The sequence below is a fragment of the Dermochelys coriacea genome, chromosome 13, assembly GCF_009764565.3.
Source record: "Dermochelys coriacea isolate rDerCor1 chromosome 13, rDerCor1.pri.v4, whole genome shotgun sequence".
In the NCBI taxonomy this organism is placed as follows: Eukaryota; Metazoa; Chordata; order Testudines; family Dermochelyidae; genus Dermochelys; species Dermochelys coriacea.
In genome coordinates, this window is record NC_050080.1 from 14,650,747 (window position 1) to 14,722,835 (window position 72,089).

The 72,089-nt window shown below is 38.0% G+C and overlaps 2 protein-coding genes and 1 long non-coding RNA gene across 13 annotated transcripts in view; 2 read left to right on the forward strand and 1 right to left on the reverse strand.

The window, feature by feature from the left end:
* The first annotated feature begins 1,127 nt into the window (after window positions 1-1,127).
* On the forward strand, window positions 1,128-37,624 carry ZNF217 (zinc finger protein 217). Of its 10 annotated transcripts, none has more exons than XM_038370138.2 (7): window positions 1,188-1,330; window positions 1,786-1,862; window positions 18,654-20,423; window positions 25,780-25,905; window positions 26,820-28,415; window positions 33,852-33,980; window positions 35,474-37,624. In XM_038370138.2, the coding sequence occupies exons 3-6, from the start codon at window positions 19,031-19,033 to the stop codon at window positions 33,959-33,961; spliced, it is 3,225 nt and encodes a 1,074-aa protein (XP_038226066.1). In that variant the 5' UTR covers window positions 1,188-1,330; window positions 1,786-1,862; window positions 18,654-19,030; the 3' UTR covers window positions 33,962-33,980; window positions 35,474-37,624. The 10 variants fall into 10 exon arrangements, with proteins under 10 accessions (XP_038226064.1, XP_038226066.1, XP_043352133.1 ...); XM_043496195.1 differs by having other exon boundaries at window positions 1,192-1,330; window positions 1,786-2,101; XM_038370136.2 differs by lacking the exon at window positions 1,786-1,862 and having other exon boundaries at window positions 1,128-1,330.
* Window positions 37,625-56,973: 19,349 nt separating this feature from the next.
* Window positions 56,974-72,089, forward strand: part of LOC119842291 — a 30,226-nt gene continuing 15,110 nt past the window's right edge. The window contains exons 1-3 of the long non-coding RNA XR_006275487.1: window positions 56,974-57,057; window positions 64,988-65,124; window positions 67,018-67,149. This is a non-coding gene — a long non-coding RNA (uncharacterized LOC119842291). The remainder of the gene's footprint in view (window positions 57,058-64,987; window positions 65,125-67,017; window positions 67,150-72,089) is intronic.
* The window catches only part of TSHZ2 (teashirt zinc finger homeobox 2), a 267,767-nt gene continuing 255,714 nt past the window's right edge, over window positions 60,037-72,089 (reverse strand). For both annotated transcript variants that reach the window (XM_038370231.2, XM_043496205.1), the window contains exon 3: window positions 60,037-63,917. The gene's annotated coding sequence lies outside the window, so the exon portion shown is untranslated. The remainder of the gene's footprint in view (window positions 63,918-72,089) is intronic.

The following is a 72,089-nucleotide window of genomic DNA, read 5'->3' on the forward strand; positions in this document are numbered from 1 at the left end:
TAACAAATTTATTAGAGCATAAGCTTTCGTGAGCTACAGCTCACTTCATTGGATGCATTTCCGATGAAGTGAGCTGTAGCTCACGAAAGCTTATCCTCTAATAAATTTGTTAGTCTCTAAGGTGCCACAAGTACTCCTTTTCTTATTCTGCAGTAGCTAGTGGTCAACTGGAGTGTACTAGCAAGACAGAAAAAAAATATCTCTAGCTGTTTTCCCTGAATGATCACAACAGAAAACTAATGAAAAATACTCATATGTATGTTATTTACATTTGCTAACTTCCATTAAAATATACCATAGTAATAGTCCAAAACAATGTGCCTTATAATATTGTTATTGTGGACTATTAGTCTAGAATATTGTGAGTGCATATTACATATAAAGCCTTACAGTATTCTAGAATAATAGTTCCTTTATATGTTTTGTAATTCAGGAAGTTAGCTATCTATCTTCCTGAATTACAAAACACATAAAAGAATGAAAACTAATTTGCCCTTGATTTCTTAGCTGTTTAAGAGAAATATAAAAGCAAGTAATCCCATTCTTACACAGCTCCTTCAAAATGGAGTTACTTGGTAGCACAAAGGAAACAACTCAAATGGTGTTAATGGTCCCCATTCATAACAACATTAAAAACAATTGGTCTGATTTTTCAGAGGTGCTGAGCAGCACCCGTCAAAGTCAACAAGACTTGTAGCTGCTCAGCATCTCTGGGAATCAGGCCAAAAAGGAGCAATTAGATATTCCTTAGCACTTTAATGGTCTCAGGTCTGGTTCTACTGCCTCCTATTATTCAGTGTATTTACAATTTAAAAAAACATTCCACTCTGCATCTGCTCCCGCCTGCTCTCCTCCTTATATTTCCTCCCTGTTCTGTGCCCCTGCATCCCTACTGTTCCCCATTTTACCCCCTCCAGCTCCCCACCAATCTACCTCCTGCACCCCCTTCATCTCCCCTACTCCATCTGTTCTGCCCCCTCCAGCTCACTCCTCGTTCTCCCCCCTACTCCACCACTTAGTGCCTTGGTTTTGACCCCTCCCACTTGTCCCGCACGTTTCCCTAGCTCCGCCCCTCTTCAAGCGCTGCAAGGGGGCGGGTTCGGGGCCGCCGAGTGGGCGGGGCTGTGGGGAGGGGGCGGGGCTCTAGGGGAGGGAGGAGGGGGGGGAGCGCGGCACAACAGCTGCGGGCGGAGGGGAGTAATTTATTACAAACAGTGGCCTGAGCGCGCTAGCGCAGCGGACTCCGGGCTCCTTTCAACAGCACCACCGCGGGGCGGCTAGACCCGCCCTCCCCCTCAGGATGCCGGCTGGGGAGGCGGCTCGCTCCCAGGTGAGGGCGCGAGTTCAGCTGAGGGCACCCCCAGAGGGGTCAGAGCTGCTCGGTTGCCTTGAGGAGATGCAGCCCTCACCCCCCGCCCCCATGGGGGGGGAGGGGCTCAGCCCATCTTGAAGGGGGGGGGGGAGACTAACCGCCTCTTGAGTCGGGGACAGAGCCCCCACCGTGAGCAGAGGCAGGTGGGGAGGGGGGTGTTTTGCATCTTGAATCGGCAAGGTGGCCCATCACCGTGGTATCTTGGCGCCTTCTTTCCCATGGAGGTGGGGTAGGGGTATTGGCCCCTCCCCAGGTGGGGGGGGCAGGTATGTCTGTGGGGGGACATAACCCTCCCCCCCACCCCACAGACATGACGCCTGAGCAGAGGCGTAAAGAGGGTCAGGTGTGTGGAAGTAAAGCACAACAGTCCCCAATCCTCCCTGCTTGCCTCTCTCCTTTCTTTCTCATTCAAGCCCCAACTCGTGTGAGTGAGAGAGAGAAAGAGAGTTTCATCCTCCACCAGGCAATGGAAGAGAAGGAACACCAGCAGGTAAAGAAACTGCTTCTTCCCCCCACCCCCCCTCACCCCATACACTCTCCAGGGTCTGATCTTCATCCCAGAACCCCTTGGGAGGGAGGAAGAGGAGAAAAAAGAAAAGGCAGATGAAGAATGAGCATATCTTCTTTCGTCTCTTCTCTCCTACCTATAAAGTTGTCGCTCTCTCTGATTTCCTTCTTTGCTGCCTGGGATCACCTCTTCCCCGCCCCCCATTCTCCCTCTCCCTCTGTGTAAGTAGGTGCTTCAAACTTCCATTATATACCTAGGTATTTGTTTTAAATATTCAAAATGTCGACCTTTTTAATCGGTGGGGGGGAGAGAACATTTCTTTGTGAGTCAGGGATGTTCCTGGAAGAAGGGTTTGGTTTGTAGTGTGTGTGGCTTATCGGGGGGCGGAGGAGAAGAGATTTGGTAATGAAAAGTTTATTGATCAGTCTTGTCAGTTTCTTTTTGTTTCATCTTACTGCCTGATATGTGAAGTCTAAGAGCCTCCAGATCATTTATCTGGTATTGTGTTTTTTTTTTTCCTTTCTTTAAACTAGGGGAATAGGAGGGTTTAAAAATAAATAAATAAACCCCAACTGGTTTCTACAACAACAAAAGACGTTTCCAAACGAGGACAATACAATTCCTTAAGTGTTTGGAGATTTGATTTCACTCCCGATTCTTAATATTTGTTGGGAGGTATTGGATTTTTTAAAAAAAAAAGTTATATTTTTTTTAAAAAATTTAAAAAAAAATATTTTAAAAAAAGTTTTATTCCTGGGCATGTGTGATTTTTGTTTTTGCCATTTAGAAATTCTAAAGCCAAAGCAAGCTCTTCTGTATGCGCGCTAGTGAGCCATCCCATAAAATATGGTGTGTGACTTCTTGTGTTTGAACTGAAGTGTTATAGTTTTGAAGTGGTGGCCAACAAAATCTCTGTTGGGTTATTGATCTACTGAGGAAAGGCGTTTGAATTTGAAAAGGGTTTAGTTTAGGGTTTAGTGTGTGTGTGAAGTTTATTATTATTTTTAATGTATCGGTAGTTTTTTATTTCTAAAATGACCTTGAAGGTTTTAAAGCTACATCAGTTTCTACTCGGTGTGTTTGAGGGGAGGCAGCACTAGAAGGATCTATTGCAAAGCGAAAATAGAAATAGGAACTAAAGTAGATGCAGTGAAATGTTTTCTCATAGAAGTATGTGAAAAGGGAAGTTTCTGTAAGTCTGTATGAGAAAGAACGGGGAAATAACGCAGTTTCAAATGCAATGAGAGAGGATATCATTCTTCACATTTTATTAGGCCTTTAATGCAGGACTGATATGATCTGGGAGATGCAGAAATTAAAACGCCTAACTACAAGTTGAATAGCAAGCGTTGACTTGCTGACCAATGCTTACATTGTTGGGGGCTGGTTTTGTGTCTGCAAAGGTAGTAGAGCACAGGGCTATGACAATAGCTTGCAAATGCTTTCACGCCATGTTTTATTACTCTTATGAGCTCTTTTATTAACTGTACTTTGATTCCTAAACCTAATACTCTAATTTGTGATCTAGTTAAACATTTTCTCTGATAATGTGAAGGCGCAATTCCAAATAAGTAAGATAAACTGCATTCTTCAGCAAAGGGGGAAGGGTGAATTCCCCCCCCCCCCCACTAGTTTTGTGAACTGATGAGTCAATATTTAATATCTGCTGTAGCAATGCTAGTGTGTGATGGATCATTAATGACTTAGTTAATCTAATATTAACGGTTCTTCTAAATTATAGAGAATACTAAATCTCTGATTTAATGCTTGAAATTCATTAAATCTTTTGGTCTTTTCTTTAAATCACAACACAACCTGAAATTTCAGTAAGTTTTAATACTTATAAGGAGGAATAGTAAATAACTTCAGAAACGTGGCTATTACAGTAATTGATTGATTTGACTTACAGCCAGGAAACTTCTGCACATGCTGGAGTTGCTGATTTTTTTAATATATATTTATAATTTTTTGGGGGTAGAGAAGTTGGGCGGTTTTTTTTAGAATCATTAAAGTGTACATAACCATTTTAAAAACAGTAGATCTGATTTTAGTTAAGGTTGATTCAGTTATGTCTTCATCATTTTAGAGTTGGTTGAATGACTTGACGTGAGATTAAGCACAACAAAAGAAAAGGCAGGGGAACAACAGCTGCCTTCCAGTACTGGAGCACTAGTGCTCTTAGCAGGAAGGCATTTTACCTTTTAGTATTGTGTGGTGTCAAGTAAGTTTAAATGTTAATGTTTATATTCATGATCTATCATATGAACATTCTAACAATGCATCTCATACTTAAGTTCTGTATGTTCATGTTGATTTTTGTCTTTTTTTTTAAAAAACGAAATATTTTAAGATCTGATATTAACTACTGGATCTATCTCATTAACTTTTCAGACAAAAAGTAGCAAACGTTCACCACTAGTTTGTACTTGCTTAGTTACTGTGTGGTAAGAACTTTAAGGTGTGTCATTAATGGCAGCTGACGATTCTTGCAGAGAAGTCTTGTTTGTTTTAGGTAGATGTTTTATACAGAATTTCCAGTGAGACAAATATTACTACATTGACTGGACTCATTCTTTCTGAAAACTTACTGTAAGGCCTAGAAGAATAATTTTACCATGCTGTAATCAGTTTATTTTTAAATAAGTCATTAAGGATCACTGCACATTTTTGAGGTTTTTTCACTTCCTTCATTAAACATATTCTCTGGTAATACATATATTTGCTTTTTTTTTTTTTTTTTAAATTATATTCTTGACCTACATTCTTATTTGTCAAAATGAAAAGATACTTTTGTTCTAAATAAGTGGGTGTGAAATTGTTTTCTGGGTTTGTTTACATTAAGTGGCCTATATTTTTTTCTTGTAAACAAGGTTACTATAACAGGCTTTATAGAATAGCTTCTAGGTTTTAGAACTTTGGGTCAGGAATACTTGTTTTAGATTCTAAATGGATAGCTCTGGGGTTTTTGCTTTGTTTTGGTAAGGAAGAAGGAGGGCGGGGGGGGTGAGGGTGGGTAGAAAGAGGAAGCTAATAAACTTCAGCACCTTTATCAGACCATCTGACAAAAGGTTACTTCATTTTGGCTTCCAGACTCCTTTAAACCCCATAATTACCTTCTGAACACTTCTTACTAATCTTCAAGATATTTCACTAGAGTATCTCCTTATTCATAATCTTGTGAATTTAGAGTTGCATTGATAGACGATTGATTGCTTGGTTTTTACATGAACAAAATGAAGTCCTAAGTTATCACTGTTTTGCAGAGAAAGTAGTTTAAAAGAGAACTGGATTTCACTTGACTTTCAAAATGGTGATTACTGTAAACTTTGAATTACAAGAATCTGAAGCTTTGTAATTAAGAAGCTCTGGGGGAATGTTAAGTAAGATTTAACCTTTTTATGTCTAGTCTTTCCTGTCCTGATTTTTGTTGCAGGGAGTAATGTCTTAGCACAAGACTCCTATATAAGATATAGAACACTCAAAAACAAAACAAAAACATTAACACTATTGCTAATGTGTGGGAAGAACTGCTTTTTCTCCTTACCCCTCAGAGGTAAAGTTCCTTTCTTTAGGGGAATCTGGAAGAGGAGTTTGACCTTTGAACTCGCATGCACTCTTCCACACTGCTTTCAGGATGATGAAATAACTAAGGATATTTGCCAGTGTCTTACACTTACCTTGTTTCATCTTTTTTAATGCCTAACTGTTCAGTTGTTTTTTAAATATAGTAAATGTAGCACATTTCTGCCACAGTGAGGCTGCCATTAGCCTGTGTTTATTTTTGAGACTCCTGATTAGAACGTCAGGTGTCTAATAAGATACTTGTTTCTGCTTCACATAATTACATTTGTTACTCCAAATTGTCTCAAACATGCCATTTACTTGTAATGAACTCCTGAGCATTTCTAAGGACTCTCTCACGCTTTTTGTCACTGAAAGTTATCTTTAAAAAGTTCAAGAGTTTTTTTTCTATTTCACTAGCAGGATTAGGGCCCCATTGTGCTTGTTACTGTACAAACACTTAGAAGGACCTGGTTCATGACCCAAGAGCTTTACAACCTGAGATACAATGTGGGGAAGAGGATATGCATAGTTTAAGTCTAAAATATGTTTTTGTTTTTAATATATTAAATAAAAATTGCGCTTCAACTATACCCAACTGCTTCTCAGCCTGTATTTAGTTGTGTAATTTCTTGTAGGTGTCATAGAAGGAAGTGGCTCTTGAAGGTTTGGAATCAAGTTTACTTTACAAAACAAACTGCTTTAATTTCATTTTTGAAGTGAAAGAAAATATTTAATTTTTCACTCCGTTGCTGATCAAAACCCAATCACATGCCAAGTTTGGTACCCATTAAATGGATGGCTGGAATCTGTCTTGGAAAAACTTTCATTGTGGTCATATGACTTGATTAACGACTAAGTTACTAATCTATTATGCATTCATATCATCTTGTTTTATTCCTTGTTGGTATATTTGTTGAGCCTAGAAAGTGATGTGAAGTACCGTTTTGATTTGAAATTAAGCTGGTGGTAAGGTGTTTGCAGCATATGTGTTGGGTGAGGAATCCTATAAGAATGAATACAGGTGAGAAACAGGTTAAAAAGATAATTTAATTAAGTAGAATGAGTTAAAATCATTACAGAAGATTGGATCAGTTATCAAATGGCCTTTAAGTGGGTATTTCAAGAAAAAGCATAAGAGAAAATGTCACAATTGGATACAATATGTAGAATATTTGGGGAAAGCCTATTTTGATAAATCATGCTTAGTGACTTGGGTGGATTTCTAAATATGGGATGTAAATGAATAAATGACCGGATAACTATTTTCCTAATAGGTACTGTAGATTTTGTGCAACTAAAAGTATCAAAGTCTAATTTTGTTTATGCACAATGGGCACTCTAACATTTTATTACACAGAAAAATGTTTAAGTGCAATTCATCGCTTATCACATTGTATAAACTGCATATGGAAAACTGAAGACTCATCATTGTCCTTGTATCCCAACTTTACTTTATATATAGTCATGTTTGCCTAAAACAGGTGTTGGGGAAATTCCTAATTGATGCCAAGCTTTTTTTGAGAGGTGTGGTGGTTTGGGGGGACGGGATGTACTAAAATCCACAATCTCATTTTGAATATGGTGTCGGGGGGAATAGTATAAGCTAGAGCTGAGGAAACATGGTTTTAACTGGTTGTTGCGATATTCATTCCTCCCCCCTCCCCGCAAGTAAAATCGAACTTCAAATCTTAAATTGCTGTCTAATGCTTGTAAAAGTCGACATTTTTGGGGCCTTTCTTTTAAAATCGTGCTCTTGGAAAATAGTAGACAGTGCAGTTTAGCTTTGTAAGCTTGACTTCATAATATAAAGCTGAGAACTCTTACTATTCTTTTATTGCATATATCCATCAGTTTGACACTAGAAAATTGATGCCTCTGATATGCAGGGCAGTTCAGAATGATCACATCTATATCTCTGTAGAACAAGGACAATCCATGAATTTCTGCTATAAGATCTCCTTCCTGGGTAGAAAAAGAAGGCCACTAGATGTGTGTGACTTATAGCTACGTTTCTAGCATGTTTCTGTTTTCTTAACATGATCAGTCTCTCACCCTGTAGCTGATTTGTGAGGGAGAAAGTGTCTGCCTTAGAGACCATGCACTTTTTTTATGGTGTAGCCAGAACACAATTTTGGATAAGCCTTGAAAACCATAGGTCCAAATTCAGATGGTGTATGAAAAATGACCCCCCCCCCCCCCCCTTAAAGCTTCTTGTTTGAGTGCATATTCTGCCTCTTCTCAGATTTCTGTTGAGGAAGGGGTCTGAGTTGCAGTCAGATGGCAGTATTGGGAGGAGATTAGTATCTGCCGACAGTGGTTCCTCCACAGGCGAAAAGTAGTTTCCCAAGGCAAAGAGTAACTCTGGATACTCCTATGACCTCTTTAGCTGTACAGTCTAATGGTATGCAAGTTGCCCCATACTAGGAGCTCTGGAGAAGCTCTTGGATACCCTTGGCAGGAAAGCAGTTGTCTCTCAATAGAGTAGTAAGGCTTTGAGCCCAGCTCAGAGAACTGCAGCTTACCAACTCTACCCACTGAGTGAGACTAAGCAGGGCTAACACCTTATGGCTAAGAAGCAGAGAAGTCCAATCGTGTTACATCCTTGTAAAGGATATTTCTCCAACTGAATGAGGAAAACTAAATATAATACACTCCATGAAAGATCAGATTTAAATTTTCTTGCTTCATCAAGGCTGCCATGTGTGGAGAGAACAATATAGCTATTTTGAAAGGTAAAGGCTTGGTCCTGGTTTAAATGCGTGAAATTTTTTGACTTAATAGAATTGCATCATCTCATGGTAGCAGTGAAATGTTTCATAGGACTTATAAACAGTGATCAGTATAGTGCTTTCTGATGATTCTTAGTACATGTATTCGCATCTTCATGATGCCTAAAGTATACTTTGTTTCATGGACTATAAGAAATCCTTCTCTCCTTCTGCCCAAATCTGAGAGAAGGAAAAGTTGGCAGTCAGAACAACACTTGTGAACTTTAAAAACAAATCCTTAACTTGTATAATTTTAGCCAAAATACCAAGAATTGGACATTGACATTCAGTATTGCTCAGTGGATACTAGGATGCAGAAGGGAAGTTTGTGCAAAATTGTGCAAGTCTGTAACTTCTGATCTTCCGGGTTAAGAGTCATTTCATCCATTGAGATGCAGAAGTTGTTTTCTCTCAAAACATTAAAAAGAGATTCCACACAGAGGTCTCTGTTGGGAATACCTTCAGAGATCAAATACTTGTTTCTATAGTATAGACCCCAAAATGAATGGGGGAACTCATTCTCTGCTAGTTATTTCCAATTGGAGGACATGGCTACCTATAGGAAAATGTCTTTGACTTGCATTTATGTAATCTGGTATACCCATGAACTTTATGTAAAATTATAGTGTAAAAAAAAAAAGTGGATAAGTTCACTAACTGTATTCATCAGTATTAAGAGATGTTTGAATATTCTTCTTTATCCTCCCTCACCTTCAGGTGCATAGTTTCCACCATGTCTTTGCTGGTTGGTTCAGGCTTCTGAGTGTCATATTGATGGCTTCTTTCTCTATTCTTCAGTATGTTTCATTTTCCTCTTTTCAGGTGGTGTCCATATTTCTTGCCTTGGAAACCATGGTAGTGGAATCCTTAAAGCATGTCCTAAATATGTCCATTGTTGTCTTACCATATTTGATGCTTTAGATTGTTTGTTCTACTTAGTTTCTGGTGTTGCAAAAAATTCTTTTCAATAGATTCCAAAGATCTTGCATGAGCATTTACTTTTGAATCAATTGATCTCATCAATTTCTGATGTAGATTTCCATGACTCTGCTCTATAAAGGAGAGACAGACATGATGCTGGTGTTTAAAAATTCATATTGGCTCTTGTATAATGCATACTGTGGTGAAAACTTGTGTGTGGGTTGGCTTCTGCTCCCTCATATCCGTATCACTTTGGCAACCCAATGGTGTCAGACTGGACAATCTAATCATAGTTTATTTTCTAACAGTTCTTGCAAAAAAGAAAAACTTGAACCACTCTTAAGGGGGTTGGTGTTGTTAACGAGCTTTTAAATTTTGTTTCTAGAGAAACTTGCACATGGAGGATTAATTGTAAGACCAATAAATAAAATTCAACTGTCCATGAAGCTTAATTTTATAGTTTTAGGGCTGTGTTTATTAGGGCTTACACAGCTTTTAGCAACATGGCTGTGTCGCCATAGCTGTGCCACTAAAAGTTGCATAGTGTAGCCGCTGTTTGTTAGCTCTCCTGCCAACAAAAAAAACTTTTACCCCTAAAGAGCAGTGTTTGCATTGTCAACAGGAGCGCACTGTTTGAGCATTTAAAATGGGGTCATACGTTGTAACTTTTAAATTGAAAAAAAGACAGTCTTTTATTGTGATGTCTTCTGCAGCTGAACCACCTCCTATCCTCAAATACCCTCTTTTCTCTACAAGTGCTCATATTGTTCTTTATCATACAAACTGATCTGTAAAGATTTTTTTTATTTAAAAGGACTTTTGTGGAATTAAACACATGGCTTATTTGAAAATCACTTCTTTATGTAGGTGAGAAGAATGTGTCAGTAATTAATGAATTAATTCATTACACAAATATAGGGTTGGAGTGTGTGAGCAATACTGTTTACCATGAAAAGAGAGCCTACATCTTCTCCCATTATAAGCCCAAATTTATGTAAATACTAACATTTGAGAAAGTAAGACTCAAAAGTTACTTTCAATTTCTTATTAAATACTATTTTAATAAATACTCATATTAAATAAAAAAGTTTATATCTTTCTTTCTGCAAAGTTAGTTTTTTAAATATACTGACCTCCTGAGTCTAACTTTCAAGCCGTTTGCTTAAGTCATGCTGCTGGTGTCAAGTTGACTGTTGCATGGGTAATGACGTTTGTCCTTGATACAGTAAGTGTATGCTATTCTAGAGATTTATGCTGCTGCTGTTAATGCTTACAAGATGAAGAAAGGATAACATTATATCCAAAATGCATGAAGGTTTTTTTTTTTAATGTTTTGTGGTATGGGCGATGTTTGATTTCTGTTTATCTGGAGTTTTACTGCAGAAAGCAGGTTGTGGATTTGCCATCAGGATCCAAAGAGTGAAAAGACAAACTTGGAATTAAGTGCCAGATAGACATTTGGTTAATATTCTTCTTGACAGTGTGATCTACTTTCTAAATGTAGAATGCCAAAATCTTCTTCTGGCTAACTCCTTGGACTGTAAATGAAATACCTATGAGCATTCAATATGATATGCATACAGTCCCTTGAACAATGGACTCTTGATAACTGATTAGGACCTCCTGGCACTATACAATACAGATAATATACCCTTTTTTTTTTCACTTGCCCGTTTTGAATTCTTTAAATATTAGTTTTGGCTACTATTTGGGGATACTTTATAAACTTAATGATCTTTAATAATTAGTAGTAATGTGGCACAACTGGCTTTATAACAATCATGTACAAGTACAGTAAACAATATGTTCTCAGAGGTACTCCAGAAATGTAGGTCAAACTGAGCCTTGGCCTAATCGGGTACAGTTCCATTGATTTCAGTGGAGTTGCATTTACTCATGCCTGGGCTGTATTTGGTCCATTTGTACCTGAATATCTATGTAGCATAAAGTGAAGTTTAAGTAGGGTTACCATATTTGAACATTCAAAAAAGAGGACACTCCACGGGGGGCGGGGGTTTGCTCATGCCCCTGCCCCCTCCCTGCCCCATAGGATCTCTTCCCCAAAGGCCAATCGGCACTTCCCAATCTGCTGTCTTGTGGCATGCAGGAGGCTCTGGGGGGGAAGAGCGAGGGCATGGTAGGCTCAGAGGAGGGGGTTGGAGTGGAGGCAGGGCCTGCGGCAGACGCAGGGGTTGAGGAGTGATCACCTCCCAGCACATTGGAAAGTTGGCACCTGTAGCTCCAGCCCCGGAACCAGTGCCTATACAAGGAGCCACATATTAACTTCTGAAGAGCCACAGGTTGGCCACCCCTGCTCTAAGAACAACCGCTTGGTGACCGCTGCTCTAGAAGGTGGATTAATTCTGTCAACAGTGGAGAAGCTTTCCTTCACTTAAGTGCAACAGCAGGCACCAATGCACCCTTTTAAGCATAGACCAGTTGTGAGTGTCACAGCTAAATACAAGATGAAACCGATTGCTTAGCATAAATAGTTAATACATTTCAAGTGACCATTTAAGGTGAAGTGGCCCGTTAACACCCTGATGAGAGTATTAGGCTGTTTAGGCTCTCAAAGTTATATCCAATAAACAACTAATTCTAATAAAATAGAGCATCGGAGATGGAATAAAGTGATATCAGTAGTTTATCTGTGGATTCATATTAGTAGCCAGTAACATAAATGGTACTGTTTTGGTAGTGCCAAAAACATTCAGTTGCTTCAAATTACTAACAGGATTTTTGTTCAGTGCTGGCATTATAGAGGACTTTCAAAGCCCTCTAAGTCCATATTAAGGTAGCAAAACAAGCTCAGCATATCAAAGAAATATAAGACATAATAGCTGAATCCAGCTCTTGGATTTAAGGGTCTGTTAATTTTAACTATTTTTGAGGCACTCTCCTGTATCTCAGCTGGGAAAACTAGAAGTGCTGGTATGGTCTTGGTTTTTAAACAGCTGTTGCGGTGTTTGTGGGATAAATAAAACTTTAATAGGGCTATTGATTGTTGTTTCTGCTTTAACTTATTATGTATTGTTCAACAATACATAACTTTACTGGTAGCATAGTATAACAAAACTATTTTAGTACTAGGCACATAGTCATGCCTCCTTTTCTTCAGCTAATCTTTGTGTGTGTTAAACTATAACAGAAAACTCAAAGGATGGTCGTATTTGACATGTATCTTGGGGTGGGGGGGGGAAGCATGTTGACTTATAGATAGAGAATTTTGAAGCAGAAAGGAGTAACAAGTGAAGTGAAATGAAATTTGTCCCATAGGTCATCTCTAAAAGAGCCTTTTTGAATACAGTATAAAATAGTTTGTGTAACTTAATAAAAGGAAATCAAGCCTCTTCACTAGTCTTTCATAAATGCTTTGAATGTCTTCTTAATTAATGCATTTTTATGTAGCAGCCTTTGTTGTTGAATCTAGGTTAGGTAACGACAACTAAAGTGAAAACGCAGTGGTCTCAGCCATTCATAACCATAATCCTAGAATATTCATCACCATAGAATCTGGGAATCACTATAAACCTGTAGACCTGATTTGTTTGTCTAAGGGTCACATAAGCAAATGTGTTGTGTTTGTGCACTAAAGTTTGCTAAACTCGGGCTCTGGTGGACTTTTGAAGGAATCAAGTTCAATAGGGAGCATCCCTCAGGTGAGAGTAACTTGCTGCTGCTTTTGAACAGTAAAACTGTTTTCACTGACCGTTCGAAGAATCTTGCTTAGCACATCTTATCTTCTGGGATGGATGGGTGATGGAGGCGGTATCAGTCTATAAGGGAATTTGAGCTTTGACCAGATATTGAGAAACTTATTAGGGTTTGTTTAGAAGCTGATGGGAAGGGATGTCAAGAAGCCCAGATTCCCTTTGCTACTCTGCTGTGAAGGTAGGAAAATACATATTTATCAGCTTTGAACTCAGGTTTCAAACTTGTAACTTTTCTCCCCCACCTATTAAAAGTAAAAACTTCCATTCCCCACTCCAGAGACTTCTACTGCTCAGAGGCTGCTGGGTCATTATCACTTCTCCCCCAGCCTCTTTGCTGCAGTGAGGAACAGAAATAGTGAAGAGAACTTAGCTACTGTAGCCTTTTCTTAGGGCAGGTCTACACTACTGCTTATGTTGCTCAAACTTACGTCGCTCAGGGATGTGAAAAAGCCACCTAATGAGTGACGCAAGTTACAGCAACCTAAGCACTGAGTAACTTATGCTAACAGGAGCATTCTCTCCTGTAGGCATGGAGCATCTTCCCCTGTTGTGCAGCAGCTGTGTCAATGTAGCGCTTCTTGTGCAGACTAGTCCTTAGTCTGCATTTTGGCATTCTAGTCAAGAGCAACTCCTGTGCATATCTAAACTGCAGCTCATAGCTTTCCCCCAGTTTTAAACTGATGTGATTCTTGACCGTGTAAATGCTGCCCAAAGGATTCTGAAGAGCTGAAGTGCAGGGAAACAGCATTTTTAGTCCTTGACTCTAAGACCGTATTTTCACTGGGGGAAAAACTTATTTAAAAAAAACAAAACAAAAAAAACCCCACACATTAGCTCAAAGTGGTTAAAATCCTACCCTGGCCAAGGCAGTTTGTAGTTTTCACCTGTTAGCAGGTTACAGCAGACAACAGTTTACCATGCCCAGCGAACACGGGTGAAAACTACAAACTTCCTTGGCCAGGGGTAGGATTTGAACCACTTGTGAGCTAACTTGTAGTAAACTCTTTTTCTTGGTGCTTCTGCTGGTGGAGTCAGCCATTTGGGGTTTCCTCCTGAGGAATGGCAGGTTGTGCTATTGGCCCTCTTGTGATCAATGTTCTGTTTGTATCAATGTAGCCTTATTCTGGAAGTAAGTACTTGTAACAGATTCCATGTTTGTCCCTCACTGACTTCCCAATTTACTTAGTTCAGTTTAGAAGTAAAAATGTTCTCATAACTGCCAGTTCTATTAAACTCAGTCTACGATCTGAAAGTCATCTATCATCACAAGTATTAATACTGTTGCAAGCCAGATTCTACCTTGGGTTAATGTTGTTTCCAGTGGAATTGCCCAGTTGTAGCTGCATGATTGGCCTTGCATTTGGAGTTCATGTAATTTTGTTTGAACCAAAATGGAACCCAATTCAGTCTGTCTCTACAGTGCTCACAAGAGTAAAAAGTAGTAATTTGTATAACTAAATTAGATGGACCATGAGTTGTGTGCCAATTCTAGATAGAGTAAAACAATGCTTTAATTCTGATTTTAAAGTACATTTTTATTTAATAATTGAGTAATTTTAAATATTTTGAATCCTTTGGGAAAGGATTTCCTTCATTGCAGTAGGAAATTGGTGCTGCTATTTATCTGAATTAATCCCTTGTCTAGTATTGATTGATTAATACTAGGTTTCCAAAAATAAAGGCATGCCCTACTCTTAAGATCTTTCTGACTGATGAAGAAAGTCTGAAATGTATCAGCCGGAAAACTCAGTCTTGTTTTAAAGCTCACCTTTCAACTTTTTTTTAATCGTTTACGGTTCACTTATCTTTTCCAGGTAGATTGAATTAGATTCAAACTACCAGAGTCAACATTCTTGGTTTAAAAAAAAAAAAGTGATCTGTGACTAGATTTCATGATCTAAAAATTACAGGTGAGAGACTCTTTACTAAAAGTAGCTGTTGTCATATTGAACCACATCTCTTTTTGATAGTAGTAATTGCGCTGGTGGTAGATAAATGTTTCAGACACTGAAATAGTAAGGTATGCTATATTTCCTCAGAATGATGTGTTGAGGGTTAGTAATGGCCAGATTTTCAGAAGTGCTCACATGGAAGCGCCCATTAAGAAAAATGGAAGCCACTAGGTGCTAAGAACTTCTAAAAATCTGGCCTAAATGTGTAAAGTACTTCGAAAATCACATCTTAAATCTTCAAAGGAGCCAGGTGCCATGGCAGTGAGTCTGAGCCTGTAGACTTGGGCTTGTGCTACAGCACTAAAAAAAAAGGTGGTATAGATATTCCAGCTTTTGCTTGGAGCTTGGACTCTGAAGAGTGAATTATTAAACTTGTGTTCGTGAAACTTCAAAAATTCAGTCCACTATTTCCCAACACATCCAGAGAATTCATTGTCTCTAAATGGTTCCAATCTGCAAGGAGTTTTTGGTTATCTTGTTGGATGGAAGTTAGGACTAAACTTGGCCCTTGAATTTGGTATGGAGGCCTTCACTTTCTACAAGAAAGTATTTTTCACAGTTGGTGAAAGCAGGTTTTGGTCTGCTACCAGTTTCATGTTGGTATTTCTCAGTTATGTAGTATACTGCAAGAAGGATCAAAGGAAAGATGGAAGGAACATCCTCTTCTGAATATTTGCTAAAATGATATGTAGATGAAACTACATAGAAAAGATGCTTTCCCTGTAACTGAGTGCTTCTAGAATTTCATTGCTACACAACAAATTGAGACTGTCTAGATGAAGTAGGTTCTTAACCCGTCTCTGGCACTGACAGCTTGATTTAGAACATGCGGCAGTTGCTGTTTAGAATGATTCTCTCATACACTTCAGAGGAACTTAATGTGCACACGGTATTAATGAACAGCAATTGTTTCTAAAATGGGCCAGTTTCTATATCTTGCCTGAATATTCACTAAAGAATTGGGGTTACACAGATTTAAAAAAAAAAAAAATCCACACCTGATAATAGCCCTCTTATCCAAGTGGCTTGCTGATATTGTGCTACTAGCTGCTCAGATTTTCAAAGCTGCCTATTCATCTATCTTACAAATAACATACTTTCATTTAGGCAACTTCCATTATGCAACAAAGATCACAACTGAGTTCTGCCACAGAATACCATCCTGTCCTGTATCTAATAACGGTCCAGGGATGTTGCTGTGTGTCACTCCAAAGCCTAAAATGTCCGAGTCCGTGTGAAGTGATGGAAGCAGCTATAAGCATGGCTGAGAGCTTTTTTTGTGTGTTCAGAATATCACCAGGTTGAATCATCACTGAATTTCATGGTCTGTTACCACCCAGTTTTCAAGTTCTTGACCATTTTATCTTATGAATTACACTTGTGTGGCATACAGTTGCAGTAAGGCTTGTACCAAGTAACTGTACCATGCAAAGAGTCTTAGACCACTGTGATATCGGTTAACCCCACCAAAGGCCTTTATTCTACAGCTAATTTGCATGCAACAGTCCCATTCGTTGTATGAAGGAGACAGCACAAATGGTGTATTACTTTGCCCAACTGCCACAGCCATGCACTCAGTTGCCACCTGTGCAGATCCCCTACGTAGAGATCAACAAAACCACCTGCACAACACCACAAGCAGCAAATAAAATTGCCCCTCACAACAGCACATACCCCTCATTCGCCACCCCCACAGATCTACACAACACACACGATGCACACAGTTACCCCAAACGCACAGTTACCCCAAACACATACAGCCCCTCACTGCAGCAGACACTACTCACTTGAGATCCACACGAATCCACACTTCTCCCATCACAACATATGCATTCACTCACGCTTCATCATACTTATCATAAAACGATAAACTTGAATGGCAAAACTGTGGATCCATCACTAATATATAAATACAGCTTAAATTACTGAAGACACTGAACAAAGCAACAAGTGGAAATATGAAATAAAAAGTTACTGGTGAATTAATTTTTGTAATATATTTCAATATTTTATCTCCATGGAGAAATTTTGTGCATAGCACCAAAATTTTCTAAAAACAAAGCCAGCCCTATGTTACTATTGTTTTAACTAGAGTCAAAATCAATAAATGAAATTTTTATGGCTGAATTTCACTCACAGAAAAAGAATTAAATTTAAGCTTACCGTGTCATAGGTTCAACCTGCTTAGTTATTACAAGAATTCCAAAACTGTATTTAGACAGGAAGAGTTGCCTCGTGGCAGTGATGGACTGAGAATTGGGACCTCTGAATTCTATTTGAGGCTCTGGAGCCATCTTGGGCAAATAACTTAATCTTTCTATCTCAATTTCACAAGCTATAAAAAGCATAAAATATTTAATTTACAGGAGTATGTTAAGGCTCATTGTTTATGGAAAGTGTTTTTTGAGTTTTTCAGATGATTGATGGCACAGTAAAGAATGTTACAAACAGCATGTGCTAAAACACTGAAGGGATCAAGTACATTCATGGAAAAAATGATTAAATCCAGTGTAAATTTAGGTTGCCCATTAGTTAAGCCCAACCTAAATTTGACCACTTCTCCTCATCCAGATAAACTCCTGGAATTGTAAACTCAAAAAAACTATTTTCAGGATACAGTTATGAGAACTGACATTGTGGGGCATAATAATGTGCCACACACAAACTCTGCTTTGAAGCATAGTAATTCAAGTTGTAACTTCTGAATCTCTTGTGGGGAAATTCTTGATAAATAGTGGTAACTAGTGAAACTTCATGGTTTAAGGCAAACAAATAAAATAATTCCAGAAATCCACACATCTGAAGAAAGCAGTGCATTCGAACTAAGTAGGTGGTGTGTATTAGTTCCTTAAAAAAAAAAGACAGAGTGCATTGGACTCTGCTATATCGTTTTTATTTTGACTGTTCAAAGAAGGTGGTTTACTGCAGTGAATAGATTTAATTTGGTATGTAATTATGTTTAAAATTTACAGTAAGTATAAGTGGTTACATCAAAAATTTTAAATATTTAAATGGTAAATGAGATTAAAAACATACAAATTAATTATTTTAAGCAATTCTAAATTGGAAGCATTTGTGTTTACATTTAGAAGTTGGGGTGTTTTGTATGTGTATAATCTAAAATAGATATGTAAAATGGGATTCAAAATGAAGTGTCTGCAGTTTATGCACTTAAACACCAATACCTAGTTCATTTTTGTATACAATCTAATTCTTTAAGATTTTTGCAACAGAGTGACAGACTCTTTTAAATAATGGCATTAGTGAAGCTATTGTTAGTACAGGAATTTATACTATCTGCCAGTAATGTGAAAATAACTTCAAGCTGATTTAAGCTTGGAAAAGTTTAGAGTTCTCCTCCTTCCTTTTCATAGGCCATAAGGATAAAATCCAAAGTGTCTGTCTCTGTCAAAGGCAGTTTTCACAGCACTAATGTGAAACTACTTCAGCTTGTTGCATCACTTAAAAATGCTTTAATATATGCACTGAAATATGGATTCAGCAGACTTGTAATCTGAAATATGGGATATTGTGAGGTTTTTAATGTAGCTGGGTAAAATGCTTTTTATATAACAATTTAGTATAGAAATTAGCAGAAAAAAATGAGTTGGTGGTCAAGATTATGCTATGTATTCCCAGTAGGTCAGGGGAGAGATGTAATTAGGTATTTCTCTAACCTTTCTTTATGGCATATTGGAAACGTAGCTTGTATTTTGAATGAGTGCTAAAGACTTCAATATAAAACTTACCAATGTATTTGAGATATGATTGTCTCCTTTAAAAAGGTCTGTCTTGTTTCATTTTTTAAATATTTTTTTTAAACTTTAAAAGCTAGTTGTGGTTCTGTTTCTATAGGTGCCGGAGTTCTCTGTTCTACTCAGCCTCTTGACTCTGTCCTGCACAATAGAAGTATTTGAAATATTACGAAGGGAGAAATAAGTCCAACTGATGACTTCTGCAGACTCTCTTTAATGTTAAGTGAACTTAAACAGCAGAAAAAGTAGCTTAAGGAAACAAACCAATGGGTGTACTTTAATGGTGTATGGATACAGATTGATTTTTATCTCCTTTGACATCTGTGGCAAGACTTCCATGCAGTAGTCTTCTATCCTAGCATATCTGCATGCATATGTGAGGAGAACCTTACAAGGGTCCTTATTGTGACCGGAGAACATCCCAGGAAGAACTGAGACATCACGTTAATACATGATAGGGAACGAAACCCAGGAAATATGCCAACTCAACCCCTTTTAGTATATATGGATGGACCGGATGGGATAGCCAGTACTGTTGGTGTGCAGATGGAGAACAACGATGCCTCGATGCCGATAAAGGGGACCAACACAATTTCTTACAAAAACATGCAAGAAAAGTTCTTGATGCAAGCGGAAGGGTGTATGCCTTTGGATTGCATGTTTTGTGATCAGACTTTTAAACACCCTGAAGAACTTGGTAAGCACGTCTTAACTCAACATAGACCAACGCTTTGTGAACCAGCCGTTCTGCGTGTTGAAGCAGAGTATATTAGTCCTCTTGATAAATGTCAAGTTAAAACAAACTTGCCATCACCAGACAACAATGAGAAGGACAATGAAGAATTTAGCTGTGACGTTTGTGGGCAAACATTTGGTGAAGCTTTTGATGTTGAGACTCACATGAAAAAGCATAAGGACTCTTTCACATATTGGTGTAATGTATGTGGAAGAAGATTTAAAGAGCCTTGGTTCCTCAAAAATCACATGAGAACACATACTGGTAAACCTGGTTCAAGAAATAAGCTTCAACAAGGTTCTGAAAGCCCAGTAACAATAAATGAGGTGGTACAGGAGCATGTAAATGAAAATGTAACATCACCTTACAAAATCTGCATGGTTTGTGGTTTCCTATTTCTCAATAAAGAGAACTTAATTGAGCACAGTAAAGTGCACACCAAAGAGTCAGCATCCAATGGTGAGGGAGCCAATAAAGGAGGACTGGCCCAGAGAGAGGAATTTCTGCAATTTTTGAACTTAAGACCAAATGTGACTCCAGAAAAGAATAGATCAGAAAAACCTGTGAAATGGATAGCTGAACTGGATCCATTCAATACATATCAAGCATGGCAGCTTGCTACCAAAGGTAAAGTTGCTGTTGGCCATGGACAGATTAAAGAACCAGGGCAAGAAGGAAGTACAGACAATGATGATTCATCATCTGATAAAGAAGAACTTGGTGAAATTTGGAATACAAATAAAGGTAGCCAGGTTAGTCAGACTGAAAGTACTGGTAAGTCAAAAGTAAATAAAAGTAGCAGTTGTCCAGGAAATGGTACCCTGTCCCAGGACAAACAGAAACATCCCAATGGTGAAGTGCCTTCTATGGAGATGGATCCTAAATTGTCACAAAACAAAGAGAAACCAACACACTGCTCAGAGTGTGGCAAAGCCTTTAGAACATACCACCAGCTAGTTCTTCATTCAAGAGTACATAAGAGAGAGAGGAGGACTGATGCAGAGACTTCAGCCACTTCTAGAACATACTGTGCAGACTTAATTGTAACCCTACATGAAAATGGAGTAGTAGATCGAACAGAGGGAGGCTCTGAAGATGGATCTGAAGATGGACTACCAGACACACTTCATTTGGGTAAGAAGTATATATAAACATTTTGGATTAAAATAGCATAATATCTTGTTTTGGTTTTTTTGTACAAAGCAAGGAAATGTTAAATTATCTGCCTAATTTGTCCATCATAAACTATGACCAGATGATATAAAATGCTAGCGGGGTGGTATCTCCATTTTGAGATCTCCTTAACATACATAAAATATTTAATGTCTTTCTGTTTATGCTTTGGGTTTAGGAAATTATGATAAATTAATTTATCAAACTGGATAGCAAGTGCAGGCAATGGTTAGAGGAGAAATTTACTAAAATAACTGGTTTAAAAAAATAGACTTTTAAATAGTTGGTTGTCACTAGAAAAACAATTAGTTGTCACTGCAGGCTTAAAATGAAATGAAGTGTAATGTACAAGCTTAAGTTAGTGCAAAAAAGAAAAAAGTCCTATCTAGGAAGAACAGAAGTACTTGTGGCACCTTAGACTAACAAATTTATTAGCATAAGCTTTCATGGGCTACAGCTCGCTTCGTCGGATGCATAGAATGGAACATATAGTAAGAGGTGCGCGCGCGCGCGTGCACACACACAGAAGGTGAAAATTGCCATACAAACTCTAAGAAAGAGGCTAATTAGCCTCTTTCTTACAGTTTGTATGGCAACTTCCACCTTCTCTGTATGTATGTACATCTTCCTACTATATGTTCCATTCTATGCATCTGATGAAGTGGGCTGTAGCCCATGAAAGCTTATGCTCTAATAAATTTGTCAGTCTCTAAGGTGCCACAAGTACTTCTGTTCTTTTTGCGGATACAGACTAACATGGCTGCTACTCTGAAACCTATCTAGGAAGAGAATTCTTCTTGAGAAACAGCTTAGCAATTATAGTCCAAATATAGTGACTTTCTTTTGAAAAAGAATCATAGAAATGGAGGGCTAGAAGGGACCTCAGGAGGTCATCTAGACAATCCCTGAAAGCTGTTTCTGTCCAGTTTTTAAGAACATGCAATAATGGGGATTCCACAACCTCCCTTTGTAACTTATTTCAGTGTTTATCTATCACTATAGTTGGAATGTCTTTTTCAATATCAAACCTAAATCAGCCTGTTTTACAGATTAAACCAATTATTTGTTCTGCCTTCAGTGGACATAGAGAACAGTCAAATGCTATCCTGTTTATAACAGCCATTAACATATTTGAAAACAATTATCAGGACCCCACCCCCCAGTCTTATTGTCTCAAGACTAAACCTACCCACTTTTTTAACTGTTAATCATATGTCAGGTTTTCTAAACTTCTCATTTTTGTTGCTCTCATCTGGATTCTCTCTCCAATTTTTTCATAACTTAACGTGTGATTCCCAGAACTGGACACAATATTCCAGCTGAGGCCTCACCTCTATTGAGTTGAGAAGGACAATTACCTTCGGTGCCTTACTTATAACACTCCTGTTTTTACACCCCAGAATATTAGCCTTTTTTGCAACTACATCACATAGTTGGCTCAGTCAATATGTGATGCTCTGTAAACCCCCCCTCCCCCCCAACTCTTTTCAGCAGTACTGCTGCTGCTACTAGCCGGTTAAACCTATTAAACCCTGTGCTTGTCTTTGCTGAATTTCATCTTGTTGATTTCAGACCACTTCTCCAATTTGTCAAAGCTGTTCTGAAATCTAATCTAGTCCCCCAAAGTGCTTGCAACCTCTCTCATCTGGTGTCATTCTTAAATTTATTAAGCATATGCTCCACTCCTTTATCCATGTCATTTAATGAAAATATTGAATAGTGCTGGGCCCAGGACAGACCTCTGTAGGACCCTACTCAATACAAGTCCCCTGTCTGACAGCGAACCATTGACAACTACTCTTTGAGTATGGCCTCTCACCCCCCACCCCCTTATAATAACTTCAACTAGATCACATATTCTCTTGTTTGAGAATATCACATTGGACTGCAAAAAGCCTTACTAAACTAAAGATATATCACATCTACAACTTCCCTAATCTACTGGGCCAGTAACCCTATCAAAGAAGGAAACTAGATTGGTTTGGCATGATTTGTTGTTGACAAATCCATATTGGCCATTCTTTATAACTCTGTTATCCCTTAGGTGCTTACAAATTGATTGTTTAATCATTTGTTCCAGTATCTTTTCAAGTATTGAAGATAGCTTGAGAGGTCTACAATTCCCAAGTTCTTTGTTACCCATTTTAAAGATAGGTACTATGTTTATCCTTCAGTCTTATGGGACGTCACCTGTGCTCCATGAGTTCTGAAAGATAATCGCTTATGGTTCCAGTATTCCTTCAAGTAGTTCCTGATGTACTCTAGGGTGCATTCAGTCAGGCCCAGCCAACTTGAGTACATCTAACTAAGTGTTCTTTAACCTGCTTTCTTATTTTAGCTTGTGTTCCTTCCCCCTTGTTGTTAATATTAATTGTGTTAAGTGTCTGATCACAATTTACCCTTTTAGCGAAGTCTGAAGCAAAATAGGAACACCTGAGCCATGAGTTCACACTCCTTCCCTGCTAAGTATAGGACCTACACTTTCCTTCATCCTTCTCTTGTCACACCTGTGTATGGGTGTATGTCATTTCTTACTAGTTGTTGTGTCCCTTGCTAGGTGTAACTTACGTTGTGCCTTAATCTTTTTGATTTTGTCCCTACATGCTTGTACTATTCTTTTGTACATACCCTTAATGTGTCCATGTTTCCACTTTTTGTAGGTTTCCTTTTGGGTTTTTTCCCCCCCTCAAGGTAGTTTAAAAAAAAAAAAAGTTCCTAATGAGTCTTATTGGCCTCTTTCCTCCATGTGGGAATAGTTTGCTTTTGTGTGTCTATCTCTTTGAGAGCTGGCAGTTTTTCCTGAACTTCTTTTCCCTTTAGATTTTCTTCCCATGGGACCTTAACTATCAGTTCTCTGGGCTTGTTAGTTTTGTTTTTAAGTCCATTGTCCTTATTTTGGTGCTCTCACTCCTTTCTTTCCTTAGAATCAATAATTTCATGATCACTTTCACTCAAATTGCCTTCCACCTTCAGCTTTACAACCAATTCTTCCTTGTTAGTCAGAATGAACTCTTCTGAATTACTACTTCTACCTTTTGAAACAAAGTTGTCCAAGAATGTACTGGGCGTTTTGTATTTTGACACATTACTTTTCCAACAGATGTCTGGGCAATTAGTCCTCCCTTATTATCAGATCTAGTGTTTTTTGGATATTTCTGTTTTGTTCTAGAAATGTCTCATAGAACTCCTCCTCCTGATTTGGTGGTCTATACTAGACTCTGACCATGACACAGCCCCTCTTTTTGTTTTTGTTTTTTCTCTTATCTTCCTCAGACTTTCAAATGGCCTACCTCTAATCTCCTTCTGGACCTCCAAACAAATGTGTATTTCTGATGTCTAATGTAACGCCTCCCTTTTTTTTTTTTTCCTCCACCCATCCTTCCTGAACAACCTATATTCCAGCCATGAGATTTCTCGCCCAGTCTGTGATGCAGTTAAGTAATAATTTAGCTTACAGATTAATATTTCCAGTTTTTCTTCCCCATATGGCCGTGCCATATTGTAAAACGAAAGTTATTCTTCATTTTCTGCTTTTATTGTGGAGGCGGCAGAACAGTCTAGTGTGTAGTATCTGCAGGTATTAGAACTTTAAAAACTGAAGAATTAACTCAATTTGGTCACTGCTTTTGTATATAGCATATTCCCTTGAATGATGTGAAGTTAGCAAAATTCAATGTTGGGGACCAACATCCTTAAATTACCAGAAAGAGGAAAGGTAGGCAAGTTACTGGCATTTGAATTGACTAAGAGACCGGTATGCTTAAATACACTACTTGGAAGAAAAGTGCTAACACAGTTTCCTTGGCCAGAGTAGACAGGATCAAACTGTTTAGAACTTTGAATCAGCAGTAACAATCTTGTGTAGGACAGGAATATATGGAACATTAAAACTTTAACAATTCTTCTAGAGTTAACATTTATTGTACTCTTTTGGGGATTAGGGTAAAAAAAAAATAGCAAAGATGGTATTTTAACTGGTTAGAATTTCTAACTGTGGACTTGTATCTTCATCTTACATGTGACATACTTTGTGTCTGCGTTTAAAGAAAGGATACTTGCATAACCTCAAGACACAATGTACAGAATGTCCTGGCATACACTATTGCATTTTTTCCAATTTTAGCAATGTACAACCCTTAGTTTGGCTGCTGTGATACTGATTCAATTAAGAAATGCTAAATGTACTACTTGTTGCTCCTTCTCAGTTGCTGTTATCTTCCTGCATTAAAAGTTATCATGAGATGCTGAGTCATAGTTCCAATGCATATATCCGTTTGAATGGGTGTGTTTTTAAAACTGCTATAACAATTTTCTAATAAATATAAATATAAAAAATAAAATACTTTCAGCACAAGTTTGAGCTATTTGAAGCCACTTCAGTATTTGATGAACAATAAGTGATTAACCAAGTAAGGATGAATTCACTAAAAACAAAATCCTTTCTAGTCCATTTTGATCTGAGTGATGACAGTTGGTGTCCTCAAAGGTGTATTTAATATAGCCTGATTTAAAAAAAAAAGTTGACTTTGACTTTTATAGTATTCATGAATAAAACTTTCTCTTCCTTGTTAGACATATGCTGCACTTGCTACCCTCTAGTGGTAACTATTGGTGCTTACACTTACAAAAAGAGGCCAAGTTTCTCTAAGTGCGAACTTGAAAAAAATGTTAAATACTGTGAAACACTAGTCATGTCACTTCCTTACTCCTTTATATTTGCCAGATCTCAACTTAAGTATTAATAGTTCCCAGGGTCAAAAAATGAAGACCATTTTACCAAGACTGTTGATACTAAAATGGTCTCCCCCAGGCACGATATTCCATTGATTAGTGCAAACTAATTTCTGCAGTAGTGTACTATAAGCCTGTATCTTATCTTGTCTAGTTTAAACTCCTGTCTTAAAGAAAACATTTTGGTCTGTTTGTGGGCCATAAAGGATTTATAAGATATGGTATACACAATGGAGAGAAGCATACGTGATTAAAGTTAACAATGTATTTGTTCAACTCTTAGGGCCTAGCTTTGGATTGTTTCAATCCCAAAGGATCCTTCATCAGTCACAAACCACAATACTATCTGACGCATAACTGAAAGTCTCTTAAAACTCTCTTGACAGTCAGATAGCAGGAGTGTGCAGCAATGTAGATCAGAGGGGTTTTTGCTGATCTATATTGGGAGCTAGCCTCCCCTAATTAAATGGGGGGAGGAAGTGATTTCTAGCAGACACTTGTGCTTTTGCGATTGAAACAAATGGAGCCCAAATTTACATTTACTCTTCATAATGTGGGTTTGCATGTTTTTTTTTTCCTTACAAAGATAAAAATGAAGATGGCTTGGAAAGAGCAAAAGTTAAAAACCTTGGGGCCTCGAGAGAATGCAGCTATTGTGGAAAATATTTCCGCTCAAATTATTACCTCAATATTCATCTCAGAACTCATACAGGTAAAGGATTTTAAATTCTTCAGGAGAAGGTCTGCTTAAGTCAGATCAGAGGGAACTTTAGATTCCTGTTAAGAACAAATTAAAACTATCTATCTACAAAATTGCTGAAATTATGATTTAAAGTCTTCAGTGTTGCAATTGAAGTGTAAATGAAACATAGCCTTAAACAGCTATGTGTATTTATTTTAATTTCCTAAACTCAAATCTACTCTAAATTAGACTATCATGCTAGACTGTTATGTCTCTGCTACACTTTGATTTGTAACATTGTATCCTGACTTTCACCCTTGTCTAATTATCACACTGCTCTTAAAAATCCAGAATACAACTCCCAAGTATGTGTGCTGCCGCTGTGTCAGAGACTGTTGTCCCTGTTTTCAGTAAAGCTTCTTTTCCATACCCCATACATACTCCTCCTCCAAAGAAACTGTCAGTGTATTTAATGAACTGAAATGTCCCTATTTTTTCTCAAAGGACTGTTTATACATTTGGCTAATATTATTCCCATTTGCTGACCAGCCCATGTTGTCTTTGGCCATGCCGATATGTGGCTGCAATTGATCAAACGGGGTCCCTTTAATTATGCTTATTTCCTTTATCTGTGCTCAACAGATTGCTAACTGCCATCCCTACAACTTCTGAACATGTAGGAAAAACTCTCATCCTAGCCAGAAGATGTCACTGTAGTTAACAAAAAAAAAACCCACCCACAAAAAACCACTAGGTATAGTTCTTGGAGGTCATGGATCAATTTGGAGCCTGCATAAGAAATGTGTGTGCTTTTGAGCAGGGGGAGGAGAAAAGAACACTATTTTCTTAGTCTTGTGAATTCTAAAACTCATTGAATCATTTAATTATGTTGAAGATTTTAAATAGATATGCATCCAACTTTTTCTCTGATGAAACTGTTTCAGGTGAAAAACCATACAAATGTGAATTTTGTGAGTATGCAGCAGCCCAGAAAACATCATTGAGGTATCATTTAGAGAGGCATCACAAGGAGAAGCAGGCTGATATCGCAACAGATGTGAAAAGTGACAGCAAAGTTTTGTTACAGAGTCAGGAGATGGACCTCCTGCAAGCCACTGATGGTGCTCAAGAAACCAAAAACTTGAAAAGGTTTATTGACTGTGCCAAAGATGCAAAGGGCTGCCCACCTGTAAAGCAACAAAAAGAGATATTGTCTTCCTTTCAGAGCATATTGGGTGGTCCAGTCGTGTTGACCATGAAAAATGACTCTCAGGACTTGAAGGGTGCAGTTCGTAATAGCTCAAATCAAATGAATGAGAACTCAGATGCTCCTTACCTGGAAAAGCTAAAAGCAGAGGGAAAAGCAATGGAATCTCAGGCAAATGATCCCATTGATAAAAAAGAGAGAGATGCTTTAGTGACATTGGAGGGAGATGATATCCAGTTGATTGGTGCCTTAAAGGACATAAATAATGTGGAAGAAATGATAGAGAGCACCGAAAAATGCAAACACAAGCATATAATGAGCTCTCAAGAAAAGCCGTTAAATTTATCTATTGGGACAGTGCAAGAATGTTCAGTGATCTCAACTGCTAAAGGCTTGTTAGCAACCAGCACCTGCCCATTTTGTACTTATAGAACATTTTATCCAGAAGTACTTATGATACACCAGAGGTTGATGCATAAATACAATCCCGACACTGTTAATAAAAATGGTTACAGAAACAAGGCTTTGGCTAAAGCCAGGCGTACTGGATGCCCACCAGCTCTTCTTGGTAAAGATGTGCTTCCCCTGTCTCTTAACCCTAATAAAAGCAAGGCTTCCCTATCTATGCAACCAAAACAGTTGCATACAGAGAAGACTAAACAGTGTCCCCCTCTACAGAGCAAAGTCCCTGTTTTTTCTACTGTAGATCCCAGCTGTTCAGCGCCAAGTAACTTGAAGTCTTACAAACCACAAAGCATTGGCGCTCAGGCGAGTAGCTGTCGGCAACCACAGCAAGATATGCACTCAAATCCTAGTATTTCTTCCGTAATGGATAGAGTAAAAAAAGCTGAACCTAAAGCAAAAACTCTAAATATATCAGCTTCTCAACCTGGTGTAGTCAGTAGCAGCATCAATAGCTCCTATGATTCTCCCCTTAATGAATCTGCCTGGTTCAGTAATCGAGGAAGAGAATATCTCTGCAATAGATCTGTGGGTCACATAAACTTAGAATTTGGTGAACCATCTTCTAAAAGAGTGAAACCTAATCTGTTAGCTCTTGAACACATTGACTCTGCAAGGATTAATTACAGAAGATATGACGTGAGCAGATCTCGTGTTGCAAACAGATATGCAAATCTGTTACCTCAGGAATGTTCACATGCCAAACCTGCATCCTCTGTTTTGCCAACCAAACAAGAGCTTCTGAATTCAGATGAAGCTGATTCTCGAAATGTACTAACTATTCTGAAAACCTATGAGCCGTATAGCTCTGGATCACTTTATGGTTCTTTTGGACCTAGCAATGGCCAAGCAACCAGCTCTCCAATAGAAGGTACTGTATTTTCTCTGTATATACTCAACTGTAACTCTGGTAAAACTTAAATTTTTGCTCTAATTTTAAGATAAATGATTCAAATCATTTATTTAAATGCACAAAACTCTCTGCACCAGTACATACTAGTGATGCAAACGATGGTTTGTCAACATTTTATTATCTTATTCAATGGCTTATGATTTAAGGTCACAGCAAGTATTCAGATTTTAAATTCAATTAGTGTAACTTGTTGCTTCATGTACATAGTAACAAACATCTGTTGCAGGAAGTTGAAGTTTTCTAAAAGGTTAATTTTTAAGTGTTACTATAACATCTATTCTGATTGATGTCAAATATGTACTACTGTTAGTACTCCCAACCTTCATTGCTGTGGGTCAGTTAATGTTTCTAGAGTATATTAAAGAATTATAATGCTAAATGTTAAACATTTAGCATCTCATACAAAGAAACCTTGGACCCCATGGAATGTTTATCAAATTTCTTCCAAAGAGCATTTAAAAAAAAAAAAAAAAGCCCAACCTCCAAAATATATTAAATCTGTAAAACTTACTTCAGGTCTGCCTTAAACCTATATATTCTACATCTGGACTAAAAACTTCAGTGGGTTACATTAATGTGTAATTTTTAATAGAAGCTGAACACTTCATTAGAAATGTCTGTAATATTCAAATTGAAAAGTTCCATCACTAACCAATAATATTTTACTGTAGTAACTTCATTTGGTAAATATCACTCTTAACGAAGATTTTCAAAACCAGGAGCCTAAAGCAAAATGCATTAATCCATTTTTAGGTACCTGCCTAATTTTACAAAATGTTGAACATCTGAGAGCTCCCACTGAGGTCAACATGGACTTAAGAGACTAAATTTACTTATGGGGAAAAAAAAAACCTTGAACTTGGGATCTTGCCATTCCTATCTTCACCTATTTTTATTTGTACTCTTGTACTGCAGTCTAACACAGCCACTAAAGTTGAAATGCTGTGCTATGTAGAACTCAGTGGCTTTCTAATTTATAGTCTGACATACGATTTGAAAGGTGTATCTTTGCAGCTTATCTATATTAATTGCTTTGTACGAAAACTCTCTTAAAATGTTGTAGATATCTAAAGAATTTCTTAACTTTAATTATGCCTCATAACCACTGAGCTCCATGGAAGCATGCATGCGAAGTACTTTTTTAAACTTTTGTCAGCAACTTGTCCTCTGTGAAAATAAAGTAATACATTTATAGTATATTGTGGTGGGTAACCAATATTGCTGAACCAGTTTGGGTCATAGAAGATGTGGTGATGGCAACATATTAAACCTGCATTTGGAAGTTGAAAGGTATAGTAGGTGTTGGTGTGGGTGTTTTGGGTGGAGATGTGTAAACCTAGTCTCCACTAGTGGGAATATGGGAGGAAGAGTGACAGCTTTTTTCTTATCTGATGGATGAGAGGTGGAATGCAGTATCTGATTCATTTCCAAGTGTTTGAAATTAATTTGTGGTTCCTAGTCATAAGGGCAGTGTCCTCTGCCATGTGTAGGCTACAGCAGCACAGCTAAGGTGTTGGATATTTCTACACTACATCGATGGAAGGGGTTTTTCCATCAACGTACCTAATCCACATCTCTGAGAGGCAGAAGCCAGGTTGAAAAAGGGTTCTTCCATTAAGTTGACCTAACTATGGTGCTCGGGGCATGACATTTTTCACAGCCCTGAGCAACATAGCTAGGTTAATCTAATTTTTAAACATTCAAGTCCAGGTCTTGAATGTACTAACACTGGCTGCTAGGATATGTGATTTGCTTTGGAGACGCATGAAGTAGTGAGTTGGCTATGAGTTCTCTGGGTTGGGAGGGTGTATGTCTTCATTCTTATATAAATAACAATAAGGGAGTAAAAGAGGGGAAATGGTCTGATGGATGGGCTTTTTGAAAAGAGAAATGTATCAAAATACCTTAAGTAACCTGGCTTTTCGCAGAAGTTATTGATAAAATCTTAACTTTAGCTGAGTACTGAAGTTTTTTAATGTGAGTTTGCTTTTAGAAAGCATTAAAGCCTTAATTTGATGTGGACGTTATCTGTCTGTAAATGTTACTTTGCTATCATTATGTATTTTCAGTAAAACACAAGACAGCATTGGCTGCAGTTGTAGAGCCTGTAACTTCTTTGACCAGCTGATGGCTAGACACAGAAACAGCCATCCACTAGTCACATTTATAAACTCTGAAACAGTCTCCGCTTTTCATCTTTTGTTTTAAACTGCTTATTGTGAATAATGTGCAGTTTACATGCTCAGAAGAAACTGATGGTCTGTCCTTCAGTCTAAATGAGGGCCTTCTGTGGATCTTGAAGCCATTATTGGCCATGCAACACAAGGCCTACATGCAATAATCCAAAATTTCAAGAAACGTTCTAGGTATTAATGACTAGAACCCTATTGATTTCTGGTCAAATCCAGGAGGAGGAAATTGAGGGGAACCCATCAAGCCCCTTACTGCATCTAGTTAGCGCGTGCACGTGCACACATCTGTATATATCTACATCTCAGGTCTGCCAGTCCTCTCAGTTTAAAATATTGACAACCTGAATGGCTTTTTCTGTCCGAGAGATAGTAATAAGAATAGTGACATGGAGTGGAGGATGGGAAGGGAGGCCGCATGGTAGAATGGGGTACAATGGTATGGCAGGAGAAGTTATGGAGGGGAGACAGACACAGCCAGAGACAAAGGGAAATGAGGGAATTGCAGGGAGTCCCTGAGATAAAGGGATGGGAATTTGCAGGGGGTGGGAATGCAACAAACCCCTTTCGTGTGAATGAGTTCAACTTGCAGAAGCAACAAAACATGAGAAACTCTATCTAAATTCTTGTAATGCCTATGTTCACCTAGATTTTCTCCTTCCTTTATGCTTCTTAAAAATATCCGCAAACCTAGCCCTCTTCCTATGCTAAAACTTTATGGCATCTGATGGAAATTCTGCTTCTGAAATCTGAGCTTGTGGACATCATAATACACACATTGCAGCATGTGGCAATTATTATATCTATAGGAACAGTCCTACAAGTTCAGATTTCTGCACCTCGAGGCAGTAAGGTCTGTAGCTTGCAGCTGAGAATTTAAACTTCATCAAATTCTCTAGTTTCCACTTCTTAGTCATCTAAACCACCATTTTTCCCCCCATAAATGGTCAAAAGGCCTCAGTTAGATACTACATTGAAGAAGGCCTTAGAAGTACCTAGATAGAAACCAAAGGCAGACTTTCTAGGCCAATACATTTTTCAGATGACATTCAAAAATAATTAAAAAACCTCTTGCAAACTCTCATCTCATTGACTTGTTCCGTTATCCTCCAACTCTCAGATAATCCTCTTGATGGTGCCCCATACATGAGTAAATTCAGATGGATTTGTTTGGTTTTTTTGGGGGGGTGGGGGAGTTGGGAAGAGGAGACAGCCAAATTGTGCTAAGTATTAGACACTTAATGGACAGGGTGGAGATTGGAAAGAAGTCTAATTCTCTAATTTATTCCACAGAACAATTTTCTTACACGTTAAAAGTACGCAGGTGTATCTAAAAGTAGTAACAACTAGCAACTCTTAAGGGATATGTTTTATAAAATACCATATGCAAATAGTTTGCAGGTGTACAGCTGCAAGTTCTGGTACCCTTATTTCTCCCTGATGTTCTAAAACATGATGTTAAACGCCTTTTTATGGCCTGTTTTGTCTTGTGGAAACATTATTTAGGTCCTATGGACATGTTATATCACGTTAAATGCTGGATCAAATTGTCATGAGAATATGTTCCACTTGGCAAACTTGATTAAACCACGTTTATTGCTCGTAAACTGTGCCAGTTTGCATTGCCCTGAAGAGACAGAAACATTCTGAAACCACTCGGTTTGTGTTACTCTCAAATTAGTCATCCTTTGCAGTGGCAACACTTTATCAAGTGTAACCTGTTGGCTGATTGATCTGGCCGAGACTGAAAATTGAAGACAATTGCTCAGACACATTCCAGCAATTTTGTAGATTATGTTGAAATATTAATTTAGCTTTGCCATTTAAATTTAATTAAAGCCTTACTGGTTTTTTCACAGTGCATTTAAGGCTTTCATGGAATATAGACAGTAGTTTAGCTTTTGTATCCTAATGGAGTATTGGTTCTTGAAACAGACTTGGTTCTTGAAAGTTCTTGAAACTTTTTCTAAGTTTTATTAGCTTATGTCAAAAACATTGCATAAGATTTAATATGATCAAGTATTAATTTAAACCTGTATTTAGAAATCTTAAGTGATCCCTTTAGTAATTAAATCAATAAGCACAATACTGCCTTGGTAACGGCATTACAAAGTCTGTCCATGTAAATACATACAAAGATTTAAAAAAAAAAACAAAAACCCTAAAGCTTTCTGTACACTTACTATCACGTTGAAAAGAAACTTAAACTTGAAATGCAGCCTGTTACCATGGCATAGTAAATTATCAAAAACTTCTGTTTGAAAGTGATGCATATAGAGGAGGTAGAAATCCTGTACCTAGCACCACATCATTTAGACAGATGACTGGTTCAGTTTTAAAATAAATTAAATTGAACACGTCTGTAAAATAGTTTACAATGCAAGCCCAATAAAAGTTGTTGTGATAGACATAAGGCAATGTAGATTCTAGTTCATTGGAAATATTCACTTTTAGACTAGTATACTGATTTTTTAATAAATAAAACTGTTTTGAAAAAAACTTGTGCGTTATATTGTGCTTACATGTTGCTGATCTGTGTAAGAGGAAAACTTTAAGCCCTGGTCTACACGGGAGGGGTGGAGGGGGAATTGATCTAAGTTACACAACTTCAGTTATGTGAATAACATAGCTGAAGTTGACATACTTAAATCAACTTACTATGGTGTCTCCACTGCGGTGAGTCAACTCTGCCTGCGGCACTGAAGTACAAGAGTTGACGGGAGAATGCTTAGGGGTCAATTTATCGCATCTAGACTAGATGTGATAATCTATCTCCTTTGGATCGATCGCTGCCCACCTATCCAGTGGGTAGTGAAGACATACCCTTAGTAGAATGAAAGGTTGAAGGAACCTTTATGTGTATATGGGAGTGATGTTTCATATAAGGCCTTAATATTAAGTTTTTATTTTTTCTTAAAATTACATACCACTTTTTTAGGATTGTTCTTCTGCAATGTCTGTCTTGTACCTCTAAAATTGTTGTGCTGTGCATTGGTTTGAGTGCTGTCTTCCACTCCATGGTGGTCTGCACTTCAGTGGCAAAGCATACCTACATAAGTAGTTTGTAAAGCACTTTTGAATCATTGGGTGAAAAGGCATTGTAAAATCACTTCACTTGCAAACGAAAAGGGAATTGAGTAAATTGTATGATGAGCCTTGTTTTCCAAATAATCTCGTTAATGCCTCTTAAAATTTACTTTATCAGGAAAAAGGCCGGTGTCATACCAACACTTATCTAACAGCATGCTACAAAAGCGAAGTTATGAGAGTTTTATTGGCAATGCACGTTTTCGACCAAATGACAAGAAAACTTGATTATTTACTTCAAGAAATGGTAAAAAATCCTGTTAAATGACTTTACTTTTTATATTTGTTAAGTCTGGCATCAAATATATTGGTACATTAAATTATTAGAAGAGTTATGGAAAAAAAAGTGTGAATTAGGTCAGTGAGAAGAATACAAAAGTCCTCTTTACTATGAAAAATTAACTAAATATCATGGTCAGTGTTTAGGATTGTATTTTGAAAAGTCCAAAAGACTTGGTTTAGAACCTTCACCCATGATAGTAAATGTGGAGGAGCTTGTTTCCCAAAATAAATGGGAGCATTAACAATATTTAAATTAAATCTACTAAACTAGATTTAAAGGGTTACAATATCAGTCTATTAAAGTGTTCAAGGGAAGAATCTACACAAAGTTAAAATGTGAGTTTAAAAAGTACATGGAGAATTGACTTACAAATGAGAAGGCAGCTTATATTAGCTAGGATTCATGCACTTATGAAAACTTGATCTCTAAACTTGATATCTAAGCTATCATGTCAGATAAACTTCCCTGCCAGTATGGGATTGTTCATTGCACTGCATTTTTTGAATATTCACAAAATGGTGTGAAATAACTAAAGTTCCACTGCTTGAGTCAAGCTTTAACTATTTTTCTCAGAGATTGCATGACATCCTGTGTATCATTCCTCAGGAAACACTTCCTGATGTTCAACTCCTTGACATTGACACCTCATGTATTATATATGCTTGGAGTTGTATAACCTTGTTAGTTAGTTAGTTCTCCCAGAGAGGTAGGGGGAAGTCTTTTATAATCTAGACAGTCAGCTGTAACTCTCTGGAGTTGGGACTTCTGTGTAACCTTGGTCAAGTCACATAATCCACCTGTCTCAAATCACTATAATCCAGGGTGGTTCTTACCATATCCTCAACAGTAAGAGGGAACTATTTTTGACATGTTCACATGCTCAGTTGATGAACATAAACAGTTCTGTATCCAATTTTTACTCTTGCTTTATATATTAATTCTCTCTAGTCTCTAACCATTTTTGTTCCTCTTTCTGGAATTCCTTCCAGTTCAGGTAGATGCTGCTTGAATGCTGCAGTGTCCAGACCTATACAATAATTTACATTATTGTTCTACATGCTCTAGAGATCTGAACTATCACCTCTAGTCCATAAAGCTTTTATATCTACAGCATGTTAGATTGTTTTGCTATAGCACTGTCTCTTGGGTCTCTTTTGATCATTTTTTGCTAAATACCTCCCACTCAAGTTTCTCTTTTCCCCCCTTGCCTAGATATCTGTCTAACTTTATTTCCTGCTTATATTTCTATTTATGGTTTGAATGTCTTGAAAAGCTGATTTAATTGCCAATTTTTAATCTACCAAATAGATGCCATATTTCATGTGAAAACATTGTCTAAATATGCCTATTAAAGAATGTGTATATAAATTTCAATTTTAATATTTAAAGATCTTTCTCTAGCTGCATTATTTGAATTTATTAGTTCATAGCACAAAACTATTTTTGGTTTGTTCTAGGTCTGAGGACGCAAATGCAATTTTTGTGGAGTTATTACTTGCAGTTCATCCCTTGAAAGAAATGAATGGTGAAAGCTACTGAACTAAGCTGTGATTGTACTGTATATAAAAACACTACAGTTTTATAATATTGGTTCTGTTAACATTTGTACCAAATAGCCATAAAAAATTGTAGTCTGAACAGTTGGGTTATAAGGGTGTGGAGAATGTATATCTTAATGTTGGTCTTGAATAATATTTTTCTTTAGAATTAATTGACCAAATATTAGGTAGGAATTATATTTTTACATACTTGAGTGCTGCTGAAAAGAGATCTCTTTGAAATAGTATATAATCCTTGCACCTCAGGTAAACTCTGTAAATATCGAAGCATGTTGGTTTAACTACTGTTCCTTTTTCATAGAAGTGGTGGTTTCTCATTTTGTGTTTTTCTGCTATAACTGTTAGTTTTTAAATTTTTTCAAATGAACTATGACATTAAATTGTTCAGTTTAGAAGTATTGTGAACATCCTAGCTAAGGTGCTAACTCTTTGCTGTTCAATCTTGCACGTACTAGGACCATAATTTGTTGAAGCAAACTCTCTGCTTCTGTTAAGATGCTGGAAACATCAATTCATCTTAAAAAGCAAAAGAGAGAAGCAGTTCTTGTCACATCCTGTGCAGGATCTTTCATAGTATTCCTGGGACAGTCAGAATTCTCTCCTTGTGTTAAGTTCATAGTGTCTTAAATGAATGTCTCCACCAATTAAACTCTATTAGCAGAATGTACAGAGAACTCGCAGGACAAACAAGAAATATTTGAATACTTCAAGTGTTTAGGTTTTTACCAAATGTAATACTCTTTCATTTAGGAAAAACATAGTATCTTTATTTTTGCATCATTTTGTCCAGACTCAAATAACATAAATATGTAACAGGCTTACAATAAAAACCATAGGGAACTACAAAGTTTTCTTAAGGGGATGTGGCTTATCATGGCTTGGCCTGCTCGACTGTGCTCAGAAGCTTCTTGAAATCCCTCCTAGCATCTTAATTACAAACTGAAGTGTTGGAAGTGTACTAAGGAACAGTCTGCTATGGGAGAACTTTGGTCCCTGTATTTTTATGAAGACAGCAGGACTTTTTTCTAATGCACATGTTAAACAATTAAACTTGTTAGAGGATGGCCAGATATCTGCCAGTTGAGCTGTTGCATATTTTGACTTTTTGTTTCTACATTAAAGCCTGTAATTGAGACTTGATTCTTCTGTACCTAGTTTTGAATTCCATATATTTTAGTAAAAAAAAATTTTTTTTGCACTGTTCATTTTGCTCTTTGCCCTTCATATAGCAATTGTAAAATAGCCAAGCATAGAAATTCTTGTTTTCATTATGCAAATTGAGACTTTCTAGTTGTATGGCTTAGTTCCTGTAATTTAAATGGAACCTAATTTTAATGTCTCTGTAAACTGGCAATGTAATGAAGTGCTGTGTATCAGGAAATTGTACACTATTTACTTTTTTTCCTGTTCGTAAGCTGAGCCATATGTACATAATCTAGATTGTTTTCCTAGTTTTGCACTTTTATAGCTTATTTTTTTGAAGATGAATTCACTTGGAAGATGGCTAATCTATTTTTTTGTCTGATCTTTCAATGAGTCTTATAGAATGCATGCTGGAACTGTCTTTATACGTTTTAAAGGGATATGTGATTAAAAATTCCACAGGGCTGCATTAAGAAAGAAATCTGAATTGCCAAATCTGTCTTTAAAAACTTTTTCATGCTGGTACACTTTTTCAAGTTTTTATTTTTTGGCCTCTTCCTAAATCTCTTGGGAATTGATTAGAGAACAGTGTACTTAAAAGATTTGCCCATTTCATGGAGTTACAGCCCTGTACTTTAAAGTATACTTTTGCCCATCAGTATTAACTATTGGGATACTACTGGTTTTTATGTGTTTCTTTGGAGAGAACAGTGCATGTATAGAGGTACAAGTTGTTGATTTTGTTTTGTTATATTTATTTCATTCTATTTTGTCTGATTTTTTTTAAGATTGTTGAAACCTTAAGTTGTCAAGCTGTAGACACATTACTCATTTAATTTATAATGTATTTCACTTTAGTTGAGTATGTTACATGTGGATGTAAATATATATTTGGTGTTTTGCAAATCTGGCTTTGTCTTTTTGTTTTAAAAACTTCAGAATATTTTAATGTTCACTTGAGTGACGCTGGATAGTGAGTATAATATATATTTAAATGATCGAAGGTTAGTTGAATACAAGATTCCAGACAACTGATTTGAAGAATGTCTATGTAGCTGTCTTTCTAGAAAGATTGCAAAAGAAGCCCTTGCTCCCCTTCAGTTACCTCCACTTGATTACGTCTCCTAGATTTACACTCTATGCAATGCATTCTTAACAGTGGATGGAAGAGAACAGAACCCTCCATAGATAATTCAGCTAATAAGGGGTGATCTTCCAAGCTTCAGACTTGCCATGGACTTAGTGTTCACTGAGGAGGAGGGGTAAGGGGAGGAGGGGGAAGAGTTGAAAATGTGTTATAAAGGTATTTAAGTGCCTAAGTGCCTAAACACATTTGAGGATCTTGGCTTTAATCGTCAATGAAGGGAAAGTCCATGGAAAGCCTGGAGCTTAAAAATAAGCATTGGAATCAGAGGAAAAAATGACTTTTAAAGTCGTATGTGTAAGGACTAGGACTGTTTCTCACTCATAAGTAAAATGTTTGAAAATGAGAACCTCAGCTGTGTGGTTAAGGCTGGTCTACACTGGTTTTAAGGTGTTTTTAAGGTGACTGTGTCATCATTCACTCTAGCAAAGGAGGTCTGCAGTAGATCCTGTAATCTTCTACTGAAGCACAAATGGGATCTACTCTAAGCCCTGCTGTACAATCATTAACATGTAATTACTATCCTCCTTTAATATCAACAGCAAAATAAACCCACCCTGGTGCATGAAGAGTGGATAATATATATGGAATGACTAAAATGCTTAATTAAGGGTCTCTTGCTGCTTTTAAAGTCTGAGATTTTTGCAAGTCTGTGGTGTTGCTATTCTTCCATTCTCTCTCTCTCTCTCTCCTGCCCCACCCCACATTGCTAACTGGAGAGAGAGATCTTCTCCAGGTTTTAGTTCCATGTAGGGATACACTAACTTTCTGTGAAATAGTATATATGAACTAAGACCCCAGGTCAGGTGTAATTCCAGTGCCTGGGCACAAAGTGCCCAATGTATTTCTAAGATCTCCATTTTAATGGATACTGAGCTGGGACTTGTCAAATACAGCGGAAGATTTAAATTGACCCAGGAAGGGAAGCAAATATGGAGATTCTGCAGTCTGATGGTGTGCAGCCTGTGGTCCAGGAGTCACGTGTGCCTCTTTGGGGATCTAAATTGTGGCCCTCAAAAGCATGAATGTGAATTTAATTATGACGTAAGGGACCAGACACCAGCTATGGGTGAAGTGAATAAAACTGCACCAACCATTCCTCCTTCCTGCCCCTAAACTTGCCTCTTTGCTGGGGATTGTGGGGAAGGAGATACAGGAAATAGCTATGCTTGCTGGGAATCAAAGCATGGGAATTTCTGTGGCTGGTTTCTGTTCCCTTTATAGCACCTGAATTGAACAAAGGCAGTGGACCAATGTTGAGAATCTGCCCCTAAATAATGATTGTGGTACTCTGACCTTTTGATGTATTCATTCCTCAAGTTGAAATGACTGGACTGCTATGGTGCCACTTAATGTTTTGGTGCTTGACGCTTGCAGCTGTATGGGGTGATGGCTCTTGCTTTTAGATGTGGATAAAATCCTTAAGATGTACCAGAAAAATATAATGGATTTAAACTGGTCAAATTCAGGGGACTCCTTTCCAGTGGAGGGCTGGAGCTCTTTGTTCACATACAGGTACTCACAGTGGGGAGGGATGTTGATGCATTCTTTGCACCTGGTTGGACAAAGCTTGTATGCAGGTTCACTGCTTTAATTGTTTATTTGCTTTCTGGACTGAGAGGGCGGGCTGCCATCGAATAAGTATTAGACCCTTATTGGGCTGGCCAGACAAGAATTTCCTTTTGTGAAAAATAGAATTCTTTTACATTTGGCAGCAGAACAGAGACCTTGCAAATTTTTTCTTGAAAAAGCACCGAACACCAATCATATTCTTCTCTGTCTTTCCTGTGGGCGCTGCTCCACTTTGTGTAAATAAATATTTATGGGACCAGAAAGAGGACTGACTTTGGTAGACTAGTAGTTAGGGTACTTGGCATGTTCTTTTCCCCACCTCAGAAATTCCATGTTGCACCTGAAACCTTCCAAGCACACTTTGTCAAATTAAGTTTCCACAAAATATTTTAGTTTTGACAAAATACTATTTTCCAGGGCAGCTGTACTTATTAATTTTTTTGTGTGTATTCACCATGGCTTGCTTATGTATTTTTATCACTAGAGCACATAGAGGTCTTGCCTAAGATCAGGAGCTCCTTCAGCTAGACACTAAAAATACATAATAGGTTGTGCTTATCCCAAAGATTTGTCTAATAGGGAAAAATTGAAGTATTAACCCCATTTTTCAGATAGAACTGAGGTAGAGATTAAATGGTTTACCTTTTGTCATATATGAACTCCATGTCATAGCTGGGATTAAAACTCTGCATCTCAGTTCAGTGCATTAAGCACAAAATCACCCTTTCTCTCCAGGTAAGAACTTTTTCAGTTATTTTCAGCCTTTAAATATTGCTTCCACCATTACTGAAAATTATCATGACCCTGAGACTAATATCACTGTAGTGATGATGGGAGTAGGCTAGGAAAGTGTGTGAGATTGTGCCAGCTGATATAAAATGTATACTAGGTACAATTTTGGTTAGAAGATAACATATGCAAGAGGACAAAAATGTCAATGCAATTTTCAGGTCTATTATAAACACGCCTCTTTAAAATGGCCTTGTTAAGCTTTTTGTATTGTACATCAGTGATTAAGGTAAACGGCAAGAAATGTGCTGAATTGGAAAAGATTTCAAACTATTTTTCTAGATTATTATATAGTAGGCATCCATATTAGCACTTAGACACTGCGTGTGCTGCGCTGTTTTAGTCCTTAAGGCATTTCTTGTGTCCATGAAATGTATTAATATACAGGTAAAGCTGACCTGGACTTTTCTGATTGAAACTTGTGAGGGGATGAGAGGGTTTGTTTTGACAAATTCCTTATTTTGTGTTTTTTCTTCAAAATTGTCCCACTTTGACATTTTTTTAAATGAAATTCCACTTTATTTTCAAATTTAATAAAACTTGAATAGAAATGTAAAAGTCCCTTTGAGATTAAACATTTTAACTGACCCATTCTGAAATATTTTGATATTTAGTTCATGAAAACTTTTCAGATTTTTGACTCAGTTCAGCACAGGATTATTTTTTTTTTTTTTTGAAGTCTGTCTCATGATACAGGAAAACAGTTTCCCACCCAGCTCTCTACATACAGATGCTGAATTAGACCACATCAGTGTATGCAGCTTATGATTTCAAACCACTGATACATACCAAAGTCAACTCATTTACAAATTGTTGTTTCTGAAAGATGGAACATTTTTGAATGAGGGATTATATTAAAGGGATGCAGTGGAAAATATAGGTTTCAGAGTAGCAGCCGTGTTAGTCTGTATTCGCAAAAAGAAAAGGAGTACTTGTGGCACCTTAGAGACTAACAAATTAGTCTCTAAGGTGCCACAAGTACTCCTTTTCTTTTAGTGGAAAATATGGTCCAGAAGAGAATGTGGGGGTGTTTGATATCATTACAGTAAATCAAAGCCAGATCTTTGGTGTTCTGGAATTTATTAATATTGCAGTGTAAGCCCTTCAGTTTTAACTGTGGAGAGTTAATATATTTTTACTTTACACTGTTACTTGATGACCTCCAAGGTCTTTTATCAATATTATTTAAGCCTTTCCACTGTCGTATGAGAAGTGAGAATTATCCCAGGTAAGAGCTGAGGAAGTAAAGAACAGGGTCACTAACTTAGGGTGCGGCTATACTAGAGAGTTTACACCGATTCAACTGCACTGCTGTAAGTTCTCTAATGTAGCTGCTCCATGCCGATGGGGGAGAGCTCTCCTGGGGGGTTAAATACTCTAGCCCCTATAAGCAACACTAGCTATGTTGGCAGAAGAAACTCTCACTGTCATAGCACTGTCCACAATGGAGCTTATGTCAGTGTAACTTATCACACTCAAGTGGTTTATTCACACCCCTGAGCAATATAAGTTATGCAGACATAAGCTGTATGTAGATATAGCCTTAGTCAGGAGCAAAAATAGAACAGATTTGATCACTGTGCTCCATTTGTTACACCAAGATAAATCTGGAATGGCTTTATTGCCTGCTATGAAGTTCTTCTGGATCTATGGAGAACAGGAACTAGATTCAAGACTTCCTGCTTTAGCCACTAAACTAGCCACAGTGTAAACTAAGAATTTATATGTAAACAATTAAGCCTTCTGATTTCTCATAGTAACTGTTTCCTTTTATGCAAAGCACTATGTTCTGTTCCACCTACAAGCAGAGTATCATTACAGAGCTTTGAGTAATGTCTAAAATGCTGGAATATATAACTATAATGTATGATTTCACTACTGTAATTATAACTCAGATCATTTGGGTGATGGCATTAATATTTTTTGTTTGGAGAAATTCACCCCTGTGCTTCTTAATAAAATTGTATAATCGAAGAAAATGTTCTGTTCTATTTGATTTAAAATTATAAGGAAGGAACATTCATTTTCTCTTATTAGGAGGGTTTAGTACTGACTTGCAAAGCTTAACGCCCTTGTTCCCCCCCCCCTTCTTAAGAGTAAAAAAACATGGGGAAAATTGGCAATATAGTACACTACAGCTCAATCTTTCCAAGATATAAAGTATTTATTCATTAATTTGTGCACACTTAAACATACTACATTTAATTAGGATTAGCAGCTCTTTTAATTGCAGATGATTCATGGGGAAAAGTCACTTAGTTCTGAATGCATTAATGCATAATGACATTAAAATATTAAACTAAAATAGGTTTAAAAACTAGTGAACTTCATTCATACTTCATTGCACCTAAGAAAAATTGTTTAGAAAGTGAATCATGTATAGTAAAATCCTTTTATTAGGGAAAATATGGTCCACATTTTCAAACAGGAATGCCACTGCAAATGTATAACTTGTACATCCAATTATGCAAATTGAGTGCACAGTAATCAGGCCTGTTCATATGCACTCTTCGAATCTGTAATATCACTGCAATCACAGCAGTGATGTATGTGACTTAAGTGTGAAATTATTTATACATTTTTTGTATGTACGTGTTTCTCACTGATAAATTTAGTGAGAGACTTAATCTCTGAGCATTCCTCATGCAAAGGAACATAGGCCTTGAACATTTTTTTTTTTAAAGTGATGCCAGGCAATGCAAAAGAAGGGGGGGGATATTTTTTTTTTAATTCGCTAGTTGTGGATCCCTCTAGTATAGTGTCATGTCCATGCTCCCCACAGGCACCACAGTCTACTAAACTGCACACAGGACTAGGAATTAACCCCTAGTATGCGGTCACCTTGGTCTCCATTTGAAAACACTGCCCCCAAATTATAATGTATGAAAGTACTGTAAAAAGGAGTTAAAGGTAGATTAAAAATAATGGCATAGCTCCTGATTATGGATTGACCTGTGTTCTTCCCTATCACCATCCATTCATGTCATCTCTGTCATGCTTTGCTGTTGAGTCTAATTTATAGTAAGCTTCTGGGGATACAGACCTGCCAGCTTTATGTATCTATTCATCTATGTACACATGTTACTATATAAATAATGGGCCAATAATGGGTCCCTATGCAGGAAAAATCCCTATATTGGTCCAGGAAACTCCATTAGATTCCTCCAGTCTTCCATTAGTGATTCTCTCCCCGCCTCCACCCCCTGCCCTTCATGGATGAGACAGGGCAAAGCTGCAGATCCCTCACAATCACCAGAGGCCAGGCCCTCAGCTCAGAGTGCTTGTGGCTAATGAACCCATTTTGATCTATCCCTGAGTGTGGCTTAAGTAGAGCCAGACTGACTGACAGGTCTTCCTCTGATGGAGCAACCTCTAGGACTCATGAGGGGCTGCAGTGGTTCTCCTGACTGAAGGGGGTCCTGGTTAAGATTTAATGCAGCCTCTGGATTCTCTGTATAGTTGGGGGGGGGGGGGGGATGGTGCACAGTTCAGCTACCCTCAGTCTGGCAAATAGCTAGCCCTTAACAGGGCCACCCAGGCAGAAATGGAATGACAATAGATGTTCAGCCCAGCTGTGAATGGGCTTCCACTTTTGTGAGCACAAGTACCTGCAGATGTAATTTTTCTTTGGCAATTATTTGTACCCCTATGTTAAGTTCCTTGTACTTTTAAGTACCTTATTTGTAGGTGGTGCCCCAGAGTATTTATGGGTGTGATTTTCAAAAGTGCTCAGCATCAGTCTAACAGCTGCAAAAGAAGTTAATGGCAAAACTCTTAATTTCAATGGGATAGATGAACATATATGCATATTTGCAAATCCTGCTTTAGATGCCCAAGTGGCATAAATGGTGTGTACAAATACATAGGAAAGAAAAATTGGAGGCCTTCTCCTGATGATCCAGTCCTAACTGATTTGGCTGAGTGTCAAAGGAAGTCTATCAAAACCCATGTTAATACCTGGGGTCCGTGCTAATGCCTAAACTACTAGATTAAGTGCTAAATGTAATAGTCTGCTACCTTGTACCATTACCACCTGTTTGTTGATCCACCTTAAATGATCCAATCTTTGGGACAGGGACCATCTTTTCATTCTATAACACAATGGGGCCCTAATCTCTGATTGGGGCCTCCACATCCTATCATAATAGAAATATAACAGACAATATAATAGAAATAATATCAGATGAGAATGGGAAAGAACTCAAGTATTCCCAGTTCTGAGCTTAGTCTTTTTAACTTCTGATGTCTTAGGGCTCTCTCTACAGTGTGGAAATTTCCTAAAAATTATCTGCCATTAATTCAGCAGTTCACCAGTGTTAGCAGTGGTGGAAGCACAAGAGAAGACAAACTGATGATTGCTAACATCATTTCAATCACTGGGTCAAGTAGATAGGGCTGAAGGGGAACTCTCCCTTTCATTTCATTCACTTGAAGTTGTATCCTAACTACCATAAGTAACACACACTGGGATTTCCTATTTTCCAGTAAAGGCTGAGAATGTGTTTGAGCATTAGGTGGCAGTGCTAGCATGCAGTAATCATCTGGAACAGATGTTAAATGAAGAAAGATTGGGACTAAAAATGTTGAAGGTACTATATATCTGAAGGCCAAGTTTATGCTATGTTCCTAAATTAATCGGGAGCTGCATGAGTGGTGGTAAACAGATAAACATAAAGCCAACCCAGAACATACCATACACACACAGCTTTTGATTTATTTGACTGATTTGTGTTAAAGGAATCAGAGTACATAACCAGACACCTTCACTTATAAGTGAGATGAACCAAAAAGGAAGCCTGCAGAGACAGTAATGTTCTCTGATTTAATCTCTTCAGCTTTTCAATATTTACTGAAATGTGTTGCTGCAGAACACACTTAGTGCACAATTTAGCTCCTGGCTATCATTATTTTTGGCTGTTCAAGATGTTTAAGATTAATTAAAAGTATTATATAACAATATATATCACTTTGTGATACACATCCCTCTGACTGGATTTTAATGAAAGTTTTCCCTGTTCATTGGCAGAGCTGGTCAAATTAATTGCAAGTAGTAATTGTGGTGTACTCAGACATTTAAAAAAATCAAAATTATTCACAAATGTTTTCATTCGTAAGCCAGCTGTCAAGATTGTCTAATGTTCTGCAAATAACGTGATGCATTTTTTTTCTTCATTGAATAAATTTTGCAAATATACTTTCCATGATTCCAACTCTTCTCTTGTGACTTCCAGATTACTGGAGGGGGAGGAGAAAAGGTTGAGTGGGGAGAAGTGAAGAAGAGGAGTGGACTATGCATGTTTGTAAATGTGTGCTATTTTCTGGGCTCTGTTAAGAAGTAGTAGCTGTGCACTTTGTTTGAAGCTGAAGAAATGAAGATGAAGAAAAACAAACATTATTACCTGTACTGAAAATGCCACCTTAAATGACTAGAGATGCAACGATTTTACAACTGTACTTTATTTTTCACTATTGATGCTGGTGGTTTTATTCTCTGCATTTCACTCTGTGAATGGATGGAATGGATGGAAAAATTAGTCTGGCCAGTATTTGTTCTCTTCCATTAACTCAAAACTGTTGTTTTTGGGTTCAAATCCTCTGTCAGAAAGTAACTGAACAAAACCTATACAACTGAAGGCATGTAAGAATCCTTTTAACCAACTCTAAATTTCAGGCTTCGAGAGTTTGACAAGATCCTACCTCAAGTTTTCTTCCCTGGTTAGAATTTGTGTTAGATACCTGTCTGATTCCAAGACCTGGATTGATTACCTTTAAAACACCAACTGTTTAAAGAATTTTTTTTTTGGAGGGGGGGGGTCATGTAAAAGGTCTGACTTTTCCTATGGGCAGCTAATCAGTATTGCAGTTCTTCTAAAAGCTGCTGCTTTTCTAATTTGATTTAACCAAAATGGATTCAGTACCACAATGATAGTGTTCACGCCCAAGCCTATTGATATAAACTTAGCTGCATCAGTTAAACAAACAACTTGTTATGCTGCTTGACTATTGTTAATAGGAATTTTCAAATCACTTATTACAAATATGGACCTACAATTAGTTTCAAAACTGACAGGTGATTTCCGGTGCCTCAGTTTTGAGTTCCCAACTTGACACCTGAAAGAGGCCTGCTGTTCAGAAAGTCTAGAGCACATGCCCTTTTAATATGTCTGAGCTGGACACTCAAAATATTAAGGCTGGAGATTTCAGCCCATATATTTAGTCTGATATATTTTTTGAATGTTATAAAATAGGATCAATGATACTTGCACACAATCCCAGATTGCTTAAATTAATGCCTGTTCATTGAGGAACCATGGCAGTGTTAATATGATGGTAATAAATATGTAGGTGTTGCTTGTTTTAAAGTATCTGCTTAAAAAAAAAAGATTTTTGTATGTATGAGTTTGTCTGGACATTGCTGTTTTGTCTAATTATTTTTGATTGTGTATCACAGAGCTCCTAAAGACTGTGAGCACGCTAATCATGTAGGAGATATTCCTTGTACCAAAGAGTTTAAATACTAATACTTACCCTTTTTATAGCACCTTTTAGATTTAAAAAAAAATAGTTAGACTAAGGCCAGGTTTACGCTGGTTAAGGACTGCTAGTTTAGCTATAATAGTGTAGCTAGACCGGCAAACGCTCCTAGCATAGACAAAGCTTCCACAGACAAAAAAGGGCTTTTCTTAGTATAACTTGCCATTTCCCTGAATTAAATAAGCTATGCTGTCTAAATTTTATATTATTTAGATTGTCTAACTGCATCTACACTAGAGTTTTTTTCTGGTATAGAAATGTTATTTAAAAAATCACACCCCACCAGCCATTACCATACTGGCAAAAATTTCTGTTGTAGACCTGGCATCAGGCTCCTAAGTCACTTAGTTGCTTTTGAAAATGTTGCCCTTCATCTGTAAATCTCAAGGAGCTTCACAAAGGAGGTAAGTATGCATTTTACAGATGGGTAAATTGAGGTACATGGGGATGAAGTCACTTGCCTAAGTCACTCAGCAGGCCTGTGGAAGAGCAGGCAATTGAACCCAGTTCAGTTAGACAAGATAGATATATGTTCAGAGGAAAGGAAATAGTATCTCAATTTTATGGATGCAAAAGTAAGATACAGAGGGAGTATGAGAGTAAAAGTCTCAAAGGGACTGGGGCATTGCAACTCTGAGCTTCATAGCACCTAACATTTAGGCACCTAGAAAATCACAGGAACATCACTGCAATCTACAAAGCTGAGTTAGGTGCCTAGGGTCCCTATACAATGAATGGAGAGAGAGAGGCACCTAGCAATCCACGGATCCTGCTGCCTGGATTCTGGTGACTGAGGCATTTCTTTCAGGGCTGCATTAGGTGCTCCATATAAGCAGTGGCTGGAGGTAGTGCTGCCAACCTTATAACTTGTAGCCCAGTAGTTAGAGCACTCAGTGGGGCTACAGGAGATGCAGGTTCAATTCCCCCATCTGCCAGAGGAGAGGAGAGGATTTGAGCAGAGGTCTCCTATCTCTCTAAAAACTGCTTCAGTTACAGACCTATGGGGTATTCTGACATGGGGGTTCCCTTCAGCCTCTCCCATTGAAGCTGTTGCACTCTGGTTAAATAATGATAGAGTGATTGGAGCATGGTGATGATTGGACCCAAAATTCTTTCACCTCCTAGACAGATGCTCTAAGCATTGGAATACAGAGTCTGTCTTTCTCTTGATCTCTTCCATTGACTAGTTAAGTAGATACCTGGGTAAACGGCACAGAGGCCGCTCAGCAGATAGGGCCCCTCATGTGGCTTAGGCACTAAATACGCTTGTATTTCCCTGGGTTGTGAATCACTCGGACTTAGGTACAAGATAAGTATCTAGATGCTTACAGTGAGGCAGGGGCCATGTGCATGCCCTGAGGCAAAAGAGTAGGTACTAACATAACTTTTACTCTGAAAATTTAGGCACTGAGTTTAGAGTTTTAGTGGATTGCAGGGGAACCAAAACTGGGACTTACATTCCTAGATACTTTTGTGGGTCCCACCCTAAGGTCACAGAGTCTGTAGCAGAAGTAGGAATTTAACCCAATTCCTAAACTAAGACCTAGTTTAGTTCCTTAACCTCAAGATTATCATCCCATTCTAATTTGGTATTAGCTTGTGCTTTTTAGGTGTATCCCAGAGTCAGGGGTGGTATGATGTAGGCTGCTTCTCCAAACCTCTACATAGGCAGTGAGTTATATGGGCCCATGGTGTCTGCCTTCCACCAATATTCAGGAACGTGGACCTGGCTCCACCAGTGTTTGGGCTTATATTTTCAGAGCCATCCCATCATAGGACAGACTGGGGCAACTGCCCTGGGCCCTGTGCTTTGGGGGGCCCTGCACTTCAGGGAGACGAGGGTTAGCAGGGGGCCTGGCATCAGTAGCAGTGAGCAACCCAGCCCCAGCCCAAGCCCATCCTGCTCCACCTTTTCCCACCCCTGCTCCGCCCTGCCCAGCCCCATCTCTTCCCACCCCTGCTCTGCCCCTCCCCACCCCCATTCCATCCCATCCCCCAATCCCCTACCCCGCCTCTTTCTGGCTTCTGTCCTCTCCCCCAAGTGGATGGGGCAAGACAGGTACGTCAGGCTGGGGACGGGTCTCTCGCCGCTACCGGTGCGAGGCCCCCTGCTAATCTCCTAGGCTGCCCTGCACCCCGCATCCCACTGAAATGCAGGACCCTGCAAAACACTAGGCCTGGGGCAGTTGCCCCGGTCTGTCCTATGGATGGGATGGCTCTGCTTGGATACATTCTGGGCACCATCAAAAATTATACAAACCCGGTGCCCATGCTCCAGAGCACTGTGGGGAGCGTACTTGGGACAATATCCCTTTATGGGGGTCCAGCTTGCTCCCATTGCCGAATCTCCTGCTCTCCCTTTTGCACCACTGAACTCCTCCAGATCAGTGGGGAGTCTGTGAGTTCTTCAAGGCAGGGATGTACCTAGCCCAAGTGAGCATTTCCTTCTCTCACATTTTGCCCCCGTGTTAGGGCCAGGCTTTTAAGTCCCTTGAAGCTGCAAGCACATCCCGCTCCTTGTTTGGTACAGTGCTGAGTATACTGCTGAGGAGCAAATGTTTAATTGAAAAATTACTTAAGTTATTTGCACAGCCCCTCTGCTCAGACTTCAAGGACACTTGTCCTAAATTTCCAAGCTTATTTGCTTTAGCTGAAGCATCATGTTGAAAATCATGGCTCACTGAGTTGCTGATGATATATAATGATCCTCCTGTTTGATATATAATCTGGCTATGAGGCAGCATGCGAAGTAGGAAGACAATGTGGGTAGGGCATCCTGTGTGACCTATAAAATCCCAGCCACTCCTCATTCTAAACTGGGAAATTCCAGAGTAGGGAGCCCGTCGCTAAAATTGGTTCTGCCGACAAGCAGGCTCAAAAGCAGAGTCCAAAGTGCTGAGTTCCCACAATTCCAGTTAAAACCCATAGGGTGTGAGGGTGTGCAGCATCCCTGAAAATCAGGTCCTTGTGACTCATTCCCCAAAACTCTGTTCTGTCCACAAGGAGGAACCTCCCACAAAATGGGCAAGAACAGGAAGCTCCACGTAGCATTGAAAGACTGAAACTTGTGGTAATATTTTGTTCCAACACACAGCAGACTGTAACTTCCATACTTGGCATTGGATTTTTTTTCTTGCTCTGTTGTTTCTTCTTCTGAGGGGGGTGAGCGAGAGGTGGAATCTAATAAAACACACTGAAAATTGGTTTGTATTAAAACTTCCTCTATACTTTGGCAGTAAATTATCAGCACAGGATTCAATGTAGGACATAAATGGAATATTTTAGTGTAAGTGGAGTAGCATCCAGTATTCCTTTTTGGATTAGAGTTTATTTCCCAAATTTTTCCCCCAAACATAAATCTTTTCAACTAAGTGGTCTAGCTGTTTGACAGCAAAACACAAACCCTTTCAAGGCTGCAAGCTGTTTTTAAGGTTGTGGTTCGCTCATCAGCTATGAACTGAGTCTGATTTTTTACCAGACCTTGATGACTGTTCTATGTAATCCAGTTAAAATTTCAGAGCAACTGGAGAGAATGCTGGTTAATAGGGTTTGTGAAATGTAAAGCCAAGTCTCACACTCTTGAGTCCAGTGAAGTTTCACTGGAGTATCTGGCCCGCTTTTTAAAAAAAATTTGCACATGATCTAAAGATGTTATAAACTATTGGAATTAGTGATGCAGTCTTCACCTCTTGTGTTTAGATAGGGCAGATCACATATGGTTCCTATGGAAATGTTTTTCCTGTTGGCTGTTACTGAAGTTAGTTCCAGATGCACATGCTTATTGTGTAGGCATCTACTATGTTGTAGTTAGTTTGCAAAGAAGAAGAAAGACTTGTGGATCAGTGAACCTCACCTAGTTGTTTAATTCAATTTGCATATGTTAGCTTCCATATGTGCAGATGCTTATGTCAACTTCCCAATCTTTTGAGGTGTCATTCTCATTTTTGGAGGTTGGCAAAGGGCCTGACAAATGTTCTTCCTTCAGAGGTTCCTTGGACTTTTCCATGGCCTCCCACCCACTGACCCACAATCCCCTGATCTTGGAGACATCCCTGAGCTCTACAGTCTGTCAGCTATGCGTGGAGTTTGTTTGTGCTTCAGATTCTTATGGCTAATTTATAAGCCCTTCTGTATAGGTAGATATGAATGAAATGATCCCTAATCAGGGAGGGTACTTGCATGGTATAATAATACTGATGTAATGTTAGTGTTGTGTACGGAAGAATCACAAAACACCAAGCTGGATTGCCTTAAGAAAATACTTAACGTTTATTAAACAAAGACAATTTTAAGGAGTAACAGAAATCAAAACCAGCAATCAAACTCTCTCTCAGAAATTGCCCTTTAGCAGAACTGTCCAAAGTTCTCAAGTTTCTCTTTTGCCCAGGCTTATCTCCAATACATTTCTTAAATACAGGGGCAGGTTAAAACATTATTTGCAATAGTGTATCACCTTTTTGCCTTTCCTAGGCTCTTTTCGTCAATAAGAACACAATAACTTCACTAGATGCTATATTAGATGGATGTGTGAAGCATACACATTGCTTCCTAAATACATGATCATAAGTATCTAAACAGAAAGCAGAAATAAAATTTCAACTTGATCAAGAGGCAAATTTTCAAGTATGGTCACAAAAGGTGCAAATACTTAAATGAGTAGACAGGCAGGCGCAAATTGACTGGGGCTGGTTTGACCCCACAACTGGCTGTTGAGTTTTGTGGGTGCACATAAATTTTTTCAGATATTCAATTTTCAAAAATTTGGTCCAGAATATATATCTAGATGGTTTGGTCTTGACTTCAGCCCTTCTTGCAATAGTTGAGGTCAGTTGGATCGCTGTTGCTAACAATCTCTATCTTTGTACACCTGGGTTGGAAATAGGTTGTTTCCTGTGGAAGCAACTTTGGATATTGTTTTCCCCTCTATTTCAGCATCAGGAACTTGTTGAACTTTATGGAATGGCTGCAAGACCCAGGATCTATCCTCTCAGACTTTTGCCTCAGGAAGTGGGGAAAGATTATGAATATTGTTGAATTTATGGGACAAATCTATTTCTTCTGCTATTGCTCAATGTATTGGCATTAACCAAAATTTTTTAAAAAAATTCTCTTGATATTGAGTGCCTCAGTGTTTTGTGTGCGTGATGTGCTCCTCAATTTTTCAGAAAAGCTGAGCACCACAACTCCCGTTACTCAACATCTTGGAAAATCGGGTCCTGGTTGGCTCAGGTAGAGCCACTAACAATGAAGACACCCAGTATTACTGGATACTTGAAAATGTGACTCATAATTTTCTTTTTAAATATATTCAGGGGAAAATGATGTAATGTTTATAAATTAAATGAGAAAGTATAATAATAGCTCCATTCAAGTTTTTAGCTCAAAGAAGCAAAAATGTTATTAAACAAAGATGTCAGATATTTTTGGTGTTATAAACTTTAGGCCATCCCCATTAAAAAGGAAGTCACGTAAATAAAAATAAAGGTTTTCTTTATACCTTCCAACCTGATATTTTACACTTTTAGTGAAGGGAACTGGGAAATACACTGTAAGGCCACCCTATACTAATGGCCACGAACTGAAACTATGAAACCTTGTTAGTTGTCACCTGATGAAACTTTAATAGCATCTTCTAGAAATGATGGTTTGAAACATTTTATTTTTGAGCAATATTTTTGCCAACATGTCTGAATTTCTTAACTACTTTTTTCTTTCTTTCTTTATAGAAAAAGGGGGAAGAGATGCTGTCTGAGATGCCAGGAGGAACAGCCTAAGGGGCGGGGGTGGTTTTAAGCAACTTTTGAGACTCCTAATGTAGATTAGAGCTGCCTCCACAGTACTCTAGTTTGCAGCAGGCTTCTAATGGCTGCTTATGGGCTGCTCTACAGTTTGGAGCAATCCAGACTCCATAGCAGTGTGTGCTACATAGACTCCTGCTGTCTCTGGGCTAACTCTGACATGCAGCCTTGCAGCAGGACTCAGAGAAGCAGTGTAGGGGTTCTTGTGACACACTTACAATTGTGGCACCCCACATGCTTAGTGGGTGGAGAACACAATTCATCTCTTGGTCTCCAAATGGAGAACATGGCAGTAGGTTAGCCTGTAGGAGTGGCCTTATGAAATGAAAGGCTCCAACATGCCAGAGATGATGCGTCATGAGTTGCCTCTTCTGATTTCACTGCAGTAAGGGGAAATCATGTGGTATCTTTCCACCCCTCTGGTCCCACTGCCAGGAGGGCTGGAGTATGCAGTGAGTGGCCTCCCCTTTGTCCCTGTGACTGCAGGGAAAGATTATTACCTTAGTCTATCAGATGCAAATCTGTGCAGTGCCCCATGCACTGTGTGTGTGTGTGTGTGTGTGTGTGTGTGTGTGTGTGTGTGTGTGTAAGACTGGCCCTGCGTTATCTCCCTCAGGACTTCTGCTTCCTGTTACCATCAAGTATACTGGGTTGGATCCTGCTTTTCTTATATTTTATTACCCAGATGCAGAGCAGTGGCAATTAAATATAGCTAACAGGTGATACTGTATCCATCATAATTTAATGAATACAAGGCTTGGGAATCTCTGCCACTGATAGCTTCAACTCATCTGCAGTAAATAACAAATCATTTTCTTGTGTGGTATCAGCTTCTGCTCCTGAACTCCAGAATGTGAAACATCACCCAATTCAGAGAGAACATTAAGGGAAACGAGGGAGTACTTAGGGAAACTAAGTGTTAAACAGAACCATCCGTCTGAGGTGGAGCACTTGAGAGCTGGGTATTTGGTATCTCAATCATGCCTGGTTTACGGCGAGCAATCCTTGAATTTGTGTGACAGCAGCCCAATGCCTTTCAGTAGATTACATCATAAATAACCCAAGCGTGAAGTGGTCAGAGAATCCGGATGAGAGAAAGCAAAAGATATATAGAAACAAATGAGGGGTGGTGTAGTTTGATTTTAAAAAAATTATTAAGAGAAGAGGGGATGCTGGAAATGGGTCAAAGAGTGTTACTCAAACAGGCACATTCCTGTGATTTTACTCCCACAGTCTCTCCAGGTCAGACTTTTTCTCTCTCTGTTGAAAGAAAGGAGAAAAAAAAAAAGAAAAAAAAGAAGAACCCACACAGAAATCAATCCATCAAATGTCATTACAGATTTATTAAGTCTGATGTAGAAAGACTTTTAACAGTAACATCTTCAGAAAGCATAAAAAGAGCACTTCTGTTCAGTCTTGTGCTTTGAAAATCTAAATATATTTTTATCATATAAATAATTCTTTTCATGTTTTAAGTGCATCTGTTTTTTTCCCTTTTTAAATTTCCATTTTACAATTGGCCAAAACTGAAGTCTGCATTGACTGAAATGAAGCCATTTGCAAAGCTAATGATGTTGTGAAGCATGTCTATGGTGAACCATATCAGCTAGATTTCAGAAAGGTAGTTCAATGAGTGCAGCATTAAAATGAGGGGCAGCCTCCAGCAAAATCATAATTGAACACACCCAAGTCCTCAATGTCTGTAGTTTGGTTTCCTGATGCAAATTACGATAACGTTTCAGATGTGAACAGTTGCTTTCCAATAACTGCAGTGAGAAAGAGACATTTTCTGCCACAAAGGAAAGAATTACCATGTTTAAAAATGTAAATAATATATGTATAGCAACCTTTTTATGGAAATGAGGCATTCAGGATTATATGAACAGTTTGGGATTTTTTTTCTTTTAAACACAACAGATAAAGATGCATCATCTATTATTTGGGACTTTAATTACAGTTCTAAAACTGGAGTGATTTTATTTGCAGTGATAAAAAATTATAGAGCAAAATATCATTGGTGAGAGATTTCAATGCTGCAAAATCATACACAGAAATACATCTTAAGTGTACCAGTACACAGCCATTCTTTTGTAAATCAAACAAGGCCTTAGATAAACAGGTTTCACCTGATTTAAATGTAATGAGATACACAGACCTTGATTGTTAATAATTGGTTTTGGGGACACCAAAACAATAAAAGCAGTAATCTCCTCTAGTATAAATTATATGAATTTATTTAGCAATCAACCAAAGAAAAAAATGCCATTAACATTTTCAATTTGTTATTTAGTTTAAGTTAATGATAATAGACAAATAATGTGAAGCAAAATTGCCACCTTTGAGAACCTTGGATTTGAGAAAGACAGAAATATTGGGAAGATGCATATCTGTGATGAATCTTTTTGACCACTAGGTGGTACAATCCTCCTAGGAGAAAGGATTTCTTTTTATTTTATTCTTTTTTTTTTTCATTGTAAGGACCATTCATAATCATCAAAACCAAGTGAAACATGGTTTTGATTAAAACAGCCTGTTGGCTCAATAATCTTAGTAATTTTAAAAACATCCTTAATGTGGAAGAAGAACACTGGAATGTCAGAAATGGCCTTGGGGCCCATTATAACAGAAACAAAATAAATAAGGAGGAGAAATGAGGGGTCATGAAAACAAAATTAAGCTAATGTTTCAAATTTTGACAATTATGAATTGTTCCTCTAAGAAGACATTTTTTAAAGCAAAAAATTCAGGCACTATTAGATACAATACAAAGAGAATAATTGTACATGTATGGGACTTGGCATGCCTTAAAAGCAAAATTTGGACTTAGATTTTCCCCCCTCCCCTATAGCCAGCAATTGGGCAGGCCTCATGCAAACACAGACTTGCTTCTCATAGTTCATCTGTAAACTCAACCCTAACTCCTTTATAAACCATAAAAAGATGACGACCAAGGAAAACAAAAACAAATTACAAGCAAATTTTTGATTAAAAAAATTATCCCCCAGAATGGACCAGTTTTGTAGGAAACAGAAACAAGCAAATATAACAAAATCTGTGTTCATAACATGGCAATATAGTTAATATATACAAATATGTACAGTATAAAAATGCATCAAAGGCTTAACTTTCCATCCAACCAAGCTGCAGTGCACAATGAAAAGCAGCTTGATGTGCCCCCCTCCCCCTTCCCCCTGCCCTAAGTATACAGGCAATATATTCTGTACAACATGCACTTGTTACAAAATGAGTGCACAAGCACCGAAACATTCTACAGATAAAGTCACTGTGATTTCTCTTTTAAAGAAGTCCTCTTTGCTTTGTTAATATAAAAAAGTGTTTACTTTTCTTTTTGCGATTTGTCGTACAGGTATATACATTGGTTTTTGTCTGATCAAAGAGAAGTGAGCTTTTGATAACGCATTTTTAACCTTTAAAACAAAATTCTAGAACTAACACCTATGGTCAAGAATGTAACCTGAAGATGCTGCCAATAGCAAACTTACTAAACACCACAAGCGTTTGTTCAGAGCAAGAAATAGCTGACTGTCAAATTTACTCGGGTGGCCAACTGTGCTCCATTATTTTAAATAGGGATGGATATTTATGATTCACACTGACATATTCAAGACATTAGGAAAAAACAAAGGATGGGATTAATAAATGATGGCTATGCACTAGACAAAAAGGTATATTGTACCAGAGATATATGATAGTTAAGTACCCTGAGCCAAATAAAAACTGTTTAGCTTGTCAGCTTTTGCAACCTGTATTGCACATTCCAGCATTTGCTGCATTATAAAGCCAAAATACTGCATTGTATGCCCTGAAGATTCCTGCTGTTTTTGCTCAGTGCAAATAGTGCACAGCTGTTACTTCAGCCACAGAATGGTTCATGCTTTTTATATATATGCATATTGTACGTATATGCATATATATCTAGATATCTGTCTACATCTACATAACTATCTATATCTATCTGCTTATATTCACATAGCTACAGAGAGATATGTAATTCCTGAATGTTACATGGACCATTTAGTACGTGAAAACGTTACCATACAAATCTTTCACATCTGAGACATAATTGCATGGCTGTTTAAGTTCTGTAAATACAGCTCTTCACTTGGGGCTGATACCCAACTGTGGTTTGTATTTCAAGATAAATCAGTCACCATTTTGCAATATATTTATATTTTTGCATGATTTTTTTTATTCTTTTTAAAAGCAAAATATTGGTCATTTTCCTGCCATCTCATCTGGAATGTTTAATGAAAGATATTATCTGTACTAACAAAAAAATAAATAAATAAAAGGTGTGGGGGTTGGGCAGGCGGGGAAGAAGGCCTGCACAGGTAGATAATCTAACTCAAGTAGAAGCGACGTGTGACCTGCTAGGATTAGTATTTAATCTGTTTTATCCAACAGGGCATTTTATAAAGGCTTGAAGACATTTCACCAGCTGAGAATGAAGATGAGCTGGAAGTTGGAGTTTATTATTCTTGGTAAGTCCGGTGGAACAGCTACTTCACTTTTTAAAATACTCTCAAAAGAAAATACTATACAGACACTTGGTACACAAAGCATCTTTACCTTAGGCTTTGTCTATATTTAAAAGTTTTGCCAGCTTAAGTTAAAACAGCAAAAAAAAAAAAAAAACAAACTCTAGTGTAGATGCAGTTATATGAGTATAAAAGTACTTATTCCAAGATAGTTTATTCCAGGTAAGAGAAGCAAGATAAACTGTACTCATATAGCTATTTTTACCCTACGGCTTTTACTGGTATAACTATGTCATGAAAAAAAATCATATTAATAAATGACATAGCTATGCCAGTAAAACTTTTTAAGTATAAACCAAGCCTTAGATGCCATCTGACGTGGGCTGGGGATTGCATTTGATGACGGTGTTTTAAATACTCTTTAGTATGTTAAAAAAACAAGTTTAGAAACAGTGGAGCTGCATTCTGATCTTATGCCCTTGTAAATCTAGAATAACTGTATTGACTTCAAAGAAGTTACTCTGGATTTGTACTAATGTAAATGAGTTCAGAATCTGCCCCATAATTTTAAAAGTTGCTTGAAATATGGCTTGGTCTTGTCTATCATGGCTGGCTGAAATTTGTTGAAACCAAATAAGACAAAGCTGATTCTAAACAATATTTGAAACTAAGTTCTCAGCCCAATGGATATAGAGCTTCTCTCTGGGATTTTACAATTGTTGCACATTAATTCATACAAAGGTTTTGATTGTACTTATTTTGATTGATCCTATTTAAAAGAACAAAACCCAACCAAACAAAACAACCCAAAGCCTTCGTTCTCCACTGAAGAGGATTAGAGTAAGGACAAATCCTAAATTGTGTGTGCATGAATGAGATCAAATATTACAAGAAATAAAAAATATCTGGAAGAGTTTATTTATGGAGTTATTCCTTTAAAGGCCTGATCCAGTGCCCATCAAAATCAATGGAAAGACTCCTATTGACTCCAAGTGTTGTTGGGTCAGGCCCTTAGTTTGATGGAATGTAAACTGAAATCTACGTTAAAGTGCATGTTTTTTCATTGTTTAGATACTTCATGCATCTCAAAATCCAGCAATTTTACTCTCTCTCTTTTTTTCTGCAAAACAAACAAGGATTCAGGACAATATTTGCCTGAGTTTACAGATTTCATTTTCTGTCTAAAATATTTCAGAGACATTATTGAAGAACTATGTGCACTAAGGAAAGTAAATGAGCATGTTAGCATCTTGCTATATTTTTTCAACAGAAAATAATTAGCATTTGTTTTAAAAATAAAGTATTGCAAATTATGGGGAAAATTCTGACAGATGAAGGTACTTTTCAGGAAAGCTATACCCACTGAAACAGAAACTCACTGCATTTACTATGGCTTTCTTCAAAACCCACAGAGAAACTAATCTACATGTCCTCTGCAATAAGAAGCACAGAGAACTGAGGTCAATGGGTTAGGGTTGCTATGCACTCACGTAAATATGGTCTCAAGGAGCAGAAATAATATGTCAGGTTATATGTAGGCTCATTGCAAGTATAGGGGCACATGCTAGTAGTACCTTTTCAACATATAAATTTACCTGTTTAGGAGGTGGTTATGTCAATTTCCCTGCAAGGTGACTGATGGCCTTTAAACCCTATTGTAATTGTGTTGTATTGATTTGGAATCTGTGATTAATATTGTCTTTATTGAGGGAGTTTTAAATATAAATTGCATCATTCATCTGTTTGTGAAGGCAAAAGACAAATGCTACTGAGCTCTGTTTATACTGGGCACAACTGCGTCTTTTGCAATGAACTTTGCAATCAGAGGCAGGGTGGCATGCGGGGGGTAAGGAGGCAGGGATCTTTCTTCACCCCAAACTTCCTCTATGCAGCTGGGTAGGGCTGAACCTTGAGCTAGTTGGGAAAATTTGATAAAAATGGTACTGAGCATTCCAGACTGTGCTCCTACTCCGGCTGGTGCACTAAAACATTGGCCACTCGGGTGTTGCTCCTCGGCATCTGGCAGGATTGAGCCCTCAGTAACTAACGACAACAGGTGAGCCCTGCATAAGCCAAATCCCCTCTGAGCTGTGCCTAACTCTCAGTTAAGCACTGCCTCAGGCCCCAGGCCTCTTAGGGCCTTTTCTTCAGCCTCACAAAGCTTTCCAGACCTCACCCTGCTTTCTTCCAAAGCCCCACTCCACCCTCCCCTAAGCCTTATTTCTTAAAGCAAATTAGGAAATCAATCTGTGGTATAAATGGCCTGGTTTATATGCCAATAAATATGGCACTTTATTTATTATTGTAGTTTATTAAAAATGATTGGGGGAAAAACACTAGAAAATAATCCTTGCCTTATAAACATGTGAGAGTTGACACAATAACTTGTAAAAACTCCTTGGGACTTCACCCTTTACTGTGTTAATATATAATTATTGATTTTTAAAATGACTTGTTATATCCTCCATGATCGCTAAAGGAGCCAGTGAGGTCAGTCTTGTAACTAATTTTACAAGTAGGTAATAAAAATCCTTATGAAGTTGCATTGACAAGTAATTACTGGATATGTTAGCTGATTTTCAAAGGTTTTTTTTTTTTTTTTAAATTGTAATTGAACTAATGATAGCCGCTTTTAAAAACTAGATATCCTCCCCTCCACTCCCACATAACCCCCTGGTGCCTGGACAATTAGGGCCTTATTTACAAAATTGCTGAGTACTTTCAATTCTCATATTTTAGGCTCTAAGCTGTTGCTAATTCCACACACCCCTTAAAAATAATTTTAAAAAATGGTGAAATGGCTTATTTTGACATGTACAGTGGCAGAAAGGAGGGTATGGTTTCTAAATACATCCTGCAAAGCTGTACAGAAGGGTAACAATTCTTAATGCTTTATTGCAGTACAAAAGCATAAGCAGCTTGGATATGTGATGTACCAATACGCCACTTGTTAATAAGCAGAGACATGAATCATAAATATTCGGCTGTTTGATCACCAGGTTTTTAATTAATGTTTTGATGATCTCCAATAAGAATAAAAGTCAGAACGATAGATATTGAGTAGATGCGACAGAGAAAAGATGCAATGATTTTCTGTGTTACCTGATTTATATGACAGATAAACTATCAACTCATCCTGCTTCAGACACAGAAAGAGAGACAGAGATGTATATTTTCTTTTTTTATATATCTTCTTGTAAAAAAAAAAGTCACTTAATTCAAAAGTGTATCTAAAATGTTCCCAAAGGACAGTGATGCAGGCAAAATAATTAAGCTTTAGAATGGTGTAATAAAGGTTTGTGGCCAGATTCTAAATGAAGTAGCTGTTCCAGCACTTGACCATGCAGTACCTAGTTTTCTTGACTAAATCAGGCTCTGTTCTCTTGGCTGGTGTCGATCCTTTACTCGTGCTCTTTGAGCCAGAGCTTCTTCTGGTGTAAATAGGCATCGTTCAGTTAAAGTTAAGGGAGCTATGCAGATTTACCCTAGCTGAGAATCTGGTCCAACAGATCTAGACCTGCAACATCATCAAGCTCTTGTAAACTTGCACTGAGGAACAATGGCGCTAATCTTGTAAACTTGCTCCCCACCCCTGTAGCCCCCACAGGCATTTTTGAAATCTTTTCATACATGCAGCAACTTGTTATTTACTAAATAAATAAATGAAATAAATAAAACAAGGAGAGAGCGCACCCTGTAAAAAAGAGAGCACAGACCTTCCACTAGAAAAAGCGGTAACTTTTCATCTCTATTTGCACTCACTGGTCCCAACATGATTGTGTGTCAGCATAATTCATATTAGAGTGCACGTTCTATTACCCAATTGCTACAAATGCCACATTTTACATGTCTCTCTGCTGAAGGAGAAGGTCTGCTTGAGGGAAGGAGGGTAGTCCAGGCATGACAGATTGTAGAGACAGAGTTTCCTCTTGAAGAAATGAACCCATATCTTCATGGTTAATCTCACTAACAGGGTGTCAGAATCTGGTCTGTGAATAAAGAGAGAACCAAAGGGCCCTACAGCCCAAAATATTGTGGCTTGGTTCCCCAAGTATCACCTCATCACCCACTGACTTGAATGGAATGGAGGGGCTTAGCTCCTCAGCACTTTACAGAATCTGGCCCGCTGTGCTGTTTAAAAAAAAAAAAAAAGGCAACAAAAATGTTGCACATATAGAGCCTGCGTTCATTGAAATCAATGGCAAAATTTCCACCGGCTTCAGTGTAGAGCAGGATTAGGCCTGTCAGAAGTCAATAGGAGTTTTGCCAATTGAGTGCAGTGGAAACAGGATCAGGCCCCAGCCCCATGTATTTGCAAATGTATTTTATGTCACAAAATGGATGTATTTATTTATTTATTAAGAAAGAGAAAAATTCTTGGTGCTGGAAATATCCATGTTTCCCCAAAGTGGAATTTGATAGTAGTGATGGACTCACACTGGAGGGACCACCCCACCTCCCACACACTACGTAACTTCATTTAATAACCTTGATCTGGACTGTGCAATTTAACAGCTCCAGAGGAACCCAATGCTAATGCATTGATTTCATTTTAATAGAATTTTGTTGTCAATGGACAGGGCTTGGCACAGTGCATGCGTCAGTCTTAACCCATCTGAAGTCTCTGTTCATTTCCAGTTGAGCTCCTTCATTTCCAGTTGAATAGGTTAAGCAAAGACAGACCTCACTGTTCTCAATTCACTTTATGATCCTCCCATCATAAAAAATAATATCAGCACCTTGCTTTTCATGTCAGGACTACATTTGAGCCGCTATTCCCTATGCCCATGAGTAAATCCTGTAAAAGCCGCCCCGTTGTACTGTCGCTATTTTTCCTTGTGGATGATTGATTGATGGATGAGTGCTGACACTTCAATGAAGCTATTTCGACTGCCATCTCAATCCGATGATGTGAGGGGTATATTTTCTGTCCATGCCTCATTACTTCAGAATGACATTCCTGGAACTTCATTTACTTTTTCCCTCCTTCCCTCAAGCGCCATATTTTTTCCCATCTAGGTTATGCATGCCATAAAAAAAGCAATTTGCTATTATATGTGGCATAAGGGCAACATGTTTCCTAGGAGGTAAATAACAAGGTCCCCCCTCCTGATGTTGAATTTAGGGATCATGTCAAAATTTCCCAACCAATTCCAACATAGCCCATCCTGCATCAGAAATAAGGAATATTATAAATCTATTTAGATTCATTTTGCCATGGCTGAATTTTTATTTTATCCTTCAGCTTCTAAATAAAATAAAAAGCAAAGCCCCAAACCATCTTGAGTTTGAAAAAAGATCCACATCTCAATTTTGTGCCTAGCAAACTTTAAATCTTTCATCTTGAGTAGCAGTTTACATCTTGATCCAGACTTATTTGTCCTTTGAAAATAAGGAAATTCATTCTTTAAATGCAGTGATGAATTTATCTATTATAGGTTGCTTTAGTTGTACAGCAAATGCTCAGCTAGAGTAAACAAAGCTGTGCCTGATGAGCTTGATTTTCCATACAGTGCACTAGGTAATGTGAGGTTTGTAATATTAAAACATCCTGGAAGCTTTTCTGAGTTGACTTCGAACCCGATTTTAATCTGTGTAATATAGTATTCCCGTTAATAATAATGTATAATTAAGACATCCGTTAAAAATCCATAACGTTAATTTAATGGAGAAAATCTAATACAGTTCTATTGGAATTTTTACGTTAAATTAACTTTAACGGGCTTTTAATGGATGTCTTAATTAGATCTCATTATTATCATGAATATTCCACAAATTAAAATTGGGACCTCTAAGTTTTAATGAAAAAAGTTACAGGAACAAATTTGAAATTGAAGCCCTCCCCTCCTACCCTACTGGGTTTCAGCAGATTTTAAAAGTAAGCTGTGCTTTGTGTAGTAATAGACAAGCCCAATAGACAGTACGAAGGCCAGATTCTGATCTCATTTGCAATAGCATAAATCCAAAGTAACCCCATTGACAGTAATGGAGATGAATTTGGTTCTTATTTTATATATATATATATATATATATATATATATATATACGATAATGCTCAATGATCTAACAATAGTGCTTTTGTTTAAAAATCACTCCATTGCATATGTCTTGTCATATGCAGTAATGAAGATTTAAAAAAAAATATATCTGAGGAATAAAACAAACTGAAAATAATCTATTTTAAACAAATCTTTGGCAGCAACTTGGTTAAGCATAATTATTTGAACAACTTGCACAGAAGATTAACATTGTTCAGAGTTTTTTTGGCTCAGAATCTGTTTTAACTTAATAATTCTTCTACTTACTGTGATGTATTGATCCCTAGTGCAATGACTGGATTGAGCAACCCAGGTGCAACAGTAATAGCTGCACTGAATAGAAACATTTCCTTTAGACAAACTATCCCAAAGGGGTTATAAATAGGAAATGGACATTACCATGAAAAGCAAAGCTTCCAATGTGACGGCATCTTGTGTAGCACACTTGGACATTAAACTATGAAGAAGTATACTTTTTTTTTCCTGTCAAGTGTTACAAATTGATGAAATAAGTACATCAATGTTCTCAGTCATTACCTTACTTCAGTGGCACTTTGTTTTAGTGACAGCAAAAAGGGACAGTGGAGACTAGACAGCCCCAGTGCAGTTTATCAATGAAAATCTAATATCGTCCATAAGCAGGGGAGTGGAAATCAATACTTCATTACCAAATTGTTAGTGAGGATGAAGAAGAATAGCTGGAGTGTTTTTGGCAGTCTTCTCGGTCCGGGTTGTCGGGAGTTCAATGTCAGGAGTGGAGTGACGCGTGGAGACGGGCTCAGTGCAGGAAGCCTGGGCTGGAGATCTGGAACTAAGGCATTTGTCCTGTAATCAGAATAATAATATATATATGTATATATTATTATGCTTGAAATCATGAATCTAGGTTTTATCAAATATATTTTTTTCTCAATAATTTCCCAGCTTCAGTTTCTGTAACATCCCAGAACAATTCAGAGGCTCTCAGAAGACAGAGATTGACCCAAAAAACAAACAAAAAAAAGATAGTTAAATCCATTTGTGTCCTGGGATAAATGTCTGTAGCTCCAAATGAAGTTGAGTTGTTGCAGCTGCTTATGCCATATCTGAATCTGGCCCATTAAGTCCATCACCCTGCATGTCCCAAACATGTACTAGGCTTGCCATTCTCTAGCAATGAGTATTACCCATTCAGTATAATGAACCTTGTGTTACTCTGATCAAAGGGATGTTGTAAGATCCAGGCTGAATGGATATTTTGGTATCCACTTCGCATTTAAACTTGCAGGCCACCATCATGTTATTTCTGGTCATTCCTGGAAATAATGTTCCCTTCCCACAACCCAGCTCTATACTACTAAAACCATGGCTCTTCCATGAAAAATAAATTCTGCCATCCCACAGCTACTGAACACACTAAGTGGCTTATTTTGTGATGTGGATAGGGATAGAGTGCTACTTTTACCTAATTTTAAATTGTAGGTTAAAAAGTTTAATTCAAATTTGAATGCTTTTTGGCTTATGTCCCGGGAGCAAGAGACTGAGAAAAACAGCAGACAAAAAATACAACAGTGCAAAAATAAGGTGAAAAATGGAGCAGAGACTTAAACAGAGTGAAATCCAATACAGAAAGAGGGTGAAAAAAGATCAGCAAGAGACAGAGAAACACGTTTATGAAAAAAATACAGACTATTCAAGGCCCATGTACTCTGCAGCAAGCAGGATGAAATTATGTGGAATCGTTCCTTAATCTGGCTCAGCAGACTGCAAAACCAATGGTAGCTTCATTTAAATTAAAAATAATGTGAGATTTTTCAATAAATTCAATATGAAAATGAAAACTACCAACAGTAGAGTAGACTCCATGTTATTTATTTTGATATTCAGTTTGTTTTACAACCTCCTCATGTTTTCAGGGGAATTCAGAGTTTTGCATTGACCATGCACAACTGCAATGGAGAAGTTGTAGGAGAGAAGCTGGAGACTGCAGCAGTGGGGAGGGCACCCAAGCTTTCAGCACCCAAGAATGCACAACAGAGAGTCAAGACGGTGGGTAAGTACAGTAGATGGATATTTCCACTAAAATGATAAATGCTGACAATGGTTAATGTTAAGTTTCAGAGTAGCAGCTGTGTTAGTCTGTATTCGCAAAAAGAAAAGGAGTACTTGTGGCACCTTAGAGACTAACAAATTTATTTGAGCATAAGCTTTCGTGAGCTACAGCTCACTTCTTTAAAATGTTGTATTTAGATTTCAGAGTCAACACTCCACTGAGATGAATGGGGTAATTCACACCTTGCAGGGCTGATGTTTCAGGTAGCTTTCTGACTGAAGGACAACACTGCCTTAATTTACTCCTGCTTCACATTTTCAGGATTTTCTTCACAGAGGAGAGGGCTAGAAACATAACTATTTAAGAGGTCTTTCCATTGCTACAGTAAATCCACCTCCTCCAGGCAATAGCTAGGTTGACAGAAGAATTCTTTTGTCAACCTAGTGGTTTCTACAATGGGGCTTAGATTGGCTTAACTGCATCTCTCAAGGATGTGAATTTTTCATACTCCAGAGCAATGTCGCCAGTTTTAGACGTAGACCAGGGCTTAGATTCTGCAGAAAGTAAGAGGTGGATTCTGCGGCAAATTTTACAACTGCAGAATCACTGAGCACAAAGGATCCTGAGTACGTACGTGGCACACAGCCCGCATCAACTTGTGCATCAAGCTTTCGGAGGGAGTTTTCTAAACCTAAACCAGAATGAAATTCACCTGTGGAATGCTACTTAAGCCTTTTGTTAGGGCTGTGTTCAGATCCATAGTAGATCTGAAGTGCAGGATCCTACATACCTCATACAAGCTGAGGAGACAGTCTCTGGACTGGCCCAATACTGGCCAGAGTGGAGTGTGCGTCCAGAGAATATTGCTCTCAATGCAGGCTAGGGCAGGACTTTGGGAATTTAGTCGGTATTGTCTGAATCCCCATACAGTGCAGACATGATGAACAAAGGTTTATGCATTTCAATATCAAGTCTCAGAGAGAAACAGAGTGTCATTAGAGAGTGCAACAGTCGACTGGAGCATAAGAGGTTGGTTTTCAAATGGTATTCGTTAGGAAAGTGATGTTGCTGCCTGAGCATTTATTTTAGTGTGGCTCAACTTTCAACATCAAAAAAGGTAAAGTGTGTAACTTTAATTATGATCTAAACATTCCTTTGGTGCTGTTCATTATGTGGTCTTGTGCAGCATATGTGAAGCATCAGATGCAAAGACATTGAGACTTTGCTTTTATTTAACATTAATTATCAAGCTGTCAACAGATGTAAAAAGTTATATCTATTTTAATGCAGATGTGTCAGGACTCAAAATTCCTTCCAGTAAGCACCTTCCCACTCATAGAGCAAACACCCTCCATCTCATCATTTGAATCCCACCATAAATCTTCTGTGAAGCTTTTTGAAGAGCAGTTCTTCGGTGTGTCTGCAATTTGAGATTGGACAGTTAACCCTTTGTCAACAGCTAAGGGCTCTGTGTGTGTATGTGTGGGTGTGTGTGTATGGACTCAAAACTGCTCAACTGTTTATCGTAGGCCCTACAGTTCCCTCAGTTCCATGCACTAGGCACTGCACTTTATCTGCCTCTCTCATCCCAATCAAAAGTTAAACTAATTGTACTGCAGTTTACATCCAGCTGGTATGATAGAATGTGTGGCCTATGCTTTTCCCATCAAACCCTTTCCATTGGAATTTATATCACAAATGGTTTGTCAGGACCTGTGGAAGAACTATGGCCCTCCAGACCCAATAGGATGATGGCAGACTCATCTGTTTACCATTTTTCCTTATAGTTTCAGGACTTTGTTAAAATAGTTTTATCACTGCTTTATCAGTTGGATAATAATAATAATAATAATTAATAATATAATATAATTAATTAATAATGATAATGCTTAGCTCTTATAGGACTTCATCTGCCCATTGAAGTCCGTGGAAGACATTGACTTCCATGAGTTTTGGATCAGATCCATATAGTGCTAAAACAGTTGGATATAAGATGCTAATTTGCAGCACTACAGAAAGACACAGGTAATTGCTATGGGGTTACCAAACGTTATTTCTAGATGTCATTTTTTACCTATTTTTGTTACACTTTTATGGTAGCAGAAAATCTGTTCCTTCAAGAATAAATGTTCATAAATACAATATCCAACTAGTAAGAAAGAAGAGATCTGGGTAAATTTTGCTTGATGTAAGACTCTTTTTTGACAACTAATGATAATATTACAGACTCTAAATGCTGTATGGTTATCCATAATTATAACTGAAGGTATGTCAATCTAAATAATATGCTACCATAAATTATTTATGCTGATTATACAAAGCATTTCCTCTAAGTTTTGTCTGCATATCCATAGTAAAGCCTAATAGTAGGAGTAGCCTTCCAAAAGGGCATTTAACAGCACACTACAGTTTCATAGAACATATTTTAGTTTACAAAACAGAAATTCGTGTATGATCAGCAAAGATGGTTATGGGTTAAAATAATTATTATTAGTGCAATATTTTGTAATAATATTTTACATTCATTTAAGTTATGTTTCAACTCCCACTGAAGTCAAATGCAGAGACTCTCAATGATTTCATTGAGATCAGATCCATATTGCACTTCCTCCTAAGTTTCCTATAGTGCTTCTGAACTACATTACATACATGATCGAAGTGGCAATCAACTACTCCATAACACCCTGAGGGGAGTATGAGGAGAGGTGAGATTTTGGTGAAGGATATCAGGGCAACTCACCACTGATCTTTAATCTCCATGCAGAGCAGACAGGGCCTTGGATATTAAATCTTTGTGACATCACACACAGAGACACAAGACCTTGGATACTAAATCTTTTGACCCTCCACCTTCCCCCCCCTCCCCCCAAAATGGGAGATGCACTTGGCATGATTTATTTAAAAAATTGTTTGCTGCCCATGATATAACTATCAGAATGAGTGACAAGACAAAGAAGGAGAAATGTGTTCTATAGCCCAGGAGATATTGGAATGCTTCAGTCTGTATGCAAAGGACACTATGGACAACAAACACGTGGGGGATCTTAAGTTCTTGTTGACTGAGATTAAGGAAGCTACATTTGAAAGACACTTGAAGGACATTAAAGTTACATCCATTTGAGAAGAATCTTTCTAGAAAATACAGTTTTAAGAGGATGGACAAAAGTCCAGAGGATTTCAATACACATCACAATTATAAGATCATGGTCAGATCCAGTTTGGAAATCACCATCTCTCTGTTAAAATCAATGGAGTTATGCTGATTTACACCAACTAAGGATCTGGCCCATTAATTGCGAACATAAATAATCTCTTTAAAATGTATTAGATTGAATTTTTTCTCTTCCATTTTCTGAGTTTCTCTTGTTCTGAAGCTTTGCTATAGATTTCCCCACTTTGACTCTGATTCAACAAAGTGCTTAGGCATATGTGTAAGTATTTTATTGAACGGGAGCATTTGTGACCAGACAATACAAGCTTGCAGAAGCCATTAAGTTCTTTGTCAGCTTCTGGTCAGGAAGAGGCTGGAGCACTGGGCTGAGAGTCAGGAACCCTGGGCTTGTTGTGAATGGTTTTGAGCAAATCACATCCCTTCTCTGTCTCTGTTTCTCTTCCCACCTTTTGTCTGACATGTCTGTTTAGACTGCAAGTTTTTTGGGGTAAGGACTGTCTCTTACTATGTGTGTGTCCTGGGGTGAAATCAGAAGTCAGTGGAAGTTTTGCCATTGGCTTCAAAGGGACCAGGATTTCACTCCTGATCTCATCTGGGGCCTTTAGGTGCCACTAGAATATAAATGCTAGTTAACAAATAAATAAAAATACACCTGACATCTAACAGACACAGACAAAAATTGGGGATTGGTCCTGCTTTGAGCAGGGGGTTGGACTAGACGATCTCCTGAGGTCCCTTCCAACCCTGATATTCTATGATTCTAAGAAAGAAATACCCTGACATTTGACTAGTCCCCCCTAATCACTTGTACACAGGAAAGAAACACATGGGTATGTGCAAGGATTGCAAGTTTGAAAAGAAAAGAAAAAGGCAACATAATTTGTTGTTGTTTCCATAAATAAGGCATAGTCATCAATTTTGTGGTATATTTGAGAGCAGATGTTATTGACAGCATGATCCTAGAGACAAAAAATGTGTCTTTTTGTCTAGCTGCTGCATTTTCTAAAAAATTAAATTGTTCACTGTACAGGGTACCATCTGCCCTCTCTGGAAGATACTTAGTTGCTGGCAGCTGCATTGAAAATGTGGACAACAAAGTTGAATTCTGGTTTCTTTTCAACTAACAACTATCAATACAGGTCACAGGCAAATTGTGACCTTTTCTGGGTGCTTTAGGTTAGATCTCATACTTCAGTCTAAGTGTTGGTATTAGTATTGGGTTATACAAAAATAAAAGGGCTGCACCAAAAGGTTCATGAGACACTGGGTGCCTTGCTACATTTTGAAGTACCTTAAGCAGCTCAGGACAGGACTATGCTTTAAAGGTGAATTACAAACCAAACTAGAAGGGAAATGAGAGAGAGAGAGAGAGAGAGAGAGAGAGGGAGGGAGAGAATACAGTTGGTTCAGGCACTGGGACTTGGGAGGTCTGGGTTCAAATCCCTTCTCTGCCACAGACATCTTGTGTGACCATGGGCTAGTCACTTAGGCCAGATCCTCAAAAAGTATTTAGGTGCCTATGTCCCATTAATTTCCCCTAGTCTTTCATTTCTCCATCTGTAAAATGGGAATAATAGTACTTTCCTATGTCACAGGGTTGTGGTGAGGATAAATACATAAAAGATTGTGAGGCACTCAGATATGACAGTCATGGGGGCCATAGACAGAAAAGTGAAATTTGAGGTAAATGTAGATTTCTTTGCTGATCTTCCCCTCTGACCAGGATGTGTGGGGACAGTGGGAAGGCACAGTGATAAGTTTTAACAAAGGGTATATCTACACTGCATGGAAAAACCCATGGCGCCAAGTCTCAGAGCCTCAGAGGGGCATTGACTTGGCTCACGGGGCTCGGGCTGTGGGTTTAAAAATACCAGTGTAGATGCTCAGCCTTGAGCTGGAGCTGGGGATCTGAGATCCTCCCTCCCCACCAGGTTTCAGAGCTGGGATTCCAGCCCAAACAGGAATGGTTCCACAGCCTGAGCTCCACAAACCCCAGTCAACTGATCCAGAATCTGAGACTCAGTGCATTGTAGACATACCCTCAAATTATTAGAACAATAATCTCCCTCTTTCCTGTCACCCACACCTTGCTGGGAAAGGTTCTTCGTATTTCCAAGTTTGCTCACAATAGCTCAGAATGGAACACCACACAGATATTTCTCTGAAAAAGCAGATATTGTCAGAGCTGTGAAAAAAACTCTCGGTGTTTCAGAGTAGCAGCTGTGTTAGTCTGCGTCACCAAAATTTAGCATAAATATTTAAAAAAAAAGTTTTGTGAAATTTTGTAAATTGTACAACATTTTATGTAAGATCAAATTCTAGCTAATTTTCTTCTGATGATGTTCATGTTTTCTGCAATGATAGCAACTGCTGCTATCACAGTAAAATATGAAAATAGCCCGAGCCAATTATAACACCCCTGAAAATCAGCAGAATTTTTGTATATGAAAGGATTTGCTTAAGTTCAGAGAAAATGAGTTTGCCATGAAGTTTGTGAATTCCAGTCAGTTTAAATTGTTTGTTTCAGTATCTTTCTCAAAAAGTTTTATTGTAACAGTATCAGAAAGTGTTTTCAAAACAAAAAAACTCTTTCTAATGGGAAATACTTGCAAAACTACATTGTTGAGAAATTGCTGTTTTAAGGTTTTGTTTTTTGGGTTTTTTTGCCAATCCAGCCAAAAGCTGAAATTTGCAAGTTTCACTTTTGAAATGAAACTTTTCACTCAGTTCTATTCGTAGTCTTCTCACTGACTCCTATAGTTGGTATTCAAACTACCCAGTCAGGAAGTCAGCAGTGATTATTGACACAACGTATGTGCCAATTTATCACCGCTCTGGATCCTTCAAACATTTATATGTGCGCTCAACTTCACACAGGCAAATGGTCTTGTTGAGCTCAGATGTTTGCAGGATCAGAGCCTTAGGGTGGGAGTCACCAAGGTATCAAGTTGCCTAAATACCTCTGTGAATCCCACTCTGAAGGCATCTGGAAGACTTCTTAAATCACTCACCTTGCCTCTTCAGATTACATTCTGCAGGATGAACTAGTCAGCAGTGCAGGGGGATGACTACATTCATTAATGCAGAACACACTACTTTTCTCTTTCTTTTGGAGAAAGCCTGTACATAGAAACCTTCCCACCTTAAAAAAATAGTCAGTGTGCTGGCTGGCTCTTGAGCAAATACAAGTTAAATCACCAACACTGTGTGCCAGAGCTGCACATACTTTTCCATTGCTGATTTATCTGCAAAATATACCACATGCCAGTTGCTTGAATTAGGATCCTGGGGAGAAGGGAATCATTAGAGACTACGAGAAAGCCCAAAGCATAAAGAAAACTTCTCCTTTTGACTCCTCCTCACATGCCTGCTTTATTTCCTTTTCATGCGCTGACAGCGCTGATGAGACAATAGATGGTACAACCCCAAGCAATTGCTTTTTGAGTAATATCTTTCGGGACTGAAAAGCTGACCATACTTTTTGGCTTCCAGGAAGGCCTAGTGACCCAGTATTGTAATATATTTGGTGATACTGGTGGACATCAAGGCTAGTCAGGGTTGGACATTTCATTCCCCGTATGTTTCCTTTGCTAAAAAAGTGCCTTGAAAAGCCAGGTAAATTAGACTTGGAGAAAGGGACACTGCATCTTTGAGTAATGAGGCTGGGAAACAGGGAACACATTTTCCACTAGCTCATGTCTCACTGTATGGCATTCCGATTTCGTGACACTTCATAATAAATCATTGCTTATCACTCACATGGGAACATAACATGGCTCAAGTTAAGATTCGT

What these genes read in the sequence shown, in the direction of transcription:
- ZNF217 (XM_038370136.2), top strand. Translation starts at nt 19,031, where the DNA reads ATGCCAACTCAACCCCTTTTAGTATATATGGATGGACCGGATGGGATA. An exon ending in ACCAGACACACTTCATTTGG is followed by an intron (nt 20,424 to 25,779) that starts GTAAGAAGTATA and finishes TTCCTTACAAAG; the next exon opens with ATAAAAATGAAGATGGCTTG. An exon ending in TCATCTCAGAACTCATACAG is followed by an intron (nt 25,906 to 26,819) that starts GTAAAGGATTTT and finishes AAACTGTTTCAG; the next exon opens with GTGAAAAACCATACAAATGT.